The sequence below is a fragment of the Phyllobates terribilis genome, unplaced genomic scaffold (assembly GCF_046119375.1).
Source record: "Phyllobates terribilis strain yellow unplaced genomic scaffold, ASM4611937v1 Scaffold_8__6_contigs__length_399053987, whole genome shotgun sequence".
NCBI lineage: Eukaryota > Metazoa > Chordata > Amphibia > Anura > Dendrobatidae > Phyllobates > Phyllobates terribilis.
Window position 1 is genome coordinate 121,422,811 of NW_027362768.1, and position 72,089 is coordinate 121,494,899.

Below are 72,089 nucleotides of genomic sequence, written 5' to 3' on the forward strand. Positions count from 1 at the left end.
CCAATGTTAGTCTATGGGGCTGTGCACACTGGGTTGGACTGGCCCACCAGAGAACCGGAGAATCCTCCGGTGGGCCCTGGCTTCTCCTTCAGGAGAGTTCATAGTGCAAACCTTGCAGCTGCTATGGGGCTCTTGAGTGGAGGAGAAAGGTGGGCAATAAGAATCAAATCCTCTTGTGGGCCCAATGTTCTTCAGTCTGACACTGCGTGCACATGTCCAATTTTTTTCCATGGACCAAGCCATAGTCGCTGCGCGCCCGAGTTTGATCAAATATTCGGATCACACTCAACCATGCAAGTCAATGAGTCCATGGAAAACATTGGACTGCACTCGAGCGACATCTGAGTGCAGTCCGATTTCCACAGACAGACAGAATGGAGAAGATGGAGACATTTTTTTCCTCCATCTTCTCATCCGAGAGAATCAGATCACACTGTGATCCAATGCCGATTCTCTTGGATGAGAGAATACACAATTATCTGCACCTATCCTTAGGGATACACACGCGACGGCAACCAAAGACATGTGTATGTGATATGCGGATCATGAGATGACTTTAGATAGACCTGCCATTGCAATTTTGCTAAAAAAAAATATAGCCAAATTGTAAACAAGTATATGGCAAGTGAGTAGCGTGTGACTGGTGACCAGTGGCAGAAAAGTAAAACACATTTGGAAAGTTTTGAAATTCTATGTTGCAGGTCTAAATGCAACTCTATAGGAAATGAATATATGTGATGTCGCTCTGCAAGACAGCAATCTCAATGTCACACGACACATATTGCCATCTATCTGCAAGGGTATGACCTCATGTGAATTTAGGGAAGAAATCTGCAATATAGGAGTGGGAAAAAAAGAAATGAGTTTTGGGATTTGTTTCAGATTTTGCTGCGGGTTTGCCTAGGATTTCACCGTAAGGGCTGGAGCAGATGGCCGTATTATCGGTCCGGATGCGATCTATAGGGCCATGTACGTCTGATATTTTTTCTGGGAGAGAGTCTTGTCGGAGGAAAAAATCACTGCATGCCAGAGTTTGATCCAATATTCGCAATGCACTCGGCCATGAAAGTCAATGAGTGCGTGGGAAACATGGGACTGCACTAGGATGACATCTGAGTATGGTCTGATTTCCACGGACTGACACAATGGAGAAGATGGAGAATTTTTTTTCTCCATCTTGTCCTCATCCGAGAGAATCAGATCACACTGTGATCAAAGTGTCATTTGCATAAAGTTCACACTCCCCATCAGCGATGGTGCAAGGGATTAGGCTTCACGTTGAAAGGTACTGACAGAAATCCAAATGGTATAAAAAAATAACTATCCAGCATCACATCCACAGGGATGGTTATATTCCTTTACATCCAGATATAGCAGCGCTAAAATTGTCATTGAAAAACTGAATAAATATACTTCTGAAGATCAAAGGGTCTGTTTACACCACTCAATGCGCAGTGTTACATGCCCGCCAACTGGCAAATATCTTGGCAGACACTGGTCATTTAATAACCTGTTTACATAGGCCAACTGACAGACAGTCGCCCTGCAGTTGGTTGCAGGAGATCTCTTCGTTTGGCATTACAGACACCTTCTTAGCTGTTTCACTCTAGGACCCAGTGGCTACCTCCTTCCTGCTCTAATTGACATACTGGCCTGGGTGTTTAAATGGTTTCACTTTGCAGCAAGAAGGTGCTGGTAATACTCACATGTTTCCTTGTGAATGCTTGCAGCTCTCAGACTGCTATCTTCCTCTGTGGTGCTAGGAGGATGCTTGAAGTTATCTCTCTGAAGTCGGCTAAAGCTAAGTTACTTTCCCCCATGTCTGTCTCCCTTGTTGTCTTTAGTTGTTAGTGGGGATTGACTAGTGCTCATACCCTCTTCCCTATGCAGCGCCAAGCAACAGGGAAATACAGGGTCTAGGTTCCTGTGCGGCGATTGGTGAGGAACCAATATAGGGACTGTCAAGGGAGACAGGGTGATATCAGATCAGCCTAGAAGGTCTCCACTCCCCCTTTTCCCTAGTGTCTGGGCTCCCTTCCCCCATACTTTTGTGTTGCACTTAGTCTTCCCTACACCTTGGGTGACACCAACCTGACTTTAGATGTGCACTGAATGATCTGTAATAGTTTGTATGGGCTTCCATTGTTCTCGGCAGCACAGTGCTGTTTACACATAACAATGCGCTACCGAGAATGATTATTTTCTGTAATTCAAAAGATCATTTCACATGTCAAACAAGAGTTTTGCTCATCCAATGGGTTATAGGTAGTCTGTTTAATGATTTTCAGAATATAAGTGTCCCTAGAAGCCTTTGATCACGATAATCATGTAGTGTAAATAGGACTTAACATGAGATCAAAAGGAAAGCCATAGATAAAAAAATGAAGGACGTATACACAGTGGGGGCATTTACAATGTAGTATGGGCTATATTTCCTAAAATTCGAGATGCATTTACACTGGCCAATTAACATGAACGAGTATTCCCAGGAACACTTGTCTCCCGATAATCAGACAGTGTAAACAGGCTGCCGATCAACCAACAAACAAGCAGAACATTTGTAGGGTGAAATTATTTTTAAGCAGCCATAAAAGATCATGTGCTTCCAAGTACACTGACAGGACATGTGCTTCCGAGTACACTGACAGTCTATGCACACAGAACGCTCTATTATGGTACTGTTTGTTCCGTGTGCGTGAGAAGTGCCATGGGCTTGCCTTACTAGAATATTAAACATCCGTCGATTGGAAAACACGTTGTTGATCAACAATTGAAAATCGGTTGCAAATCATGTGGTGAAACCCCCCCCCCCCTCAAATCACAGCTACTTAACTATGCCAGGCTGTACCTGAAGTGGCACAGTTAAGAAGAGGGTTTTTTTAGCAAAACGTATATTTATCTAAACAAAAAACCTTGAAGTGTCCCTTAAGGAAGTGGGTAGAGAAGATAGAAGCCATAGTTGATAAATCTTCTGGAACTCTGGATCGTAGAAATATAATCTTCAAGACCACAGAGGAAATGTTGAATGTTAGCTGTATAAAAGTGTTAATAAAAGCCCATTATGAACTGATCTATGTGATCTTGGGTTGTTTAAAGCTTCTTTGAGGTTATTAGCCGTTATCACTTTAATTTATTTCATATTCAAACCAATCACAAATGTGCTTCATATGCCTCATGTTGTACTCATCCCTGTTAATCTAATCTGTTATTCTAGCCAAAGGCTCCAAAACAGACTAATTATCGAGTGTTAAGAGTTCATGTTGTGCGGTGACTTCTATAAGCCATTGGTCTGGGTGAGTGTTACATACTGGAGGCAATGGTGCAGCGTAATGGGTTTTGATGGATGGACAAGTGCATCAGCGAGGGCCAGGACATCAGACAAACAAAGCTGGTAGCACATATTATGCAGAGCTGGGTGTGCAGATACTCAAGGGAACAATAATTGTAAGGGATACTGGTAGCTTCCAGCAGAAATACAGATAATACAGTGTAATATCTTCCACCAGGTAAGTGGTTAATAACAGCAATACCAGAGTGGTATAGGCAAACTAGAGACTTGCTTGAAGAGATACATTGCCTTGATTGCAGAAGCAGCACAGAGGACAGTTGCGTGAAATTGGTACCTTGACTGAGCAGCAGTCAGAAGCTGCTTTTAAAGAAGCATGAACTAACCAAGTAAAACAGCACTGCAGCAAGGTGGAATAGAAGGAATTAAAATAAAGTAATGAAGTATATTTCTAGCTTAGAAAAATGTCTTAGAGGAGATTTCATTTATATACACTGTATATAAATACATACAGTGGGAAAAATAAGTATTTGATACACTGCCGATTTTGCAAGTTTTCCCACCTACAAAGCATGGACAGGTCTGTAATTTTTATCACTTCAACTGTGAGAGACAGAATCTAAAAATAAAAACCAGAAAATCACATTGTATGATTTTTAAATAATTAAATTGCATTTTATTGCATTAAATAAGTATTTGACCACCCAGGAACCAGCAAGAATTATGGCTCTCACAGACCTGTTAGTTTTTCTTTAAGAAGCCCTTCTACTCTGCATTCATTAGCTGTATAAATTGCACCTGTTTGAACTTGTTACCTGTATAAAAGACACCGGTCCACACACTCAATCAATCACACTCCAACCTCTCCACCATGGCCAAGACCAAAGAGCTGTGTAAGGACACCAGGGACAAAATTGTAGACCTGCATAAGGCTGGGATTAAACGAGGGGACCTGGTCAATGATGTGAAGAGAGCTGGGACCATAGTCTCAAACATTACCGTTAGTAACACACTACACAGTTATGGATTAAAATGCTGCAGAGCACACAAGGTTCCCCTGCTCACGCCAGCACATGTCCAGGCCTGTTTGAAGTTCGCCAATGACCATCTGGATGATCCAGATGAGACCAAAATAGAACTTTTTGGCATTAACTCCACTCGTCATGATTGGAGGAAGAAGGATGAGTACAACTCCAAGAACACCATCCCAACCGTGAAGCATGGTGGGGGAAACTTCATACTTTGGGGATGCTTTTCTGCAAAGGGGACAGGACGACTGCACTATATTGAAGGGAGGATGGATGGGGTCCTGTATTGAAAGATTTTGGCTAACAACCTCCTTCCCTCAGTAAGAGCATTGAAGATGGGTCATGGCTGGGTCCTCCAGCATGACAATGACCTGAAACACACAGCCAGGGCAATTAAGGAGTGGCTCCGTAAGAAGCATTTCAAGATCCTGGAATGGCCTAACCAGTCTCCAGACCTGAACCCAATAGAAAATCTTTGGAAGGAGCTGAAACTCAAAGTTGCCCAACGACAGCCCCGAAACCTGAAAGATCTGGAGAAGAATATGAAGTCAAAGTTGCACTTGAAACCCAAAAGAATTGAATTTTTTGCAACAGTTGCAACATCAACGCACTTTAACATAGGTGACACTGTGACCTAATTGAAAATCAATGTATCACCATGTTATTCATATCACACAAGACGATGCCGTGTAGCCCTAGCCTAAGGAGTGACACCACACATCAGCAGTACGTGCTTATTCAGGAATGGCACTTCCAAAAAAATGCTTGAGTTGCTCCTGAATCTGTGTAAGGTATGACAATAAATTCAAGTAAGGGCCTCTAAAAAGCTGCAGATTTAACATAAATTTCCTTTTTATAACATACTTCAGATATTGGGTTTTACATATGTTGAAGTTTTCAGAGATTGCTTCGAAATACATAAAGGATATTTTTCACTTGGAAAAAAAAGCATAGTATTAAAATTAACATGGGCTTTATATGATGATATATCAATTTTACAAATGTGAAGGTGTATTAAACCACAAATAAGACTGAAGTATTAATAGAAAATTTCGATCCCTAACTTAATTAAAAGTTGAGTCTCCCTGGGGAACTTTTTAATTTAAGACCATCTTTATAGAAAATATTCAGACATTAATTCACCGTGAAGCCATGTTGATATCCGTCTTAAATCTTTACGAGACGATCTCTGAAGGAAAGACACAAATTGGAAAAAAAAATATGAGAAATTGACAACTAAGACTACTCAATTTTTTTCGTTTTCTCTCCGGGCACGATCTAGCTTACAGTTATATATGCATTTAATTATTTTTTGTAATTCACTAAATATTTAGTTAATGTTATGCGCATCTATACTTATAGTTATGCTTCAACTTGATTCACGATCAAATAAACCAAAGAGTCCTAGCTTATATTTCTGTACCTAAAGTGCTTTCATTGAGTACAAAAAAGCACTTATTTAAATTTCCTTTTCGTGGGCTAGAATTGCTTTAACAGTCTTTAAAGTTTCTCTGTTATGGAAAAGGCTATTACTGATGATGGCTGTACAATTTTTAAAGTGATATTACACCGGAGAGTTTCATGCTATAAACATAATTTAAGTTTGCACAGCTCATTAGAGAAGAAAAACTTTCTGGTTAGAGAATGTCGTATGGCTCTAACTGTGCGTACGTTGGCGCTACACATCTTAGGCTATGTTTCCGTGTTTTATTTATATTTGATGAATTAGCCAAGAAAATCTCCTTGTCTGTGCATTCAATGTAGGCCCCGTTGTTTGCAACTGATTTCCATATTGTTAAATATGTTGCTTTTCGGCTCATGTTAATAAAGTCATTTAGAGCAGTATGTGCTGTTGTAAAGCATAAAAATATATGTATAGCCCCCAAAACACACCAAATGGACATTCTTTTGAGTTACAGACAATGGCTCATTTATGTGGTTTATTTATTTCATAGTCCGGCTCATTTATTTGGTTTTGCAGTAATCTCTTGTACTTTGTATAAACAGGGACGTGGCCCCCCTTTTTGAGCAAAGTATTTCATCCATATAGCTTCCCATGGATGGGTGTCTCAGTCAGGACCCTGTCCTGCTCCGCCCTTATTCACATTGAGGTCGTTTGACACATGGTAAGGTTTTAATACTAGAGACAGGTTAGGACCGGGATGGGTACACCTTGTCGTGGTGAGATGGATTTAATGCATTTTTTATTAAAATAGCTTTACCTAAGTACTTTATGTTATTTACATGTACTATTACTATTTACTTGCCGTAATATATATGCTCATTTTGTTTTTTTTTCTTGGATTTTGTCTGTGAAAAGGTCACAGTGTGAACGTGCTCTTACACTTTGACACATATACCAGCTTATAGTCCAGGTCATTTATTTGGTGTTACATACAATGGACAACTTGGCATTGAAAAAAATATATTTACACATTAGTGGTTACTTTTAAGTAAAGCGCCACTCCAGCGCTTTCTTTTTTTATTTCAGCGCAGGAGTGGTGCTACTAATCTAAGCTCCCTGTCTTACACTCACCAGCTGCCATCTTCAGCTCTTCCTGGCGCCGCTCCTTTCACGTGAAACTGCAACTTCTGAATTACTGAAAGTCAGAAGTAACGGTCGTAAGTTCTCAACGTAAGTCTATGAGAGCCTTGTTCTCGCCTTGATCTGGCCTCTCATAGCCTTACATTGACTTGTGACTTCTGGATCACCCAGCAAACACTGGAGCATTCCGGCAGGTCACAAACTGCAGAAGACCGACCGGAACTGGATGGATAACAGATGAAGATGGAGGATGGTGAATATAATACTAGGGGCAGAAAACTTAAATTAGTAGCACCACTCCAGTGCTGCTATACAAAAAAATGCTGGAGTGGTGCTTTAATATAATTGCATTAAGTTTAAGTCTGTTATCTTCATTAAGGCCATGGCTCCACTATCAGTATTCAGTCAGTATTTTTTCTCAGTAGTGGGAGACAATTCCAGGTGAGGAACAATCAGAGAAAATGTATAATACACAGCTCAAAAAAATAAAGGGAACACTTAAACAACAGAATATAACTCCAAGTAGATCAAACTTCTGTGAAATCAAACTGTCCTCTTAGGAAGCAACACTGATTGACAATCAATTTCACATGCTGTTGTGCAAATGGAATAGACAATAGATGGAAATTATTGGCAATTATCAAGACACCCTGAATAAAGGAGTGGTTCTGCAGGTGGGGACCACAGACCACATCTCAGTACCAATGCTTTCTGGCTGATGTTTTGGTCACTTTTGAATGTTGGTTGTGCTTTCACACTCGTGGTAGAATGAGACAGACTCTACAACCCACAGAAGTTGCTCAGGTAGTGCTGCTCATCCAGGATGGCACATCAATGCGAGCTGTGGCAAGAAGGTTTGCTGTGTCTGTCAGCGTAGTGTCCAGAGGCTGGAGGCGCTACCAGGAGACAGGCCAGTACACCAGGAGACATGGAGGGGGCCGTAGGAGGGCAACAACCCAGCAGCAGGACCGCTACCTCTGCCTTTGTGCAAGGAGGAACAGGAGGAGCACTGCCAGAGCCCTGTAAAATGACCTCCAGCAGGCCACAAATGTGCATGTGTCTGCACAAACGGTTAGAAACCGACTCCATGAGGGTGGTATGAGGGCCCGACGTTCACAGATGGGGGTTGTGCTCACAGCCCAACACCGTGCAGGACGCTTGGCATTTGCCACAGAACACCAGGATTGGCAAAGTCGCCACTGGCGCCCTGTGCTCTTCACAGATGAAAGCAGGTTCACACTGAGCACATGTGACAGACATGACAGTCTGGAGACACCGTGGAGAGCGATCTGCTGCCTGCAACATCCTTCAGCATGACCGGTTTGGCAGTGGGTCAGTAATGGTGTGGGGTGGCATTTCTTTGGAGGGCCGCACAGCCCGCCATGTGCTCGCCAGAGGTAGCCTGACTGCTATTAGGTACCGAGATGAGATCCTCAGACCCCTTGTAAGACCATATGCTGGTGCGGTTGGCCCTGGGTTCCTCCTAATGCAGGACAATACCAGACCTTATGTGGCTGGAGTGTGTCAGCAGTTCCTGCAAGATGAAGGCATTGAAGCTATGGACTGGCCCGCCCGTTCCCCAGACCTGAATTCGATTGAGAACATCTGGGACATCATGTCTCGCTCCATCCACCAACGTCACGTTGCACCACAGGCTGTCCAGGAGTTGGCGGATGCTTTAGTCCAGGTCTGGGAGGAGATCCCACAGGAGACCATCCGCAACCTCATCAGGAGCATGCCCAGGCGTTGTAGGGAGGTCCTACAGGCACGTGGAGGCCACACACAATACTGAGCCTCATTTTGACTTGTTTTAAGGACATTACATCAAAGTTGGATCAGCCTGTAGTGTGTTTTTCCACTTTAATTTTGGAGGTGACTCCAAATCCAGGCCTCCATTGGTTAATAAATTTGATTTCCATTGATGATTTTTGTGTGATTTTGTTGTCAGCACATTCAACTTTGTACAGAACAAAGTATTCAATGAGAATATTTCATTCATTCAGATCTAGGATGTGTTATTTGAGTGTTCCTTTTATTTTTTTGAGCAGTGTAGAAACAAGTCACCAATGCTGCATTTATCACCCACACCTGGTTTTGGCTCCCACTCCTAAGAAAAAATACTGATCGAATACTGACCAAATACTGATAGTGGGGCCGTGGCTTTACTTTCAGACTTCTTGATATGCAGTTTACAGCCTGATCCAAGTTTCAGATTTTTCTTTTGTGGAAATGTCTCTCCCAGTAATATAGGGTGGATGTGAGGTCTGAGTGTAACCAGTGTGCTGCCATCTTCACTTGCTTTCAAGTATCAGCACAGCTTCTATTCTGGACTGATTGCTTCTTCATGTGCTTTTTCCCTGGGCTGTAGCCTGTTTTCTCTGTCCTCTGAGATTTTTTTTCTCTTATCTCCACTGCAGATCTGTGTACAGCACCCTCCTTTCTCCTAAGGACTCATGCAGATGACTGTTTATCTCGGAAGAGTGCTCTTCATGGTTTTGAAGGATAGCACTCATCCATTCTATAGGGCTGTGCACATCCGATTTTTTTCCTCGGACCAAGTGGTCTTAGGGTAAAAATCAGTGACATGTCCAATTTTGATCTGAGAGTCTAATAAAAATTGGCAATGCAAGTCTATGGGTCCGCGGAAAACATTGGGCTGCATCCGATTTTCATGGACTGACAGAATGGAGATGGTGGAGAAACTTTTTATTTTTTTTCTCTCCATCTCCGAGAAAAACTGATGACACTCTGATCATACTCTGATCAAACTCTGATCAGTATATTTGGATCGTTTTTCTTGGATGGAGAGAAAAATAGTCACATACGCCTAAGTGTGCATTCAGACATCCGTGCAAATTGGTCCAAGATAGGACCGCAATGCATGGACTGGCCGCATTTCTGGACACTGGGCATAGGCAGTAACTTCCAAATTACATCCTTGAGCTGAGAAATTGATCTGCACACATCAGTGCCTGAGCAAAAGTTCAGATAGAAGAGATCACTGAAAAAAACAGAAAAAAAATTCTCTAATAAGGTATATTACAAAGTTTGTTATTTTCATATTCTATTGATTTCGGAAAAAAATGTAAATGATTATTATTTTTTAAATATATTGTGCTTCTTAAAGAGACCACAACTACTCGAGATCCCCACATTACAAGCAGGAGATGTTTTTGTAGCGCTCGGCAGTGGCAACCATATTAACAACCATTGAGACCACTCCAATACCTCAAATGGGTGATCACTAGCATTGGAGACTTGTTAACAAGTTAAGAGATTGTTGGCGAGGATTCTCATACTTTGCAGTTTGTAGGCTTTCTTTTGTGTCTTTTAAAACAAAAAATGCTATAACTGCATCGCGTCACAGTTCCTGCCCATGGAAAATGACCCCTCATTTGATCAATAGTTACTGCTACCTCAAGCCTGAGGAGCATTCCCTCATAATCCAGAATAATTTCATTCCTTTGGAATGAATGGCGGACGTTTCAGTTTTTCTTTACTGGATAAGCAGTGGGGCTTCATATTCTAGCCACTAATAGGTACAAATGTGCATAAAAATGAGGTTCTTTGTGCAGAAATATATACATCTATATGTTATACTAACATTGCCAGAAAATTAACGGGAAAGAAAACTTTGCTCACATAAATATCTGCAGAACTTATAGTAATCAATATTACAGCTTTAAAGGGCAATTCCACCTAAGAAAATCATGCATATCACACATCTGAGCCAAAACATTTCTTGTCTTATAGCACAAAAGTCACTCATAATAATTCACTTCAGCAGTCGCACTTGACCCTGGTGGCTTAGGGGCCCAAATGTCACTTTGCCATTTAACGGGCCACTACTATTAAAAACGGTGCATATTTTAAAGCAATTCTCTAAGAACTTTATCATATGTGCAAGCACTGCACAGCAATCTTCTTTTTTCCCCCATTTGTTTAGTAATCTGTCCTTTATAATCATTCCATCATTGTTATAATAGAAATCAGCTCTCCATGCAGCGACTTCCTGGTAAGGCCGTGATATGCAATGACTTCCTGGTAAGGCCGTGATATGCAATGACTTCCTGGTAAGGCCAGGACATGCAGTGATTTAAAGGTAAGGTTGTGACATGCAGTGACTTTCTGGTAAGGCAGTGGCATGCACTGATTTCCCGGTAAGGCAGTGGCATGCACTGATTTCCCGGTAAGGCAGTGGCATGCACTGATTTCCCGGTAAGACAGTGGCATGCAGCGACTTCCTGGTAAGGCCGTGACATGCAATAACTTCCTGATAAGTCAGTGGCATAAAGTGACTTCCCGGTAAAGCCTGGACATGCCATGGCTTCCTGGTAAGCCCAGGACATGCAGTGATTTCCAGGTGAGGTTATGACAGGCAGTGACTTCCTGGTAAGGCAGTGGCATGCACTGATTTCCCGGTAAAGCAGTGACATGCAGTGATTTTCCGGTAAGGCCGTGGCATGCAGCGACTTCCCGGTAAGGCCGTTACATGCAGCGATTTCCCGGTAAGGCCGTGACATGCTGCGATTTCCGGTAAGGCCGTGACATGCAGTGATTTCCTGGTAAGATTGTGACATGCAGTTACTTCCCAGTAAGGCCGTGACATGAAGTGACTTCCCGGTAAGGCCGTAACATGAAGTGACTTCCCGGTAAGGCCGTGACAAGAAGTGATTTCCCAACAAGGCCAACAATGGTGGTGTTGAGACAACAAACATGTCATAGAACCAGTGTCGGACTGGCCCAGAAGAGCACCAGAGGATCCTGCAGAGGGCCTTCTCCCTTGCTTCTGTATGTTTGGAGTAGAGACACTTTGGCTGAAGTCTAGAGCATCATTTAAGGTAGTACTGACATCTACATTGAGTTATGCAGTTCTACCTTAATAAAACTCTCTAAGCCACCTTAACACCTCCTTCCTTCCCCCTAACACACACTTCTGTTTCCCTTGCTATAAAGGCAGATAGTGGGAGGGGGTCTGCAGGCTACAGCAAGTGGAGCCTTTTTTGCAGCACTCAGAAATTCCGCTGTAAAGTAAGTTTTTTTGTGTGTAAAGTGTGCATATTTATTGGGTATAAGTGTTTATTGTGTACATGTGTACAATGTGTGTGAGTACTTATACTCATATTGTGTTAACGGTCAATGTGAGTGAGGGGTGGTATGGGTTATGACTAGGGGCCCTCTTCCCACAACGCCGGTGTCATCCTTTACTGATTAATGGCCAATTATACACACATTATACATGCGTATAAGCATTCATACTCCATATACACGTGTACACACTCCCCCCTCCTGACAGCTGTGTGATTTGAGCTATGGGCCCTCAATCAGTTATGGTACAGGTGAAGAGTTAGAGAAAGTTTTCTTTCTATATTAGCAAACCCATAACTGATTAAGGGCCCGCTGCCACTTCCCAACTCCGTCAATAAGGGCTCTTTCATGTATCAGATTATTTGGTACGTGTGCTATCCATCATTTTGCAGATAGATCATGGACCCATTACAGTGAATATGCTTTTTTTCACTCTTATTTTTTTGGTTGCGGAAAAAAAAACAAAAAAACTGAGCCATATCATACTGTGATCCATGTTGCTGATCAAATTCAGAAGTGCAAGTCAGTGAAAAAAAGCAACAAACAGATAACACAGATGTGCGCTGTCCATATTTTACTGTTTAACATTTTAATGACTTATTACTGACATTTTCATCACGAGTCAATAAGGAATGTAAGGATCCGCTAAGGAGCCGATTCTGCTTCATACCCAGCAGATCCCAGCTGTTACCCTGCTGGCATAAGCCTGTAACTGCGGCAGCAAAATTGAGCTCCCATCGCCCCGCAGTTTAACCACTTAAATGCTGTAGTCAATCTGTGACAGTGATTAAAATGAGAGAGCAGCAGTCATGTATATTTTAAAACAATAAACCACCTAGGCAACCTCTCCTTCCAGCAACCCATAGAATCAGGGCAGGCCGGCTCCGGAAGCAATATCAGCTCAGTTCAGAAGTCAGCAGGACTGATAAAGTCTGTAATTGTCAGACAAAGTCAGGTGACTAGAAGAGCAAGTTATCAAGGAAACATATGATGATGCACTCTTTTAGTCACCTGACCGCTGCAGCCAATCATAGGCTTTAGTATTCCTGTTGGCTTCCAAATGGAGCAGGCAACGCTTCCGGAACTGGGCAGACCGACAGGGCAGTCTGCACTAGAACCAGAGGGGTGCTGGAAGGAGAGTATGTCTCCAATAAGTATTTTTAAAAAATCCATATTAAAAAAAGGTTTAGTGTTTGACAACCCCTTAAATCTCATGAGGAAATGGTGAGCTTTCTCAAAGTAAATGCCAAGGTACCAAAATGTAAGGTAGGTAACGTAGTCAAAACGGCTCAGTGCTGGTGGAATACTTGTAATACGGAAAACAGGCAGAAGGTCACGGTATGTGGCAGATGGAAGATCATATTCAGAAAATGTGCCAGTAAGTGATGGTGGAGGGGGTCCTTTAAGAATGCTGGAATAGCAGGACATTGGTCAGAGAAGAAGAATTTTGGCAATCCATGGAAGTTCGGGTTCTGGTACCAGACCGAACTTTATGTCCAAAGTTCAGCTCGGGTAACAGAACTTTACCCACACTTGAACATGAACCCAAACCTCATTGAAATGTAAAGGGACCAGAACGTCGGAGATTGAAAATTGCCTCTCTGACTCTCTCTCCTTTTCATCCTAAGCCATGTGGCCAGGCTCGTTAAAGGGTCGATTTTGACTTTTAGGATAGCTGAAGCCAATAGGTCACGCTAGAGATCATGTACTCTTCTTCTCTAAAGAGACAATTTCCATATAATATTACAAAAATCTTCACCTTCCCGGTCAAACATGGAGCTGCCAGCAGTCAATGATGGCAGCTCCATGTACAATCAGTACTGACAGTGATAGTCTATGAGGGACTGTTGGAGAAAGCCAGGCACTGTACTCCGCTTTCTCCTGCAGTCCCATTGACAATGAATGGAACACCGCTGTTCTGTTCAAGAGTGGGATGCGGAGCACGGATCTGTCATGCTAGGTATGGGAAGGAACCAGTGTATGACGATGGGAAGGGGGGGGGGGGCACAGCAACTAGGGAACGGGAGAGTGGAGACCCCTAGGTAGATCTTACAACACCCTGGCGTCCCTAAATAGGTTCCTCACATATCGCCAAACAGGATACCTAATCCCTGACTGACCTTAGCGCTAGGCCCTAGGTGGGGAGGGGGAGGGGTGAGCACTAGTTAGCCCCACTGCAACTAGCCGACTGCTAGACCTCCTGGCCTGAACAGATGAATATACTTCTGTCACCAGTGATTCTCTGGAGAGACTGGGTGTTATTTAAAGGTCCAGCAATGGTGTATTAATTGGCAGCAAAAAGTGGAGCTCACCGCTTGGTCCTAGAGAGGGAGGGATAGTGAAAGAATCAAGAAGGTGTCTGCAAGGCCAAGCGCAGTGACCTTCCACAGCCGGATCCAGAATGACTGTCACACCCGACACAACTGTGACAGGATCTCAGGATCACTGGGGTCCCAGCTCTCCGACCACCAGTAATCTGCTAATTATCCACTATCCTATGAATAGGTGATAACTTTTTTTTTCGAGGGGGGAAAGGGATGATCATTGCAGGTTTGTAGTCATATTGCATTTTGATATACATGCAAGAAACATGTACAAACCTAAATGTGTCAGAACACAACAACATATGATGTTATTTTTTTCCCTGCTTTTCTGAGTAGTCCAATGTGCATTTCAATAAAATAATAGGATATTCGTTCTCCACCTTCACACAAGATTGCTTCTTCATTCCCGTCATCCGCAGAAGATTGACTGGAAGGTTAAAACACTATCTTTGATACCATAAAAGAAGGACATTCACTTTTATGTTCTTTTTCAACAGTCGACAAGCTGTACTCACATCACCTGCCAGTATAAGGTTATTAAAGTATGCCAGATTAAGCAGAAAATCTATAGTCAGTCCTGGAGTTGTAGCTGTCACCCGCACAGAACTTTCTCATTTGAGAAAAATTGTAGATATGGCTTTTCTTAAACAAACTGACAGTTATTCAGTTACGAAAACAATGGAGGAGGATACCTGTTAGGAGTATGAAAGATTAAAGCGGGTATTATTTCAGACACTCACAAATTGATTAAAGGCAACTCACTGACCTGTCTGGCTGACAATTTCCTCCGCACACACTCGATAAAACATATCCCCTATAAAGGCAGAATTACATTACAGAAAATTGTTTGAGAGTCTGACAAACAGGATCCACCAATCTGTCATATGAACAGAATCCTACAGAGAGCAGGCTATAAAGCAGCAGGTGTTTCTAAAGTTAAAAAAGTGACCGTCATTTTCATTTTTATTGCATAAGTCAATGGTGCACATGGAAATAAGAAAGTTTGTAATATATCTTATCAGAGAAATCTGCTTCTTTCTCCTCCTGGCTTCACCTCTAACTCTCAATTCATGGGTAAAATCTGTTTTCAGTGAAGACAGATTTTCCCATTACAGAGATAGGAGATGGCAGTTGGTGCTTTTCAAATTCTATAGAGAGAGGAGGAGGAGCTAGAGGCAGACACTGACATTTTGCTACATCAGTAACTGTTCTCCATGGAACTTTATGAGCACCAACTGTCATTATCTCAGTAATGGGAAAATCTTCATTTACTGAAGATTTTACCCATGAATTGAGAATGAACGTTCAATCCAGGACAAGAAAGAAGCAGATTGCCCTAATAAGATATATTACAAAGTTTTTTTTATTTTCACCTGTGCTATTGATTTATGGGAAAAAAATAAAAATAAAATGATGGTTACTTTTTAATAGCCACATTTTTTAATTACAGGCAGGCCAGTCCAAAGCATCAATGCCTTCATCATGCAGGAACTGCTGCCACACTTCAGCCACATGAGGCCTAGCGTTGTCATGCATCAGGAGGAACCCAGGGTTGGTGTCTCAATGGGTCTGAGGATCTCATCCTGGTACCTAAAGGCAGTCAGTGTACCTCTGGCTAGCACATTGAGGGCTGTGCGGCCCTCCAAAGAAATGCTTCCCCACACCATTACTGACCCACTGCCAAAAAGAAGGATGTTGCAGGCAGCAGAATGTACTCCACGGTGTGTCCAGACTCTGTCACGTCTGTCACATGTGCTCAGTGTGAACCTGTTCTCATCCGTGAAGAGCACAGGGTGCCAATGTCGAATCTGCCAATCTTGGTGTTCTCTGGCAAATGCCAATTGCCTGGCACTCTGTTGGGGTGTAAGCACAACACCCACTTTTGGATGTTGGGCCCTCATACCACCCTCATGGAGGCAGTTTCTGACCGTTTGAGCAGACAAATGGATGTTAGTGGCCTGCTGGAGGTCATTTTCAGGGCTCTGGCAGTGCTCCTCCTGTTCCTCCTTGCCCAAAGGAGGAGGTAGGGGTCCTACTGCTGGTGTCACGGGTGTGTCAGAGGTGACAGTCGCCCTGCAGTGGGTTGCAGGAGACCTCCATGTTTGGCATTGCAGACAGCTGCTTAGATAGGAGGCTGTCTTTAGAACCGAGCGACTACCTCTCTCTTGCTAATTTTCTCTGGCCTGGGTGTATGTATACCTGGTGTGTCTGAGAGGGCGTCGCCGGTTATATTCATTTCTACTTGTGAAGCTTAGCAGGAGCAGTACCTTGTCCTCTCTGGAGCTTGAGGCCGTGTGCACATTTGGAGTTCATCTAAATCTAAGCCATTTTCCCGTTTTGTCTTCCCTTGTTGTCTTTAGACTTTTAGTGGAGGTTGACTAGTGCTCATTTCCTTCCATCCCTAGCCGAAGCCTCACGCCAGGGAAAGTATGGTGAGGCACGTGATCGGCGATAGCTGAGGAAGCTATATAGGGACGTTAGTTGAGACAGGGTGATGCTAGACCAGACTAGGAGGTCTCCACTTCCCCCTTTCCCTATGTGTCTGGGCTTTTCCCTTTGTGTTGCACTTACACCTGCTGTGACAGCTGGGTTGTTGCCTCCTCCACGTCTCCTGGTGTACTGGCCTGTCTCCTGGTATGTCCTGGTTCTGGACACTGTGCTGGCAGACACAGCTACACTTCTTGCCACAGCTCACATTGATGTGTCATCCTCGATGAGCTGCACTACCTGTGCAACTTCTGTGGGTTGCACTATAGACACCGCTTCATGCTACTGTACCTCTAGGGGTGAGAGCAATGGCAAAATGCAAAAGTGACCAAAACAACAGCCAAAAAGGATGAGAACAGAGAAATGGTCTGTGGTCACCACCTGCAGAACCACTCCTTTATAGGGGGTGTCTTGCTAATTGCCTATCATTTCTACCGGTTGTCTGTTCCATTTGCACAACAGCAGGAGAAATGGATTCATAACATGTCATAAACCAACCTAAAGTTTGTAAAATAAACAGCCCATTCGGCATAATGGCAAAACAAAAATAGAAAGATGCAGCACAGTCCGTACATCGGCCCGGGTCCAGCCACTCAGGGTTAAATACACATGGTTCAGCTCACCACATGCAAGCTCCTCTCTAGAGCAAGCCTCTCCAGATACTGACCAACACCTGAGTGAAAGGCTGGCTATTTAAAGCCCAGACCACACCCTGGGGTGGAGATATAGTGAATGACCTCCCACACACACTATAGTTATTCACCCATTATAACATGCCCTTTTAAATGGCTGATTAACCCTCTCTGCACCTACTATGCAGAAGAAGACTTCCACGTTTCACATCACTGCAGCTAATAGCCTCAGTGAAACATATCTCCCCTCCAGAATTCTGCCAGCGACTTTGTCACAATATATACACACACACATAAATACGTATATACTAGCTATTGAACCCATTCTACGCTTGGGTGGCGAGCATTTTTATTGGTACATTTTTAATTGTACACCATTTTTTTGAAGACACTTTGTCTGCGAATTTGCATATACAGTGTCTTCAATAAAATGGCGCCGGAGATCACGGTATGCGCACATGCTGACTCCGGAGCCATTTTATTGAGGTAATGTACTATACAACAGTGATGGCGAACCTTTTATAGACCAAGTGGCCAAACTGCAGCCCAAAACCCACTTATTTATCGCAAAGTGTCAGCACGGCAATTTAACCTGAATACTGAGCTTCAGAAAAAACAACTCATACAGAGAGCAGGCGGGGGGCAGCAGAGAGCAGGCGGGGCACAGCAGAGAGCAAGTGGGGGCAGCAGAGAGCAAGTGGGGGCAGCAGAGAGCAGAACGGTGGCAACAGAGAGCAGAACGGGGGCAGCAGAGAGCAGACGGGAGCAGCAAAATTCAGCCACAGACAGGAGCAGGGGTACCAGACTGCAGATGTAAAGGAATATGCTCCCCCATCCTGGTATATAGTCCCCAATCCTGGAATATGTCCCTCATCCTGCCTGCGCTGCTTTTGTTCAATACATAGAAGAAAAAATAATCAACACTCCTACTCACCTTTCCCCTGCTCCCCATGCAGCGCGTCATCGAGTTCTGAAGCCAGCAGCTGGCTTCAGCGTCCAAGTGACGGGGGTACATGACGTCACTGCCATGCACCCAGTCACATGCACACCGACGTCAGCTGCTGGCTTATGATTGGCTGGCGTGTGTATTACGGCGCACAGACCTGGCAAGTTCATGCACTGCAATACACTTCAGCTGGATGTGCATCTGAGGACGCACTCTTCAATAAACAGGCGCCGTAGTGCGGTATGCGCATGCATTGACTCTGGCATCACATTGCACTGACACCGAAGGCTTCGGACAGAAGGACACATCTCCAGTTATATTATAGATTCATTTATTTCTTTTAAATGACCTTCAGTTTGATCTCGAGCCATGGCGACTTGATGGATAAACGCTCTGTAGCAAGATCAATCTTGTTCAAGCCTAGATGGGTCTACCACAGTTTTCTCCACTGTTATTTTGATGGTATCAAGCCATCGGATTGCTGGTCTTCCTCTTCGCCTTGTTCCTTCTATTCTTCTGACCATGATGTCCTTCTCCAGTGATCGTTCCCTTTGAATGATGTTTCCATAGTAGGCCAGTCATAGCTTGGTGATCCTTGCTTCCAGTGACATGTCAGGCTTGATTTATTCCAAATTCGATTTGGTTTGTTCTTCTTGCCATCCATGAGGTTGATAACATCCTTGTCCAGCACCACATTTCGATGGTGTCGACTCTTCTTCTGTCTTGTTTCTTTATCGTCCAGGTTTTCGGTATGTTACCACAGAAAAGACCAGACAATGTACGATCCGTATCTTCGTCACCAGTGAAATGTTCCTCAATTTGAAGAACTTGTCCGGTGACTTTGTTGATTTGCCCATAGCTATTCTCTTCCGGTGTCGTTGCTGCATCTTGAGTCATCATTGATCTGAGTAGGTTGAAGTCCTTTACAACTTCGTTAGTCACCGTCCATCTCAAATGTGTCCCGATCATATTTGGCAGTAGTCAATATTTTTATATTCTGTATAGTAAGTTAATATTTCTTAGCGCTTATGGAACGCTCTCACATTTTTTTGTAGTTGTTTCCATTCGTAGACACCACTGTCTTGACGCACTCAAGCTTGCGAGAAGAAATGGAACAACAGGAGACTCTACGAAGAAATTGAAAATAAGTCCACTAATAAATACAGTCATCTTCAGTAATGTATTAATTCTATACATCAAACTAATCTTTGAAATAAGCAGGGCCGCCGCTACAGATGGTATGTAAATTTCGGAAATAAATCACTTCTCAAAAACTAAATGTAATTTTAATCAAAGATGACACATCTAAGAGTCTATGAGCAGATCTGAGAACATGAATGGAGCAGACAAAGTCTATCCTGTCATGTACACTTAACCTATGATGTGAATTTCTAATGTTAGTGAGCTTTCAAGTCAAAGAAGAACAAAACCAAGAGAAATTTACTTTATGTAAAAAGAGACCAGATATTGCTGTATCTTATTTGCTGTGTGTATTCTGCATCTCCTCTCCTAAATGTAAACTGCGCTCTGCTCAAAGCTCACATATATCCATACAGTTTTCTTCAACCGCTTTAAAGGGAATCGGTAATCATGTTTTTGCCACTAATCTGAGAAAAGCATAATGTAGAGACAGAGACCCTGATTCCAGATGTGTCACATACTGGGCTACTTGCTGCAATTTAGATCATATCAGTTGAGATTATCACTAGAGGACTAGCAAACCTGCTGCCAGGTAGTCCTGAATATTCATGGGCTCTGTATAACCCCGCCCCCGCCATTGATTGGGAGCTTTCTGCCTATGCCCAGTGTACACAGAAAGCTGACAATCAATGGTGTGAGCGGGGTTATATAGGGATCAGCATTCTGAGATCTGCAGCAGATAAAACAGGGATTTTATCAAAACTGCAGCAAGCAGCCCTGTAAGTGAGACTAGACTGCAATCAGGGTATCTTGCCCTAATGGTTGCTGCTCTCAGATAGGTAGCAAGAGCTTGGTGACAGATTCCCTTTAACGGGTTGGCATAGCAGATAAGAAGTGTAACCCCTTCACGACATGTGTACATGTCGTGTCTCTCCCTTTGGCACAGGTTCAAGAGCTGAGCCCGCACCTTTCCGGGGACACGACAGCTGATAATATCAGCTGTCATGTGCCCCTAACAGCTGTGGGTGGAATTGCGATCCACCCGCGGCTGTTAACATGTTAAATGCCGCTGTTAAATCTCTGACAGCAGCATTTAACATGGCAGCGGCAGAAGGACGTCACTAGTCCCGCCTATTGGCACCCGTGTCAAATGACCGTGGGTCACCGATGGATTGGCATGACAACCCAGGGTCTGCAGGAGACCCCTGCGGTTGTCATTGCCCAGATGCTATGAGTGCCGCCCAGTGGTCAGCGCTCCTAGCTAGTGAGCATTTCTGCTACGCACAGGCGATCTGAGGATCGCAGCTTCTAGTTTCCCATAGAGTCTATTGAAGCAGGTAAAAAGTAAAAAAAAAAGTTGTTTTTTTAAAAAAAATCTAAAAAGTTTATATCACCCCTCTTTCGCCCCAAACAATAAAAAAAAAAAAAAATCAAATATACACATATTTGGTATTGTCGCGTTCAGAATCTCCCGATCTACCAATATATAAAAAGAATTAATCCGATCAGTAAACGGCGTAACAAGAAAATAAAAAATCAAAACTCCAGAATTATGTTTTTTTGGTCGCCGCAACATTGCAATAAAATACAATAATGGGTGATCAAAACATCACATCTACTCCATCATATCTACTGCTTAAAATGAATGGGAAATAACTACTTGTTGATGTTCAAGGTCTTCTTCAATCTCCTGAAATAATCTTGTAGAAATCTTGGAGAGAGACAGGTGTTGCTCACATCTTGGTTCCTTCCACAATTGTCTATAGCATTGGATATGTGGCAGATCTTAGCTTTGTATGGTCTACATATGAGGAGGAGAGAATATTTCTGCTATCAGTTGTATTTCACTTGGAAACAGAAGACGATGGTGAAAGAGAAGAATATGTTCATTTGTTTTATTTTATTATTTATTTTTTCTTTAAAAAGCAAATAAAATAAACTTCCCATTGATCAGTCCCTCTTAAACTAAGTTATTTTAGGGGTTTTTTTCCACAGATGTTTTTTCTTGCTTTCTTCTACATTTTTATTCCTTTCTTTAAAATAGACCCATCACAAATTCTGTGAAAATATTGGATAGTCCGGCCATTTCAAACTCTTTCTCTAATTCACTAATTGATGAATACTCCTTTACTTCAAATGCTGGAAACCTGCAACATAATTATAACAAAATTACTTCTTTGAAAGAATATAACATTATAAAATCAATAAATTACATTTCAGGTATATTAACTTTATATGTTATTATCCACATAAAAATGTACATAAACCAGTTTTCATTCGGGTCAGCAGAGGATTCACTATAAGTTGGTACTTTCTAGAGCTCACTTGGCAGCTTTTCTGTATAGATTGGGATAGAATGAGCAGAGTCATCTCATTACAAATAGTGGGTGAGTTATTACTGTTGTTGGAAAGCCAGATATGACAGGAGGGTAAAGGCTCATTTAGATGTGTTGGTCATCGGGAATGAACGTTGAATTTAAAGATAATAAAAGATCCCTTTCAAATTATCACATCAATATATGAATGATTAAGGAACTTTTAATTTGTGTCCCATCAAAGGGAAGCTTTGTTCAGAAAATGATCTATTGTTTAAGCCATTGTTTTGTGTTACATTCATTTTTAAAAAATGTTACCAATTTTTTTCCCTTATCACGGTCTTTATTAAAATACAAAATTAGTAATCTTGCAATTTTCACCGCTGATAACACAGGATCCAGTAATCAAAATAGTTGATGTCACAGCTGACCCTGCTCTCCTCCCTTCACAATAACTTTTGCACACGCTCATTACCTGCTACAATACAAAAGACAGGATCAGAGTCTGATCATTCCTGCTAATGTGCATGTGTTGTTTCCTGAAAGCCACAGGAAGTTAGAGTGTAAAAAAGTCCCGGTCACCGCTGTGAAAATTGCAAGATTTCTATATTTATTTTTAATAAAGATTGTGATATGAAAAAAAAAAAAAAATACAAAAATGTTTAATAAATTAATTTAGCACAAAAAGCTGATCTATACCATAGGTCATTTTCTGTTGATATCTTCGGTTTAAACTAATTTTCCAAATTAATTAAGAAGATGCAGACAGGCAGCCAATCACTAGTTTCAGTGTTACACGTCACAAAACAGGTCATAACAGCGATTGGCTGCAGCAATGACGGAGGGTTTATGGGAACAGTTGCAGCCATGGTAAACAGGAAACAAGGGGGAGGCAGATTGGGAATAAGGCACGAGACTGGCCGATGGTTACTTCGGCATCCCTAATCACCCTATACTGATGTCCTTGGGTGTGTGCATGAGTTTGCTAGAACTGCTGTCACTCTCAGACTGCATGCTGCCGTAACTTGGAGCAAGTTGAGACCCTTTGTTATCATGAAGAACGAGCCACGCGTTAGTAATAAAGTAAATTCTTGTTTACTTGATCTTGGAACTATGTACAACAGGTAGTAGGTAAAATACTAGAATTCTTTATCTGCTTTACATGACAGAGGCACAAACGTCACAGTTGTGGATGGCTGCACATCACTTGTGAGAAACATTACTGAAGAGCAACAGGTAAAGCAGAAGGCCTCCATCTTCCCGGTACAGGGCCACATGGGTCAATGTGTTTCGCTGTGACCACTGCTCTCTACTCTGTGGATTATATAAGGGAGCTCTTCCAGCTGCAATATCTTATGGACATGTCCCAGTCTGGCCTATCCCTATTACTTCATTAAGATTCCCAGGTCTGGCAAACACTAAGACTCGTGCTTAAAGTCTCTTTCACTAGGTGCCCCAACTTGCCTGCTATGAGGAGACCTGCCCTCAGTGCTGCTTGATAGTGAAGGATCGTACTAACTTCTGTGAGTTTTCTCTTCTTTGCACACACCAATACCGCAGACAATGCTGAGAGTAGTCTTCCTTCTCTGTAGCTGAACTGGAACTAAATCCTAGAAACCACTTACTCCTCCCCAAACAATGGGCTGGCCTTACAGTTAACCCTGTACACAGGAAAACTGCAGCCTACATGAGGAATAATCACATCAAACAAACAAGTCACATTAAATACAATGACAGCGATCATCAGAGACGGTGTTCGCCATCTTCTCCACCTTTAAAACAGCAGAGAAAATATAGAGGAGTGTATATTACTCCTTGTTTTACCTGTATTGCTAATTAATTTGGGAAAAGCCATCACAGGTCTAGTATTATTTTACGTACTTTTTATGTTCAGGAGGTAATTTAACTTCACACAAAACACTGATCATTTTTTCTTTACATTTCTTTCCACTTGAATCAACATCAACTTTATAGGTTTTTTGGAGAACCATATATTCCTACAAGAGGAATAAAAAAAAAAAAAGAAAATAATTATGTACATTACACAATGGAGAAAACGGATTCAGGTAATAGCAGGCACGTTGGCTGGTACAAGATACGTTTTGAGGGCATAGTGGTAATTCATAGTGATCCATAGTATATTGGTCATTGTTTTTTTAAACTACAGCAAGCAGCCCAGTAAGTGACACATCACTGGAATCAGGGTCTATGTCTCTATATTATGCTGCTTTGGTAGCAAAAACCTTGGGATATATTCCCTTTAACGTAAGAGCTGATAGACTATCATCGGACATATACATTTTTTTATGTTTAATTCCAAAAATCCCAATAACATGATGCTGGCTGGCACATCAACATGTAGAGGTGAGTGTATGCTGCCGCAGGGAAACCACTCCAACATACATAGAGAATACAAAAATTTACTGGAGTTTTAAAGTTAATAAAATTGTATAACTTTATTTAATGCATTAAAATTCAACAATAGATACAAAATATCAATGACAAACATGTGTAGGAGGGCTAAAATGTGTAGGACAAGCATCGCTTCCCGACGCGCGTTTCGCATGGAGCGTATCCGGCTTTATCAAGGGAAGGTACTAGTATTGTGCTTTGAGGACCTTCATATTATGCTTGTATACCACTTTGCACATGACAAAAAAAGAAGCAAATTTCATCACTCTACTGTATCAGTTTTTTATCCGTTTTGGTCTGTTTTTAACATCAGTGATTTTCTCGAATGACACATTTTCCTGTTCATTGCAATGTTAAAAATGGCGGCACATGGAGTGCACATTGAAGCCATCAGTGCGCTGCCTGTAATCTCCACAGACCAATAAACTTACATGGGTTATTTTGATCTATAATTTGGATCAAAAATGGACATGTCTCTGACTTTTTTTGCACAGAAAAAAAAACACGGACATGTGGACAGCACCATCAACTACAATGGGTATGTGTTCTATATGTAAAAAACACAGACAAAACTTGTACGTGAAAAACAGATGTCTGAATGGGGCCTAAAAGGCATGATCAGTAAGGGTCCCTCTGCCCCATACACATTAGACAAAAGTCGTCAGAACCCTGATTTCAGTGGTATCAGCTGACCACATGATATGTATGGGGACCTCCCGAATCCTCACGATGATGTTGAGAGATGAGAATTGGGCAATTCAGATCCGTGACCCTTTTGTTGTTCTGCGGATATTGGAGTCTTCCAGCGCCTTACTTTGCCCTCCCATTAGAGAACACATGAATGCTCGGCCAAGCCTTGTTAGTTACATTGTGCTTGTCAATCATTGTGATTTTGATAACAATCATACTCATTATTATATGTCTGATTGTAATCAGTGCAGAAATATATGCAATTATCGAGGAATGGATACTGGGGGCACACGTGAATATACACAGTATAAGGGCTCATTCAGACATCATTATTTTTCACGTACGAGAAAAAAGGCTCGGTTATTTTAATCAGACTGATCAGAGTGTCATCAGTTTTTCTCATTTCTCCTTTCTGACAGTCCGTGAAAACCATGATGTCATGATGCGGTCCCAATTTTTCCACGGACCCATTGACTTTCACTGCCGATTTTGTTCCAACTCTGGCCAATGTCCCAACCCCTGATGACACCGCACACGCGGCAAAACATGTTGGGGGGACTTGTGCTATACCGTAAGTACTAATTGTCCAATTCTGCTATACAGATGATGGCACCCGAGCTGTCATCAAATAAATACATACAAGTGTTAATCACTAAAAATTTATTTGAGGCAGATTAGGGAGAAGATTTTATACCATATGCTAATTTTAATATAAATAATAAAAGCTAAGTTTTATGGCTTGATAGAGAGGGATTTCTTTGGGGTCAATATGTTTCGACCCTCGGATCAAAATCGGAGAGGTCTTTGTTCCTTTTAAACGGACCTCCGAGTCCAAAAAAAGAAAATCAGACTTGTGAACAGCCCCACTGACTATTCGTGAAAAACACGGCTAGAACTCGTACGAGAAAGACTGCTAATGAACGAGGCATCAGCCAGTATTAGGAATCCACAAGTAATTCCGTGGGAAAAAAGTTTATGTTGCTATATAACATTGTACAGGTGAAAATAAAAGGCGTTTTTGCTCCTACTCACCCGAATATTACTTCTGTCCCCTTGCAGAAGAATCAGTATTATCTTGCCCGTGAACATTAGTTTCCCAGTCAGTTCTAAATCCGACGTCCATTTTTCTACAGTTTTGACATATTTGTTCTTGGCTCTCATGTGATCTAAATGTAAAAGCGCTGTCCACGTCCCATCGTCAGTCATCGCTGACGGAAGGTGTTCTTCATCTCGGATGGAATTCCCAATTACACTGTTAAAATTCTGCTGCGTCCACAAGACCAAGTCATGTATCATGGGTTGGAAGAGACACTCCCGGGCCCGCTCAAGCAATTTGTCTCTTAGCTCCTTACATTGGGTCCTGGTAAGTTCTTCGCTGCTGACAGAGAGATTGGGCAGGCAGGATGGATATGTAACCGGCAGATCAAAGACAAGACGTAGCCGGAGTTCAGATTCCGCTATCCTCCGCACGTTGGTCTGGATCATTACGGTTATGCCACTCTCTACAAAACACGGACACCCAATCAGCCAGAGTCAGCCATACATCAAAGGAAAATTACATTTTCCAAAAGCTTTATGGGTCATTTATCTTTGGTTAGAGGCGTCCAGACACAAATAATAACGGACAGTTAAGGGTTATATAAAACTTACAAGCTCCATTCTTTGACATTTTAGATAAACATTGTTACATTAAGAAGGCGTGGTAGGGAAAAGGGTTGGAGAGAAAGGCGTAGACTTCTTTATGGTTATTCCTATCTTTATAGATGGATATTATCAGAGCTTTTTAAAACAAGCACTTTTGCAATTTGCTGCTTATTAAAATTTGCAGCCGTTCTTGAGATTAACACTTTTCTTTTGTTTACAGCTTGTTGCCTAGGAGACCGACCACCACTGTAAACAAAAGAAAAAAAAGTGTTAATATCTCAGGATCGACTGAGAATTTTAATAAATAGTAAATTGGAAAATTGTTTGTTTTTACAAGCACTAAACAAATAACATTCATCTATGAAGATGGGAACAGCCCTTTAAGACCTATTAGAAGATGAAGAAGTTATTTTGGCTTATATGTACCATACTTTCCAGTTCAGTCTTTTAGCCAAGGTAGGTGGAGAATTGGGGCTCTTGGAATGACATAAGTTCAGTAGGTAGTGACATCATGGACTACTTATGTTGTTGAGGGGAGTGTGGGTCATTTCTCTGCACACTAGAGAAAATTATGTGGGAGGGACAGAAAGAATGAATATCCAGGCTTAGTTCAACTTTCAGGATTGGTAGTAAAAAATAAGAAGCAATAGCGCAAGGTTTTTGAAATGGGTTAGTAGGTCTTGTAGGATTGTGGCCACCAGACGTTGTTTCATTTAAGGTGGAAAGAGTCATTTATTCAGTGGAAATGTTATTTCTGTTCAAGCATTTTATGATGGGGTTTTTATCATACAATAACTTGATATAATTTAGATATTCTAAGTTCAAAAGAAATGTGCCACGCAGAAGTTCATGTTTGCATCTTTGAATAGCTAAGCCAAACCCTTTCTCTGTAACAGCTAATATAGAGAAGGGGGCTGGCTTTATAGGTTCCAGTCCCCTAAGGAAAAGAAAAAAGAAAATAAAGTAAGAGTAAAAAAAGTTTGAAAAAATATATAAAAGGCTCCTTTCCCTGTACAAAATGATCAAAATATAAAACTATTTAAACTAAGAAGTACCGAATAGAAAAAATATATATCAAAATACATGAAGTGCAGTCTTTTGATCCAAAAAATGCCATAAAAATTGATCAAAATAGCATATCCCAAAAATAGCATTAACAAAAATGTCAGGTCAGCTCTGGCCACAAAATAGAAGGCGTGATAGCGGCGGCTCTGAACAGCGGTGACATCAGTAAGATTAACACTCTCCAGAGGCAGAACGAGGTCCCATAGGCTTTGTACAGAGGATTCTATGGACTTTGCTGGATTCAGTGGACTAAGCCGAACCTGCGAGGGAACTTTTCTTTTTAATAAAGCGGTGAACGAGGGAAAGTGTCTTTGTTTTATTTCTCTGTGGTTTGTGTGTATGTTCTTTTCAGATTTCCATCTGCTGGAATATGTCGGATTCGGTGGACTACGGCGGACCTGTGTGGGATTATTTTTTTTATTCTTTATTTCTTTAACCCCTTTACAGCCCATGACGTACTAATACGCGTCTGTACCCTCGGCTTTAAGAGCCTGACCCATATTAGTACGCCATGGCGGGCGCGATCGCCGCAGGGTGTCAGCTGATTGTCACAGCTGACACCCGGTACTATGTGCAGGGAGCGGTCCAGCACCGCTCCCGGCACATTAACCCTCGCAATGCTGCGATCGAACTCAATCGCAGCATTGCGGTGGCAAGGGGAGGTGATCGCAATACTCACCTCCTCTTCTGGCCTCCAGCGCTGTCTGCCGGGGCTTCCCGGGTGTTGCCATGATGACCCGATGTCGTCATGACAACATCTGGGTCACCAGGCAGCAGGAACATTGTTTGGTCATGCGCAGTGCACGACCAAACAATCTTCTCACTGTGCAGCGCTGACTGCCTGCATGGCACAGGGATGGTGCTCCATCCCTATGCTATGCAGGCGATCAGAATAAAAAAAGTGAAAGTCCCACAGTGTGACATAGTAAAAAAGTGTAAAAACTGTCAGAAAGTGAAAAAATAAAAAATTGTAAAAATATTTTAAAAAAAATAATCCACCAAAAATAAAAATATAATGTACCCATCAATAAATATTATTATGAAAAAAAAGCAAACAAACAATAAAAGTACACATATTTGGTATTGCCGCGTCCGGAACGACCTGACCTATAAAACTGTCCCACTAGTTAACCCCTTCAGTGAACACGGTTAAAAAAAAAAAAAAAAACAGCAAAAAACAATGCTTTATCATCATACTGCCAAACAAAAAATGGAATAACACGCAATCAAAAAGACAAATATAAATAAAAAAATGGTACAGCTGAAAACGTCATCTTGTCCTGCAAAAAAACAAGCCGCCATACAGCTCCATCAGCTGAAAAATAAAAAAAGTTATAGCTCTCAGAATAAAGCGATGCTAAAAAATAATCTTTTCTATAAAATTGCTTTTATTATGTAAAAGTGCAAAACATAGAAAAACTATATAAATGTGGTACCGCTGTAAACGTACTGACCCGAAGAATAAAGCTGCCTTATCAATTTTACCACGCGCGGAACAGAATTAAAAAAAAAAAAAAAAAAAAATCCTGAATTGGTGGTTTTTGTTTATTCTGCCTCCCAAAAATCGGAATAGAAAGCGATCAAAAAATGTCACGTGCCTGAAAATGGTACCAATAAAAACGTCAACTCATCGCGCAAACAACAAGCCATCACATGACTGTCTGCCAAAATATGGAAAAATTCTAGCTCTCAAAATATGGCGATGCAAAAACTAGATTTTACAAAAAATGCGTCTTTTAGTGTGTGACAGCTGTCAATCATAAAAACCCCATATGATTCTGGTATCGCTGTAATCGCACCAACCCGAAGAATAAAGTCGTCTAATCACTTATACCGCACGAGGAACGGCGTAAAAAATAAACTCTCGGGTTAGGGTTGTGCTAGGTTTAGGGTTGGGATTTTTTTCAAAAGTAAGAAAAAAAAATGACGATATGGCGACTAGTGTTGAGCGCAAGTGCTCGCTACTTGAGTTTGCATCGGGTGCTCTGGTATGCATTGAGTATCGTGGGTATTTGAGTGACATGCTCGAGTCTCCGCCCCATATGCTTCGCGGCTAAAAAAACTTTGCGGGGATTGCCTGCCATGCACGAGCGATCCCCACATGTTTTTTTTGGGGTGTCTAATAACCGTGAAACATGTGGGGCAGGGACTCGAACATATCACTCGAGCACACGCAGTACATGGTGCATACCTGAGTACCCTATGCAAACTCAAGTAGCGAGCACTTGCGCTCAAGACTAATGACAACTTATTCAATATGATGACCTAATGTTATCAAATTCTGTGTCGTACCTCTGGGTTCAAAATGTTCACTATACCCCTTGATAAAATCCTTGAGGGGTCTAGTTTCCAAAATGGGGTCACTTGTGGGGGGTTTCCACAGTTTAGGCACACAGGGGCTCTCCAAACATGACATGGTGTCCGCTAACAAATTGAATGGAAAATCGGCTCAAATTGTTAGCGGACACCATGTTGCGTTTGGAGAGCCCCTGTGTGCCTAAACATTGGAGCTCCCCCACAAGTGACCCCATTTTGGAAACTAGACCCCCCAAGGCACCTATCTAGATGCATAGTGAGCACTGGGAACCTCCAGGTGCTTCACAAATTGATTCATAAAAATGAAAAAGTGGGAAAAAAAAAAACTTTCATTTTTACGGATTAATTTGTGAAGCACCTGGGGGTTCGAAATGCTCACCACCCATCTAGATAAGTTCCCAGGGGGGTCTAGTTTCCAAAATGGGGTCACTTGTGGGGGGTTTCCACTGTTTAGGCACATCAGGGGCTCTCCAAACACAACATGGCGTCCGCTAATTATTCAAGCAAATTTTACAATCGAAAATTCAAATGGCGCTCCTTCTCTTCCGAGCCCTGCCGTGCGCCCAAACAGTGGTTTTTCCCCACATATGGGGTATCTGCGTGCCCAGGGGAAATTGCACAACAAATTTTGGGGTCCATTTTTTCCTGTTACCCCTGCGAAGATAAAAAAAATTGGGTCTAAAGTAACATTTTTGTGAAAAAAGTTAAATGTTCATTTTTTTCTTCCACATTTCAAAAATTTCTGTGAAGCACCTGAAGGGTTAATAAAGTTCTTGAATGTGGTTTTGAGCACCTTGAGGGGTGCAGTTTTTAGAATGGTGTCACTTTGGGGTATTTTCTGTCATAAAGACCTCTCAAAGTGACTTCAAATGTGATGTGGTCCCTCGAAAAATGGTTTTGTAAATTTTGTTGGAAAAATGAGAAATCGCTGGTCAACTTTTAACCCTTATAGCTCCATAAAAAAAAATAAAAAAAAATTGGTTCCAAAATTGTGCTGATGTAAAGTAAACATGTGGGAAATGTTATTTATTAACTCTTTTGTGTGACATATCTCTCTGATTTAAGGGCATAAAAATTAAAATTTTAAAAATTCCAAAATTTTCGCCAAATTTCCATTTTTTTCACAAATAAACACAAGTGATATTGAAGAAATTTTACCACAATCATGAAGTACAATATGTCATGAAAAACATTCTCAGAATCAGGGGGATCCGTTGAAGCGTTCCAGAGTAATTACTTCATAAAGTGACAGTGGTCAGAATTGTAAAAATTGGCCTGGTCATTAACGTGCAAACCACCCTGGGTTGTAAAGGGGTTAATAAAGAGGTGAACCAGGGAAAGTTTCAGGGAGTGTTTATTTAAATAAAGTATTTTTGTATGTGTGTGTGCTGATAGACACCTCTGCATTACTAACCCCAGGGCTTGATTTCAGCTGTGTTTTTGGACACTACACAGCTGTCAACCTCAAAACCCATTACTCCGATTGCCAATGCACCAGAGCAATCGGGAAGAGCGAAGGCAAAGCACCAAAATTGGAGCATCTAATGTGATGTGCTACTTTTGGGGCTGCTGAAGGCTAGTATTTTTAGGCTGGGACAGGCCCAATAGCCAGGGACTTTCCCAGCCTGATAATATAAGCCCACAGCTGTCTGCTTTACCTTTGCTGGTTACTAAAAATGGCGGGGACCCCACATCATCTTTTTCATTTATTTGGGTAACACATGTACAGTAAGCTACACACGCAAAGCACCAATTATTTATCCCACAGATATCTATCTATCTGTATCTCACCACATCTTTACCATCTAAAAATCTGTCATTTATATTCTGCATTCTAGTCACACACGAATAGTACACACGCATACATGGACGGTACACACGCACACATGGACGGTACACACGGACAGTACACACGGACAGTACACATGCACACACGAATGGTACACGGACAGTACACATGGACAGTACACACGCACAGTGCACACGCAGATGGTACACACGGACAGTACACACATACACATGGACGGTACACACGGACGGTACACACGCACACATGGACGGTACAAGCACACACGGATGGTACACACAGACGGTAAACACAGACCGTCTCATGCGTACGTTTTTTAAGCAGTGTGAAGGGGGCCTTACTGGGAGTCCCAATGGTCAGACCCCCAACTGTTACCATATTATCCTCTATTCCATGGGTAGGAAGTAACTTTGAATTCTCATATTAACCCTTTATGGCCGATAATACATGTGTGGCGGGCCACCTTATGGGCACATTAGATACTCTTTGGGAAACATGCATATATGGTGTAATATATATATATTATATATACACACACACACACACACACACACACACACACACACAGTACAGACCAAAAGTTTGGACACACCTTCTCATTTAAAGATTTTTCTGTATTTTCATGACTATGAAAATTGTACATTCACACTGAAGGCATCAAAACTATGAATTAACACATGTGGAATTATATACTTAACAAAAAAGTGTGAAACAACTGAAAATATGTCTTATATTCTAGGTTCTTCAAAGTAGCCACCTTTTGCTTTGATGACTGCTTTGCACACTCTTGGCATTCTCTTGATGAGCTTCAAGAGGTAGTCACCGGAAATGGTTTTCACTTCAAAGGTGTGCCCTGTCAGGTTTAATAAGTGGGATTTCTTGCCTTATAAATGGGGTTGGGACCATCAGTTGTGTTGTGCAGAAGTCAGGTGGATACACAGCTGATAGTCCTACTGAATAGACTGTTAGAATTTGTATTATGGCAAGAAAAAAGCAGCCAAGTAAAGAAAAACAAGTGGCCATCATTACTTTAAGAAATGAAGGTCAGTCAGTCCAAAAAATTGGCCAAACTTTGAAAGTGTCCCCAAGTGCAGTTGCAAAAACCATCAAGCGCTACAAAGAAACTGGCTCACATGAGGACCGCCCCAGGAAAGGAAGACCAAGAGTCACCTCTGCTTCTGAGGATAAGTTTGTCTGAGTCACCGGCCTCAGAAATCACAGGTTGACAGCAGCTCAGATTAGAGACCAGGTCAATGCCACACAGAGTTCTAGCAGCAGACACATCTCTACAACAACTGTTAAGACGAGACTTTGTGCAGCAGGCCTTCATGGTAAAATGGCTGCTAGGAAACCACTGCTAAGGACAGGCAACAAGCAGAAGAGACTTGTTTGGGCTAAAGAACACAAGGAATGGACATTAGACCAGTGGAAATCTGTGCTTTGGTCTGATGAGTCCAAATTTGAGATCTTTGGTTCCAACCACCGTGTCTTTGTGCGACGCAGAAAAGGTGAACGGATGGACTCTACATGCCTGGTTCCCACTGTGAAGCATGGAGGAGGAGGTGTGATGGTGCTTTGCTGGTGACACTGTTGGGGATTTATTCAAAATTGAAGGCATACTGAACCAGCATGGCTACCACAGCATCTTGCAGCGGCATGCTATTCCATCCGGTTTGCGTTTAGTTGGACCATCATTTATTTTTCAACAGGACAATGACCCCAAACACACCTCCAGACTGTGTAAGGGCTATATGACCAAGAAGGAGAGTGATGGGGTGCTACGCCAGATGACCTGGCCTCCACAGTCACCAGACCTGAACCCAATCGAGATGGTTTGGGGTGAGCTGGACCGCAGAGTGAAGGCAAAAGGGCCAACAAGTGCTAAGCATCTCTGGGAACTCCTTCAAGATTGTTGGAAGACCATTTCCGGTGACTACCTCTTGAAGCTCATCAAGAGAATGCCAAGAGTGTGCAAAGCAGTCATCAAAGCAAAAGGTGGCTACTTTGAAGAACCTAGAATATAAGATATATTTTCAGTTGTTTCACACTTTTTTGTTAAGTATATAATTCCACATGTGTTAATTCATAGTTTTGATGCCTTCAGTGTGAATGTACAATTTTCAGTCATGCAAATACAGAAAAATCTTTAAATGATAAGGTGTCCAAACTTTTGGTCTGTACTGTAATATATATATATATATACACACACACACACACACACACACACTGTACAATGCCTCAAAAAAGTATTCATACCCCGTGAACTTTTCTACTTTTTTCAATTTACTCCCACAATCTTAAATGTATTATATTGGGATTTCTGTGATACACCCCACACAAAGCAGCAAGTATTTGTATAGTGTAATGGAAACAATACATGCTTTTTAAAATATTGAAAACACTCTAAATCTGTAAATTGTGAGGTGCATTTGTATTCAGCCCCCTGAAGACTGATACCCTTACATACAATCATCTTGTCTGTGAACACCACTTGTATGCCATACACCTGTATGAAGGTACACACAGTCCTGCTGGGACATAAGGTTACAATACACACTATATTATGGATACAATATCACATACTTCTCCCAGCACTTTCTCTCTGGATCACTAAGAGATAAGAGATGTAGTGCAGTCACCTGAACATGAGAGGACTTCACACTCCCCCGGATCACAGTATATGGCTGACAGCACAGAGATCTCCTCCTGCGCTGCCTCTGACATCTCTGCACACTCCTCACCCTACAAGACTTCCCTGACTTCCTTTTCCGCCTTCAGTCTAATCACTGCCGTCAGTTCTGCATTGTCCACTAGAGGGCAGCATTTCCCAAGGATTGGCCATTATTGGACCTCTATAACTAGATGTCAGTGTATAGGAGGCTGTGACTGTAGACCAGAAGCTGCTGGTGGCTGGTGGTCAGGGGATGGTCTGCAGCCAAACCTTCAGGTTCTGTTCACATCTCCACTGCAGCCTCCAACACAGAGTGTCAATTTTCACAGTAAAAAAATAATGTTCCTTACAGCCCGATTCATTATTGCATTTGCATCTTTTTTGTCTAGTTTCTGGTGTTTTTAACAAGTTTATAGTTTGTGCGAAATTTTTATTTTAATTTGTGCCCTTGTTAAAGTCTACTTTATGTGTTTACTTTGTTTTGTTTGTTTTTTTTAACCCCTTCACCACCTTGTGTTTTGGTTTTGTTTTGTTTTTTGCTCCCCTTCTTCCCAGAGCAATCGCTCGTTTACTTGTCTGGCAATATGGCCGTGTGAGGGGGTTTCCTTTTTGCGGGACGAGTTGTACTTTGAATGACACCATTGGTTTTACCATTGATTTTACCATATCAAGCACTGGAAAACAGGAATAAAAATTCCAAGTGTGGTTAAATTGCAAAAAAATGTGCAATTCCACAATTGTTTTTTTGGATTTTTTTATCTATCATGTTCACTATAGTTTAAAACTGACCTGTAAATATGATTCTACAGGCCGTTACGAGTTCACAGATACCAAACGTCCAAAGTTTGTAGCAAAAAAAAAAATAACTTATTTCGCCATTTTCCAACACCCGTCGAGTCTCCATTTTTCAGGATCTGGGGCCGGGTGAGGCTTATTTTTTGTGCGCCGAGCTGATGATTTTATTGATACCATATTGAGGTAGATAAGATGTTTTGATCGCCTGTTATTGCATTTTATTGCAATGTTGTGGCGGCGGCCAAAAAAAAAAATTCTGTTTTTTTATTTTGTTTCTCGTTACACCGTTTGCTGATTAATTTACTTTATAGTTTGATAGATCGGGCGATTCTGAACGTGGTGATACCAAATAGGTGTATTTTTTTATTGTTTTATTTTGAATGGGGCAAAAGGGGGTGATTTGAACTTTTGGGTTTTTTTTTAATACTTTTGAAACTTTTTTTTTTACTTGATTCAATAGTCCATTAGGAGACTTAAAGCTGCAATCATCTGATTGCTTGTGCTACACATAGCAGGGCTTCAGCGCTGCTATGTATAGCAAAAATCACAATGACAAGCACGAGGGTCTTCTACAGACCCCTGGCTGTCATGACAACCCATTGGCGCCCCGCGATCACGTGACATGGGCGCCGAGGGGCGGGACTTGGTACGCGTTTCCAGCCTGCGTGATTGACAGCGGCATTTAACTAGTTAACAGCCAGCCGCAGGTGGCTCTCTGATACGAGACACATGACATCTAACCGGATCAGCTGTCATGTGCAAGGAAAGAGGCGGGCTTAGCGCCAGAGCCCGCATCAAAGGCAGGGACATGACCTTGGGCATACCTATATGTCATGAAGGGGTTAATGTTCGCCAATGTCATTGAGGCTTTTTTTTTTTTAGGCTGTTTTATCAATTAGCAGTTGCAAAATGTTTTGTGCTGAATCTGTCCCCCAGATTGATTTTCTGTACATGTGAATTTTCTGCACCAATTTTGCAACATTTTTAGCGACTTTTTGCTCTAATAAAGCACAAAAAAGGTAATAGATGAAGAGCATTTTTGTATAAAATAAATGAATTACATGCTTAATTTTGAAGAATTTGGCAAATAAAAAAATCAACGAATATCAGAAGACAAAAAAAGAAAATTGACTTAAAAAAATAAATAAAATGCAAGTGATGGATCGGGAACAAAGGGCCGATTCACCAAAGCTTTTACACCAGAATTCAGGTGTAAAAAGCTTTGTAAAGTCTCAAAAGTTTTCCGCAACTCAAGGCTGCGCTGAAATGTTGCGACTTTTACATCTGTCATGCGACTGATGCGTTTTGGACATTAGTTCAGTTTAAATGTTGCTTGTGAACGCAGCCTAAGGGTTTGTTCACACACACTGTTTTTTGCTGTGTTTTTTTTTTCCCTAGGAAAAACACAATTGCCAATAAATCCAATTAAAGAATTGCCGGGTCAATAAACGCAAGAGAAAAAAAAAAGTGTGTGAATAAGATTCTAAGAATATTACTGCTACTTTAAAGAGCTGACATAAAAAAATTGCAGCATAAATGTATGAACAAGCCGTCTGGTCACATTCACACATCCATTACTGTTCTACATCTGTCAAAAACGAAGATTTTTTTTTTCTTCAGTTTGATCCAATTTTAAAAACAGAATCAGGTAGGTTAGACTGAACGGATGAAACCCACCATAAAATGGATATATTCTGATTTTTATCTATTTTTTATGGATCCTCATACATCTGAATGTGGCTGATCCAGAACAGATGAGAACCAGACATGGTCAGAGCTTAAAGGGGTATTTCCATCTCCAAGATCATATCCTAGTATGTACACACGTGGTCAAAATTGTTGGTCCCCCTCGTTTAATGAAAGAAAAACCCACAATGGTCACAGAAATAACTTGAGTCTGACAAAAGTAATAAATTAAAAATCTATGAAAATGAACAAATGAAAGTCAGTCATTGCTTTTCTGCTTACACAGAATTTAAAAAAAGTTAAACTCATGAAATCGGCCTGGATAGAAATGATGGTTCTTCTTAACTTAATATTTTGCTGAACAACCTTTTGAGACAATCACACGATTCCTGTAACTGTCAATGAGACTTCTGCACCTCTCGGCAGGTATTTTGGCCGACTCCTCATGAGCAAACTGCTCCAGTTGTCTCGTGTGTTAAGGTTGCCTTTTCCAGACGGCATGTTTCAGCTCTTTCCAAAGATGCTCAATAGGATTTAGGTCAGGGCTCATAGAAGGCCACTTCAGAATAGTCCAATGTTTTCCTCTTAGCCATTCTTGGGTGTTTTTAGCTGTGTGTTTTGGGTCATTATCCTGTTGCAAGACCCATGACCTGTAACTGAAGCCAAGCTTTCTGACACTGGGCAGCACATTTCTCTCTAGAATCCCTTTATAGTCTTGAGATTTCATTGTACCCTGCACAGATTCAAGACACCCTGTGCCAGATGCAGCAAAGCAGCCTCAGGACATAACAGAGCCTCCTCCATGTTTCACAGTAGGGTCAGTGTTCTTTTCTTGATATGCTTCATTTTTCCATCTGTGAACATATACCTGATGTGCCTTGCCAAAAACTTCCATTTTTGTCATATCTGTCCATAGGACATTCTCCCAGAAGCTTTGTGGCTTGTCAACATGTAGTTTGGCAAATTCCAGTCTGGCTTTTTTATGATTTTTTTTCAACAATGGTGTTCTCCTTGGTCGTCTCCCATGAAGTCCACTTTGGATCAAACAACGACGGATGGTGCGATCTGACACCTTTAATTTCTTTAGAAGTTTTCCTGGGCTCTTTCGTTACCATTCGTATTATCCGTCTCTTTGTTTTGTCATCAATTTTCCTCCTGCTGCCACGTCCAGGCAGGTTCGCTACAGTCCCATGGATCTTACATTTCTGAATAATATGTGCAATTGTAGTCACAGGAACATCAAGCTGCTTGGAGATGGTCTTATAACCTTTACCTTTAACATGCTTGTCTATAATTTTCTTTCTAATCTCCTGAGACAACTCTTTCCTTTGCTTCCTCTGGTCCATGTTGAGTGTGGTACACACCATGTCACCAAACAGCACAGTGAGTTTCTGTAGCCCTATATACAGGCCCACTGACTGATTACAAGATTGTAGACACAACTTGATTTAACATGTCCCTTTTGTCACATTATTTTCAGGGGTACCATCATTTCTGTCCAGGCCTATTTCAGGAGTTTAATTTTTTTTTAAATTCTGTAGAAGCAGGGTTGAAAAGCAATGTCTGACTTTCATTTGTTCATTTTCATAGATTTTTAATTTATTATTTTGTCAGATTCAAGTTATTTCTGTGACCATTGTGGGGGTTTTCTTTCATTAAAGAAGGGGTACCAACAATTTGGACCACGTGTGTAGTAGGTGTAATAATAATAATAATAGCAAATACCTCCAATTAGAAATGTAGTATAGTTTCTGATTTGCTGCTTCTTTCCTCATGTGCAGGACCTTAGGTATCCATGGTTACGACCACTGATATAGTGACAGCTAGTTGCCAGTGGTTGTAACCATGGATACCTAAGGTCCTGCAATGCCTTCACATGAGGAAAGAGACATAGCGAATCAGAAAAACTATACTATATTTTTAGTGGGAGACTCAAGTTATCAAATGCGGTCCAAACTACGGTCAAATCAACAAGTTCTGCCAGTTTTATTTTAAAATATTTGTGAAGTTAAAGGGATATTCCCATCTTCAAGATCCTATGCCAATATGTGGTAGGTATAATAATAATAATAATAATAATAGCAAATACCTCCAATTAGAAATGTAGTATAGTTTTTCAGATTTGCCATGTCTCTTTCCTCATGTGCAGGGATTGCAGGACCTTAGGTATCCATGGTTACGACCACTGATAGTGACAGTTAGCTAGTTGCTAGTAGTCGTAACTGTGGATACCTAACATCCTGCAATATCTGCACATGAGGAAAGAGACATAGCAAATCAGGAAAACTATACTACATCTCTAATTGGAGGAATTTGCTAATATTATTACTACACCTACTACATACTAGGATAGGAGTTTAGATATGGGAATACCCATTTAACCCCTTTCCAACCAGGTCAGTAATAGTACGTAGCTGCACCCTGGGACTTATGGACCAGCTATGTACTATTAAGAGTGCGGCGATCGCAGCATTGTGGGGGCAAGGGGGAGGTGATCGCTATACTCACCTCTCCTGCCGGCGTCCCGCGGTGTCTGCAGTGGCTTCCGGCTGTTGTCATGATGACCCAATGTCGCCATAACAACATCAGGGTCAACAGGAGGCAGGACGTTACTTTGGTCATGTGCAGTGCATGACCAAACTAAGGTCTCTCCTGTGTGCAGCGCTGACAGGCTGCATGGCATAGGGTGCTGCTGCTCTCTATGCCATGCAGCCGATCAGGCTGCAAAAAGTGAAAGTCCCATAGTGGGACGATGTGTTAAAGTAAAAAAATAAAAAAAAAAAGTAGGAAAGTAAAAAAAAAAAAATAATAATCCCCCAAAAATAAAAATACTACTCAAAAAAATAAAGGGAACACTTAAACAACAGAATATAACTCCAAGTAAATCAAACTGTCCACTTAGGAAGCAACACGGATTGACAATCAATTTCACATGCTGTTGTGCAAATGGAATGGACAATATAGATGGAAATTATTGGCAATTATCAAGACACCCTCAATAAAGGAGTGTTTCTGCAGGTGGGAACCACAGACCACATCTCTGTACCAATGCTTTCTAGCTGATGTTTTGGTTACTTTTGAATGTTGGTTGTGCTTTCACACTCGTGGTAGCATGAGACGGACTCTACAACCCACAGAAGTTGCTCAGGTAGTGCAGCTCATCCAGGATGGCACATCAATGCAAGCTGTGGCAAAAAGGTTTGCTGTGTCTATCAGAATAGTGTCCAGAGGCAGGAGACGCTACCAGCAGACAGGCCAGTACACCAGGATACGTGGAGGGGGCCGTAGGAGGCCAACAACCCAGCAGCAGGACCTCTACCTCCACCTTTGTGCAAGGAGGAACAGGAGCACTGCTAGAGCCCTGCAAAATGACCTCCAGCAGGCCACAAATGTGCATGCGTCTGCACAAACGGTTAGAAACCGACTCCATTAAAGGGGTATGAGGGCCCGACGACCACAGATGGGGGTTGTGCTCACAGCCCAACACCGTGCAGGACGCTTGGCATTTGCCACAGACCACCAGGATTGGCAAAGTCGCCACTGGCACCCTGTGCTCTTCACAGATGAAAGCAGGTTCACACTGAGCACATGTGACAGACGTGCTAGTGTCTGGAGACGCTGTGGAGAGCGATCTGCTGCCTGCAACATTCTTCAGCATGACCGGTTTGGCAGTGGGTCAGTAATGGTGTGGGGTGGCATTTCTTTGGAGGGCCGTACAACCCTCCAGAGGTAGCCTGACTGCCATTAGGTACTGAGATGAGATCCTCAGACCCCTTGTGAGACCATACGCTGGTGCGGTTATTACGCTAATTATTCAAGCAAATTTTACATTCAAAAAGTCAAATGGCGCTCCTTCCCTTCAGAACCCTGCCATACGCCCAAGCAGTGGTTTTCCCCCACATATGGGGTATCGGCTTACTCAGGAGAGATTGCCCAACAAGTTGCATGGTGCAATTTTTCCTGTTACTCTTATGAAAATGCAAAACTGGGGGCTGAAAAACATTTTTGTGGGAAAAAATGTGAAAATTTTATTTTTACGGCTCCATGTTATAAACTTCTGTGAAGCACTTCGGGGTTCAAGGTGCTCACCATACATCTAGATAAATTCCCTGAGGGGTCTAGTTTCCAAAATGGTGTCACTTGTGGGAGGTTTCCACTGTTTAGGCACATCAGGGGCTCTCCAAACGCAACATGGTGTCAGCTAACTATTCAAGCAAATTTTACATTCAAAAAGTCTAATGGCGCTCCTTCCCTTCCAAACCCTGCCGTGCACCCAAACAGTGGTTTTTCCAGACATATGGGGTATCTGCACGCCCAGGGGAAATTGCACAAGAAATTTTGGGGTCCATTTTTTCCTGTTACCCCTGCAAAAAATAAAAACATTGGGGTCTAAAGTAACATTTTTGTGAAAAAAGTTAAATGTTCATTTTTTTCTTCCCCATTCCAAAAATTCCTGTGAAGCACATGAAGGGTTAATAAACTTCTTGAATGTGGTTTTGAGCACCTTGAGAGCTGCAGTTTTTAGAATGGTGTCACTTTTGGGTATTTTCTGTCATAAAGGCCCCTCAAAGTGACTTCAAATGTGATGTGGTCCCTAAGAAAATGGTTTCGAAAATTTTGTTGTAAAAATGAGAAATCGCTGGTCAACTTTTAACCCTTATAGCTCCCTAATAAAAAATAAATAAATTTGGTTCCAAAATTGTGCTGATGTAAAGTAGACATGTGGGAAATGTTATTTATTAACTCTTTTGTGTGACGTATCTCTCTGATTTAAGGGCATGAAAATTAAAATTTTGAAAATTGCAAAATTTTCGCCAAATTTCCGGGTTTTTTTTTACAAATAAATGCAAGTGATATCGAAGAAATTTACCACAATCATGAAGTACAATATGTCACGAAAAAACAATCTCAGAATCAGCGGGATCTGTTGAAGCGTTACAGAGTAATTACCTCATAAAGTGACAGTGGTCAGAATTGTAAAAATTGGCCTGGTCATTAACGTGCAAACCACCCTCAGGGGTAAAGGGATTAAGGTAACGGAGACAAAGGTATTTAAAAAAAAAAAATTATGTGTGAACTGCTCTATTAAATTCTATGGGTAAGTGTGCAGGCCGGCGTGTGATTGCAGCCTAAATGGGATGGTCACAAACATTTTTGGGAAGAAGAAAATCATCCACATGTAAACATATCTTTATTTGGTCACGTGGATATCATTTTATGAAATCTTATCTGTACGCCTTGCTAAAAAAAAAAATCCGTAGCACTGCAGACATCCGCAGTACGTCACTTTTAAGCTGCAAAGGGCGACATCTGCAGTTACACCCGCAGTGAAATCTAGACAGTTTAGTGCAAAATGTTCCTCTTACAAGGATCTCTTGTGGCAGCTTGGTAACAAGTTATTATTCCGGTATAGATGTTCTATAGTCTGTCAGGCTGGGCCAAGACAAGGACAAGTGTAGCTCATGCCCCTGATATTGCACTTGTCTGTGGCCCCTTTACCGGGTGCTCTGTTCTGCGTTTATGGCTTTACTGTTGGCACATTACATATATCATATCTAGGCTATAGGCTCCTGCACTTATACTGGAGATTCTAGGGCCAGTGAGGGGCAGCCGCCATGGAGCGGGTGCGCCAAAACCTCGTTATCTAGGGTGCCAACCCCCGCTGCCAGGCAGGGCGAGTAGTTTGTATGTCCTAGGGTTACTTAGGCCCAAGGTGGTGATCCTGGGCAACACATTCACTTTATCATTTATTATGCATGTTGAGCCTTGCTGACTTAGTTTGTATGTATGTGCATGTCTACCTGTGTACGATATACTGACACCTCAGACCATAAGAGTCTACATTAGCCTATGCTATTCAGTGCTTTGAGCATAATCTATATACGTACCTTGCTGATGTGGGTCACCTATTTGTTCATGTCTACCTATGAAAGATATAGTGACATAACAAGGAATAAGGGACAAGATCAGCTTTCGGTCAGTGGACCATTTGATTGGGCCTTTCCAGTTGCCCCTAATATTGTTAACTGGTTCGTTTCTTGGCTATTTGTTCAATTTTGCTGTTTTCACTAGGGATTTATTGGTGTCTTTTTAATACAATATTAATTAATTTTATGTTTTAGGGCTGTATGTACACACTTCTGTATCCCTTACGATTTATATTTTTTCATGCATTAAAGGCGCCCCACAGTGGCCACTGTCAGGATGGATGGAGGTGTTTATTTCTGTTAATGTTGATGATTATGGCTTACAGCCAATGAAAACACAAAAGTCATAGTCATTATCTCAGTAAATTAGAATACTTTATAACAACAGCTTGAAAAATGTTTTTAAAATCTGAAATGTATGTTCAGTAAATGCCCTCAATACTTGGTCGGGGCTCCTTTTGCATCAATTTCTGCATCAATGCGGCGTGGCATGGAGGCGATCAGCCTGTGGCACTGCTGAGGTGTTATAGAAGCCCAGGTTGCTTTGATAGCAGCCTTCAGCTCGTCTGCATTGTCGGGTCTGGGGTCTCTCATCTTCCTCTTGACTATACCCCATAGATTCTCTATAATAGATTCTCTATGGGATTAAGGTCAGGCGAGTTTGCTGGCCAATCAAGCACAGTGATACTGTTGTGTGTAAACCAGGTATTGGTACTTTTGGCAGTGTGGACAGGGGCCAAGTCCTGCTGGTGAATGACATTTCCATCTCCAAAAAGCTTGTCGGCAGAGGGAAGCATGAAGTGCTCTAAAATGTCCTGGTAGACGGCTGCGCTGACTTTGGTCTTGATAAAACACAGTGGACCTACACCAGCAGATGACATGGCTGCCCAAACCATCACGGATTGTGGAAACTTCACACTAGACCTCAAGCAGCTTGGATTGTGGCCTCTCCACTCTTCCTCCAGACTCTGCGACCTTGTGGAGTGTGTCAATGACTGCCTTCTGGACACCTGTCAAGTCAGTAGTGTTCCCCATGATTGTGGAGCCTACTGAAACAGACTAGAGGGACCTTTTTAAACACTTAGGGGGCCTTTCCAGATGTTTTTTGTTAATTAATTTAATTTACTGAGATAATGACCTCTGTGTTTTAATTGGCTGTAATCCATAATCATCAACATTAACAGAAATAAACACTTAAAATAGATCACTCTGTTTGTAATGACTCTATATAATATGTGAGTTTCATTTTTTGTATTGAAAAACTGAAATAAATTAACTTTTTGATGATATTCTAATTTAGTGAGAAGCACTTGTATGTAGATTGCAAGAAAATCCCTTTATCATTTATCCATAGTATAGATAATGATGGTCTAACCTCAGGGGGGCTGGGATCGACACTAATCACTGGAACAGTCGGCACCAGACACATTGCCTGTATGTGAGTTGGATGGTCGCTCTATTCAAACTCCTCTTTAGGCCACGTTCACACCTTCAGTATTTTACATCAGCATTTGTAAGCCAAAACCAGGAGTGGGTGAAAATTGCAGAAGTGGTGATGTGTTTCTATTATACTTTTCCTCTGATTGTTCCACTCCATAATTTGGTCGGTATTTTACATCAGAATTTGTAAGCCCAAACCAGATCGTGGCCTTACAGTCATAGTGTGAGAAGGCAAATTTATAAATATATTTTTGAAAAAAAAAAAAAATGCAGTAAAGGTTTTCAAGTATTTTTATCTATATACATCGTTAAATACTGGACTGCATTTATAATGGAGATGGCAGTCTGGCAATGGATCACTGCAATAAAGGCCAGCAATTACAGTTCTTAGATGTCTGGCAAACAAGTCCTTAAATAGATTAGGATGTCCAGCGCCACCAGGCGACTTTCATTCTGTCCCAGACTGCATTCATGGAGTCAAAAGCCGGGCGGACATCCAAGATTGTGAACTGATAGTTTTTATCTACTTGGCCTCCATCATAATAGTCGATGACGTATCGGACTTCCTCTCCGCAGCGATTTACAACCCAATCGTGACGGTCAAAGGGAAGTTCATATCTGTGGAAAAGAGCGAAAAAGTAAGAAATCAGAATGGCTCCTGGACAGACAGAAAGCAATCGATGGAAGGTGTAAGATACCGTACCCCATCCAGGATCGGATGCGCGCTCTCGGGGAAAACTCTTTTGCTTTTCCACCAAAACGAACAAGACTTGGGCCACAGGGACACTCTCTGAAGAGAAAGAGAAAAGATAGGTGAGAAATACAAAAAAGGGTCATTCTTTTCTTCCATCTTCAGGAGTGCACCGCTCCCCCACCTCCTGACCTTCCATTTGCCAAGGGGGTGGTGCTCTCCTGATGACTGACAGGCTGGAGTAGTGGCATGGCTATGCCGCTGCTCTGAACCGTGCCCTCTCAAAAGCTGCCAGTAGTGGGCAGCTTTGCCTCTGCAGCATGGCACGTGTACAGGGGCTCTGCAGCTGGCCGGATCAGCACCTAAGAAATCGGCCACCTCTGATAGACCGCAGAGGTGGCCGGTAGACAAGGCAACGAGCCGTAAACTAAATTAAAAAATCTTCAAGACGGAGAGGATTTTTAATAAAATGCTTGTGATTACAAGACATTTGCAATTCTACCCGCCTCAGAAGTTATCCTTTTAGGACGCACATGAATACTTATAGCACTAGATTAAAGTGTCAGGTCCAGGCGCGATGGGGACATATTAATCAGAATAATAGTCACGTTTCCTTTTGTTTTAAAAGAGTTTCTGAAGACATTTACTTATGACGTGTAAGTAGCTGTCAATAGGTAACTGTCACCGTACCCCCGCTAGACAGATAGGACTGAGTTAGCATCAATCTATAGTAATACATCGCTGAAGATGTACAAGCAGAAAAAGTGAATGAGAAGCTGTGATACAACAAAATAGAATGGAGATAAGGGAATAAAAATAAATCAAATTAATAGCTGTGTGTAAAAGATCCCAGGATAGACAGGAGTTCCTACTTTGCGTGGAGAGCTTCCCACTTCAGGATCTCGGACCAGGCCTGTTCATTGTTCTTATTGTGAATCCTGATTATATTATTCATATCTTCAGGTTTCAGGTCATCGTCCTTCCATTTCCACCTTAAAAACATAATTAAAGGTTCATTAATCATTTTAATATAATAGATTTGTAGAAGAAATTAAATTGGGGGGCCTCCAAAGACTTTGTTCCAAGTAGATAAAAAATACTTCACGGTAGTGAACGGCATGCTGCTATGTACGTACAATGGCAGGTTGGCATGAAGCTACTTTCCAACCCATAGACAAACACTAAGATATGTATACGAGTTGTGTTACTGCCATGACCAGCAGGAGGCGCTGTGTGCTGTGGAGCTGTAGCCATGAAACATGGATATCCTGCACTACTTACCCCTTCCTGAGCATTGCGTTCCAAAACATTTGCTCTGATGGATACACCCAGTTTTTATCGGTGTTGGAGCGCGGAATAGTAGATTCTTCTCTGTTTAATGAAAGAGGGAAGGGCTGATCTGACGCTGGAGACTGGTTCGGAGGGGGCATCTAAAGAGACAAATAAATGTTTATTAGTGGTCTCTTAATTCTTAATTTAAAGATGTTGTCCTACAGCGGACAATTTAGGAACCTAATTAAAATAATAACCGTGTAACCTCACCGCCTGCAGAGGCGCCGTTCTATCGATGACAACACAGCTGTTTGCGGAGAGCGATGTGACCGTGCAGGCTGCAGGCAATCACCGGCCGCTCGCCTTTACTATTTCATCAGAGGGGATGTCCGCTCTGATAGAATAATGAACTGCAGGAAAAGATCGGCTGCAGCCTGCATGTGCCAAGAAGTCCTACAACTCTCCAGGAGCAGCGTAGTAGACATCGCTAGAACGGCTCCACTGCAGGAGGGGAGGATTTGCTGTTATTAATTTAATTGCAGTCTGGAAGTGGTTAAACTGGGGCTGTCCAGTAATGGGCAAACCCTTTAAGATGAAATCCTCCGTCACATTTCAGGGGCTTCTCTGTAACATGGAAATCAGTTTTAGATATTGTTCGCAAAAACGATGTTACTGAGATGTGATCAAAGAAAAGAGAGTAAAATAAACCCTAGGGAGAAATCTAAACAAGTAAGTGCTCACGTAACATCTACTCTTATCTCGCAACCCCCAGCTATTCTTTGCCAACGTGGAGATGAAAGTGGATCTAAAACCCGCGCTGCCGAGGATCCAATATACAATAGGAGACCAGATACGGTTTTATTTGTCAACGCGTTTCGAGGTGAGCATACCTCCATCAGGATAAATCACAATGTGGTCATCGTTGTGGTTTGTCCTGATGAAGAGGTCTGATCACCTTGAAACGCGTTGACAAATAAAACCGTATCTGGTCTCCTATTGTATATTGGATCCTGGGCAGCGCAGGTTTTAGATCCACTTAAGTTTGCTGACTATCTGTTTGGTGGCTCTGCAGCAGCCATCTTTGCTTAAAAGCTAATTACAGGGTTGTGACTTTCACAACTCCCCCAGGTGAGCAAATCCCGTTTTACTCTTTCCTTTGTAATCCGGATAAGACCCTATTGCGCTTATGGTCATTCCAGTTTTTATCCAAACCAGTGATTCTTTGCCATTTTTTCCAGTGACTTTAATTTTCACCGTCACAAGAAAAAGAGCCTTGACTATTTTACTTAGTAGTTTGAGTTTGTTTTTTTTGCAAGCCAAATTGTATTTTTAATGCCACCTTTTTATTTGCTACATAAATTTTATTGAAATACTTTTTTTTTTTTTTTTCTTTTATGGGAAAGGAAATAATTCTCCAAATTTTAATGATTATTTTTAGTTGTCATTGTTCCAGCATTCACTCCGTGGTAATACTGACATGTTAATTTTACTCAGCAGGTCAGTATGACTTCAGTGATAAGTTTTTATTGTGCTTTGATATTTTACAAAAAAAAGGTTTTGGGGGAAAAAAAAATACATTTTTGTGGGTCACCATTTTTTATGCCGTTTATTGTATGATAAAAATGACTCGTCAACCTGATTCTCAATGTTAGTACAATTATGGCAATAGCAAACTTCTATAAGTTATTATTATTATTATCATTATTATTTAAATGGTGAAAAAATTTGGAAATTTGTTAAAGAAAACAAAAATATGTGGTTTGTGTCACCATTTTCTGACACTCGTAACTTTATATTTCTGTAAACTGAGCTTGTCTGTGTGGAGAGCTGGCGTTTTTATTGAAGCAATTGTGGGAAACATACAATGTTTTGATATTTTTTATATTTGATAGATCAGTCCTATATGGATGCATCAATACCAAACTTGGTGGCTTTTAGTACTTTTTTTTTTTTTTTTTTTTTTTTTAAGAGGGAAAGGAAAATGATCTTATGTTTTTAGACTTTCAAATCAATGTTTTTATTTTTTACAGTCAGTTTTGATCTATTTAAGCATTTAAACCTGCGATTGTTTGATTTCTTGTACTGTATATTGCAATATCATAGGATTGTGGTACCTAGAGAAAATGACGTTCACCTATGACATACAACCACAGCCTGGGCTTCGCAAGAGGACTAATAAGGCAACCATAGGGAGGGGGCTTTCGCAGACCCCCAGTTGCTTTTAGCAACCCATCTGCACAGTGTTCACATTGTGCAGGAGAGGGGGGCAATATCAGACATCCCTGTGGCAATTAGATGGTTAAACAGCAACAAATCGGAGCCAACGCTACAGGCAGATGTCGGCTGTGTAACACGGCTGTGATCTGCCGGGTGTGGTGGGGGCTCAGCTCCTGAGCCTACTACATATGTACAGGCCTGACACAGGACATACAAATAAGTCCTAGGTCAGGAAGGGGTTATAAGCAATGCAGGTAACACCATAGAAATATGTAAAGGGAAATACTAAAGCTGCCAGACCTTTAACATCAGGAATACCTTCCACATAATCTCCTCTTACCATATTGCTGGGGTCAATGTCATCTTTACCGCTCGCTCTCATGGGGCACTGGACATATTCGTAGGCTCTGTCTTGATGACCGGGACCGGAGCAGCTCTCTGCTTTCTGGGAAGCTTCTTTGTGCACTGGACATCCCGTCGCTTTATTGAAATATTCAGAATTATATTACAGTGTATACAGAGCATTGCATTCCTATTCAGTAACTATGACCTGGAAAAGATGGCGGAGTAATACTCAAAAGGACAACTGACCCTGGAGGGTTTTTTTATGGATCATTTAGGTGATATTTAGTAATAGCTCCCCCACAATGCTGCTACAATAATACTCCGAGGATTTTTCATATGCAAACCGGCAGTGTATTCATTAAAAAAATATACTGAAATGCTGCATACTTACAGGGTATACTCACACGGGTCAGCTCCGTGGCAGATTTTTCCCCCCATATTTTGCAAGTAGAATACCCAAAATGTATTACAGTAGCTACAAAGTGGAGGAGTTTTTATCCAAACCGTTACGCAGCCTCGCTCAATTCACTTGTATAGAGCGAGACTGGACAAGTCTAGTCAGAATGTGGCCAGGAGTAGCAAATCGAACACTTGTGGTCACATGACCGCCCGGTCTCCCTGCCGGCACCAGAGAATCCTGCCAGCGTGCAATATGCGAGCTGTAAGGATTCACAGGTCTGCAGAGTGAAGAAAGCAAGGAATAAATAAAAATAAAAAATCATAAATACCTTCCATCTTTTTTTTATGCATCGGACATCCTGCAGGAGGCGACGTGGTCAAGTCTGTATTTTCTGATACAGCAGGTGAAGGGTGCGGAGTAGGTGGGGCTGATGTCGATGTGCCCATTGTACCTGATAAAACATACACACACTAAATATATGTTCCTTGGCCTTGTGCAGTTCAGCAATCTATACATGGACTGGACTATTCTGTATGCATGGACGGCATACGGCGGATTTACAGGGAAACAACAATGCACATCATTGGAGTAGTTCAAAACATTTTAATGATGGTCCACTTCTATAAAAATAAATCGCAGCATGCCCTACGTTACGATTGCCATAAAGACACCAGCCGCATGACGGCAGTTCTTAAATTAATCCATTGAAACTAACAACCCAGAAAACAGTAGATGGCCTTGTACGAATTTAAGTAAAAATTGCATGCCATAAAGATGTCATGTGGATTCTATATTGTACATATAGATGGTGATTTTTCATTATTGTTTCCCCACTTTCTGAAGTCACTAGGCTTTAAAAAAAAAATCCTGAGATGTTAATTTTTTTTTTTTTACTGTCTGCGAAGCCTCATAAAAGGCCATTTTACTAAGAACACTCTCCTCAACAAAGCTGCACCAAGACAGAGTTATGGAAATCACAACCTACAGTACATTATGCCACCCTACAGCATAATTCCGGGAGTTAGACCTGTGTGACGCTCCCTTGTTGAGGCCTCTTCTCCAGACGAATCTCCAGCTAACATCGCATCAAAGACAAAAGCAGGACTCATCGCTGAGGAGGACAGACCTCCACTCCAGCCTCGCTCTGCACCAGGATCACCTTAGAGAGCGATGGCGTGAGGTTAATGGAACATCTAGCTGGAAGTCAGTGGAAAGCCCAATGTCGAGCTAATGGTTTGTGTAGACACTGATTGATGCCTTAGGCTTGGTAATTGACATCTACTTTCACTTGCAGTACAGAATCAATCAATCGTGGAACCACTGGTACGGCCATTTCTTTAAAGTGTCCAAGGAGTCATTTTTAAACACGACAACATCAGGTTATGTGTTGTTCATGCTACTATAAGCTGCATGTGTGGCCTAAATGTACTACCGTGGCCAGCAGCGTCTCCGGACTTGTCTCCCAACGAGCACATCTGAGACGTCATTGGTCGGCAATTGCAGAGGGAGCTGCCAGCAGCAGACCTTGATTATTTGCCCAAGTGCATTCAGGGTGGCAGAACATTCCTCATACAACCATTAATAACCCCAGTGCTAGCAGCTAGGTGCAAACTGTGCCGATTGGACCAATGACGTATTATTAGGTCATATGGCGATCGCGCCCGCACACAAGCGGTGTGGGGCGATCGCCGCCGGGTGTCAGCGAATACTCACACACCCGATGCTACGTGCAGGGAGCGGTCCCGCACCGCTCCCGGCACATTAACCCCCTCAATGCTGCAATCGAAGTCGATCTCAGCATTGGGGGGCCAAGGGGAGTTGATCGCAACACTCACCTCCTCTCCCGGCCTCCAGCACTGTCTGCCGCGGCCTCGCGGATGTCGTCATGACGACCCGATGTCGTCATGACATCAGGGTCACCAGACGGCAGGAAGATATTTTGGTCATGCGCAGTGCATGACCAAAGTATCTTCTGCATCTGCAGCACTGACAGCCTGCATAGCACAGGGATGGTGTGGCATTCCTGTGCTATACAGGCGATCAGAATAAAAAAAGTGAAAGTCCCATAGTGGGACACAGAATAAAAGTCCAAAAAGTGTTAAAAAAAAAAAAAAATGAAAAAAATAAAAATAATAAAAAATTAATCCACCAAAAATAAAAATATAATGTACCCATCAATAAATATTATGAAAAAAAACAAAACAATAAAAGTACACATATTTTGTATCGTCGCGTCTGGAACGACCTGACCTATAAAACTGTCCCATTAGTTAACCCCTTTAGTGAAAATGGTAAAAAATAAAAATAAAAAACGAGGCAAAAAAACAATGCTTTATCATCATACTGCCAAACAAAAAATGGAATAAAACGCAATCAAAAAGACGAATATAAATAAAAATGGTACCGCTGAAAAAGTCATCTTGTCACGCAAAAAACAAGCTGCCATACAGCTCCATCAGCCAAAAAATAAAAAAGTTATAGCTCTCAGAATAAAGCGATTCAAAAAAATATTTTTTTTCTATAAAATAGCTTTTATTGTGTAAAAGCGCCAAAACATAGAAAAACGATATAAATGTGGTACCGCTGTAAAAGTACTGACCCAAAGAATAACGCTACCTAATCAATTTTACCACACGCGGAACAGCATAAAAAAAACAAAAACAATTCTGGAATTACTGTTTTTTGTTTATTCTGCCTCCCAAAAATTGGAATAGAAAGCGATCAAAAATTGTTAAGTGCCTGAAAATGGTACCAATAAAAACGTCAAGTCATCCCGCAAAAAACAAGCCATCATATGACTCTGTCGGCCAAAATATGGAAAAATTATAGCTCTCAAAATATGGCCATGTAAAAACTAGATTTTACAAAAAAAATGCGAGGGGTGCAGTTTTTAGAATGGTGTCACTTTTGGGTATTTTCTGTCATAAAGACCCGTCAAAGTGACTTCAAATGTGATGTGGTCCCTAAAAAATGGTTTTGTAAATTTTGTTGGAAAAATGAGAAATCGCTGGTCATCTTTTAACCCTTATAGCTCCCTAACAAAAAAAAAAAATTTGTTCCAAAATTGTGCTGATGTAAAGTAGACATGTGGGAAATGTTATTTATTAACTATTTTGTGTGACATATCTCTTCTGATTTAAGGACATAAAAATTCAAATTTTGAAAATTCCAAAATTTTAAAAATTTTTGCCAAATTGCAGTTTTTTTTCACAAATAAACGCAAGTGATATCGAAGATATTTTACCACAATCATGAAGTACAATATGTCATGAAAAACATTCTCAGAATCAGGGGGATCCGTTGAAGCGTTCCAGAGTAATTACCTCATAAAGTGACAGTGGTCAGAATTGTAAAAATTGGCCTGGTCATTAACGTGCAAACAACCCTCGGCGGTAAAGGAGTTAACCACAACTCTGCAGACAGGTTCCCATTAAAATGAGCACTGCAAAGCTAAGCCTGGTCTCACTTTACCAATGGTATTTGTACAAGACGTGCATTAACAGTGTTTAACTGGAAACATCTAAGTTTAGTCAATTATTAGATTACAGAAGAGTTGTAACCCGAGGTAGGTAAATGCCCCATTTGCACTGAATGAATATGAAAACCAATAAAAAGACGAGCTGGGAAGATAAATTATTGAAAATTGGATAAATCTTTATTAGTGCAATTTTTACATAAAATAAAAGTGAATAAAAAGGGGGAAGTAAGGTGGGAATAAAATATCCAACATGGAAATGGCAGGTATGCAAATGGTGGGTGAGCAACAAACAAAATGTATAAAATACATATAGGAATATCAAAGCATGGTAAATAGATCGCAAGAGATGTACCCTGGTAAATACTCAGATATAGAGACATGGCAATGATAAATATCAAAAGTAAGGAAGAAGGTGTAAAACAAGGTACAAATCACAAAATAAAAATAAAGTATATATGAGGAGGTGCCAACACTATGCAAAAATCCCTTAAGAATAATAAATATAAAGTGCAAAGATGCAAAAAAAAATTTTGTTGAAAACAAACAGTGAAGCAAATACAGAAATGCTCACACACCCCACCTTACGCAAATTTTACTAATGCTTCATCAGGTGTCAGGGCCCCTGCGCATACATGATCACTATTCCACTCAGCATGCAGAGCAGGGGTCTAGGGACCACTCTTAGTAAGTGAGGGTGATCCATGTATAAGATTTATATAAAACTCTTTAAAGAGTTTGTCCCATGTTCTGTCTTAAGAGGCACACTGCTCCCCTGTCTATCTACTTGTTAGGGGGGAAAGTTTGCTCCTAGTGATTGACAGTTTAGACCAGCGTTGCAGTCCAAAAATGGATGAGCTACAATGCTGTTAGCGGAGGCAGCTTTGCCTCTGAATCATCAGAGGTGCGCTGGGGGGGAGTGAGAGTGAATCTGCGCTCCTTGCCTAGGAGACCGGCTACTGCTGACAGACTACAGAGGTCACCATGGCAACAAGCAGTAAACAATCAAATTAAAAATCCCTCCATTCTTGAGAACAGAGAGGATGTTTAATAAGAAGTTACAGTGGTTAGTTTTTACGAGCCATTTTTCTAATTTTACCCATTTTTGACAGTGAGAATAACCCTCATTTTTGCACAATTGGAAACACTTTTACCAGACTAAAAATCATATAAAACACAATAACCACAGTATAGAACAGTATATAGGGGACAGAAACATGTCTGTATATACGCCTTATATGTTTGGGGCATACGTCTTTCCAGGTATGTGAATGTAATCAGCAGCTTCTCCTGCCTTACACAACTGGTCAGAGAGAAGAGATAGTGATACAATAAGGAAATAATCTTCGATCCCCCCCAATGCTCCATCTGGGGGCTTCAGCTGGGACCGGCAGTGATGACATCCCGCTCATCAGTCACCTGGTCCTGTAACCTGTGGCCCCCGCGATCTGGGGACTGAATGCACTGGATGTCATCATGAAGCAGTGGAGGCTGCAGGGGCATCGCTTATATTATTTCCATACTAATCCCTTATTTCCAAACAGTTTTGAAAAATTAAAAGTATTGGTAAGTGATCCCCTTTAATTAACTTCAGAGGTTAATTATCTGCTAGAATAGATGTGTGCTGACCTGAGAGGTCACCAGGACATGACAGGGGGCAGCACTGTGTCATGTGTCCTGCACCGGTAGAGGTCACGGTCACAGCTCAGTTTTCAGCCTCCATACACTGAGCTGAGGCCTCCCCCTTCTACAACTGGAGGTTTCCGCACTTCCTGTCTCCCCCACTCACGCTCCTCTTACCGGAGACCAGAGAGACGTCCTCTCTGAAGATCCCCCAGCTCTCCTGCACGAGGACCGGTCGCCGGCAAATGACGTCACGGTTTATCGCACATGCGGACTGTCAGGCTGTGGCTGTTGTCTAGGTAACAGGTGTACGAGCGCGTCATGCCAAGCGGAGGCGGTCACGAGCGGCAGGCGGAGTTTGGTTCCAGAATGCCCTGCGGCTGCGGCACGTTGCATTCTGGGAACTGTAGTAGAGGCTGAGCAGCGCGATGCTGCACTGGGCTATTTGTGCTCTGCGGCTGAGGCGGACACTCCGTCACCTCGTCCTCTGCACATAGGCCTGTCCCACCAGTGAGCCGCCAGCAGAGATACTATCACATACATAAGTAGTCGGTAGCATTCACCTTCAGCCGCCCAGACTCGTGTAAAGGGGTTGTCTGGCCTAAAGCAACAAAGTCTGCAGTCACACTATATGCCTGCAGACTTGTGAATCCTCAAGCGCGCTTTGAGGATTCTGCGGTGTTATCGGTGGTCATGTGGCCACAAGTCTGCGATCTGCCACATCCCAACTAGACGTTTCCGGCCTTGTGCAGTACACTTACATTGAGCGAGCACGTGCACGTCTAGTCGAAGTGTGGCCAATGTGCAGATCACAGACTTGTGGTCACATGACCACCGGAGAATCCTAACAATAGACAGTGCGCTGTGAGGATCCACAAGTCTGCAGTCACATAGAGTAACTACACACTTCTCATTTTAGACCGGCAACCCCTTTAAGGGATCTGTGCAGTCCTGGCCAAAAGTTTTGAGAGTTGACATAAATTTGGTCTTTCACACAGTTTACTGCTTCAGTGGTTTTCAATCTTTTAGTCGGATGTTTCTACGATTACTGAAGTACAATTATCAGCAAGTCATGAGTTTTTACATTTTATGAACAAATCAAGTTTATGTAAAGACTCAATAGTTACAGTGTTTAGCTTTTATTATCTAAAACTTCTGCACCTCACACTGGCTGCTGGATATCAGCTCATGGCCAACTCCTGACCGATTGTCGCCCTTTTTTGTCTATGCAGTACTAGTTTATCACAACTTTTGGGTTCTTGTTTGTCCACTCTCTTTTTGAAGATTGACCACAGATTCTCAATGAGGTTGAGAGCTTAGAAGTGTCCTGGCCGCGGACCCAAAATGTCATTGTTTTGTTAACCGAACCACTTTGTTATCATTTTTCCCTTGTGACATGGTTGCCATGCTGGAAAAAGCGTTGTTCACCAATATTGTTGTATCACCAAATTATTATTAATTTTTATAGCAACATTGATTCCATGGGGCTGCACATGAGAAAGGGTTACATACAAAATATAAATTACAATGAACAGACTAACATTGACAGATTGGAACAGAGGGGAGAGGGCCCTTCACCTTTGGACTTACAGCCTACAGTATAATGGGGAATGAGACAGTAGGTCGGGGTTGCTTCAGCTCCTTTGGTGGTGAGGCAGCAGCTCCGGTTGGTGGTGAGGCGGGAGCTCCGGTTGGTGGTGTGCAGCAGCTCCGGTGGTGGTGAGGTGGGAGCTCCGGTTGGTGGTGAGGAGGGAGCTGCGGTTGGTGGTGAGGAGGGAGCTCCAGTTGGTGGTGAGGCGGGAGCCCCGGTTGGTGGCGACGCAGCAGCCCCCGTTGGTGATGAGGCGGCAGCCCGGGTTGGTGGCGAGGCGGCAGCCCCAGTGATGGTGAGGTACAGTTAGGTCCATATATATTTGGACAGAGACAACATTTTTCTTATTTTGGTTCTAGACATTACCACAATGAATTTTAAACAAAACAATTCAGATGCAGTTGAAGTTCAGACTTTCAGATTTCATTTGAGGGTATCCACATTAAAATTGGATGAAGGGTTTAGGAGTTTCAGCTCCTTAACATGTGCCACCCTGTTTTTAAAGGGACCTAAAGTAATTGGACAATTAACTCCAAGGCTATTTCTTGGACAGGTGTGGGCAATCCCTTCGTTATGTCATTCTCATTTAAGCAGATAAAAGGCCTGGAGTTGATTTGAGGTGTGGTGCTTGCATTTGGAAGGTTTTGCTGTGAAGTAAACATGCGGTCACGAGTTCTCCATGCAGGTGAAACAAGCCATCCTTAAGCTGCAAAAACAGAAAAAAAACATCCGAGAAATTGCTACAATATTAGGAGTGTCAAAATCTACAGTTTGGTAAATCCTGAGAAAGAAAGAAAGAAAGCACTGGTGAACTCATCAATGCAAAAAGACCTGGGCACCCACGGAAGACAACAGTGGTGGATGATCGCAGAATAATCTCCATAGTGAAGAGAAACCCCTTCACAACAGCCAACCAAGTGAACAACACTCTTCAGGAGGTAGGCCTATCAATATCCAAATCTACCATAAAGAGAAGACTGCATGCAAGTAAATACAGAGGGTTCACTGCACGGTGCAAGCCACTCATAAGCATCAAGAATAAAAAGGCTAGACTGGACTTTGCTAAAAAACATCTAAAAAAGTCAGCACAGTTCCGGAAGAACATTCTTTGGACAGATGAAACCAAGATCAACCTCTACCAGAATCATGGAAAGAGAAAAGTATGGTGAAGGCGTGGTACAGCTCATGATGCAAAGCATACCACATCATCTGTAAAACACGGCGGAGGCAGTGTGATGGCTTGGGCATGCATGGCTGCCAGTGGCACTGGGTCACTAGTGTTTATTGATGATGTGACACAGGACAGAAGCAGCCAAATGAATTCTGATGTATTCAGAGCCATACTGTGTGCTCAGATCCAGCCAAATGCAGCCAAACTGATTGGTCGTTTCATACTACAGATGGACAATGACACAAAACATAAAGCCAAAGTAACCCAGGAGTTTATTAAGGCAAAGAAGTGGAGTATTCTTGAATGGCCAAGTCAGTCACATGATCTCAACCCAATTGAGCAGCATTTCACTTGTTAAAGACTAAACTTCACACAGAAAGGCCCACAAACAAACAGTAAATGAAAACCACTGCAGTGAAGGCCTGGCAGAGCATCAAAATGGAGGAAACACAGCGTCTGGTGATGTCCATGAGTTCAGGACTTCAGGCAGTCATTGCCAACAAAGGGTTTTCAACCAAGTACTAGAAATGAACATTTTATTTACAATTATTTAATCTGTCCAATTACTTTTGGTCCCTTTAAAAACAGGGTGGCACATGTTAAGGAGCTGAAACTCCTAAACCCTTCATCCAATTTTAATGTGGATACCCTCAAATGAAAGCTGAAAGTCTGAACTTCAACTGCATCTGAATTGTTTGGTTTAAAATTCATTGTGGTAATGTCTAGAACCAAAATTAGAAAAATGTTGTCTCTGTCCAAATATATATGGACCTAACTGTAGCAGCAGGGTCATGGCAGGCTGTAGCTTTCTTGAAGAGATGGGTTTTCAGGTTCCATCTGAAAGTTCTGAATGTTGTGGATAATCGGATGTCTTGGAGCACAGAATTCCGGAGGATGGGGAATACTCAGGAGAAGTCTTGGAGGTGATTAGGTGAGAAACATACAAGTGTAGAGGAGATCTTTGGAGGAGCGAAGATTTTGTGTGGGAAGATACTGGAGATTAGTTCGGAGATATATGGTGGAGACAGATTATGGATGACTTTGTAGGTCAATCTTAGAAGCCAAATAACTGGAACACACCTTTAAAATTAAATAAATGATAAAGGCATCCAAGCCATGTGAGAATAAAGAAGCAAATCTTCAGCTCTTCTACAGAACCATTTTGAAGCTGTACAATGGCTCGTGGCTGGCCGCCTTGTGTTCTGGTTGTGTGGATTTATTTTATGTATAATTTTCCTGCCGTTTGTATCTCTATTTGACATAAAAATATTATCTTTATTAGATTTTATTTCTTTGTCATCATCATGCTTTGATAATAGGCGTTTGATGTTTTATCTGCATGTGATCATTCAATATTTGGACATAAGTGTAGTGTGCGCAATGAAGAAGTATTGCAGTCTAAAAATAAATAATTGCAGGGACAAAAAAAAACACAGAAAATGCCATTTTCCCACTTAAAAATGTTTTATGTTCAATAATAAATAAAAGAAAAAAATGCTAATAATTGTTCACATCATTGGTAGCAATGCATCTATAATGTTCTCTATATGAACGTATTCTGTTGTTGAACCTATACAGCAGAAAAAATAAAAAGAAAATATCTATTGAGTGTATTACTATTTTTTTGGTCATCTCGAATTCCAAACACAGTCTTAAAAAGTGATCAAAAAGTCAATGGTACAAATGAAAGTGAATTCATCCCACAAAAAAAAAACAAAAAAAAACGAAAAAAAATGGCTCATGAAAAGAAACAATGAAAAAATAAAAACATAAAAGTGCTTAGTCTTCAGACAGGTTTCCGGTTATAATCTATTTTGACCCATTGGCATGTCCATGCTAATATAAAATCAGCTATTACTTATCCTCCCCAGGTCCAGAGCTAAGTTTCTACTGCTGCTTCTGTGATTATTTACAGGCTGTAGCCAATCACTGGGCTCAGCGGCTCATGCTGTCTGCACCCCCTATTTTCTGTCTACCATGGCAATTATACAGTAACTAATAAAGTTTCAATTAAAAATTCTATTTTTATGTGCAAATAATCCATATTTCACCTGATTAGCAGATATAATTTCTACTACTACACATAGGAAAAAATGAGAACTACTGTACTCATCATCCTCCTCCATCACCTATGCTGGTGATTTCCAAAAATTTTGGAATATTAATTTATTAAAGCGTTCAGGGTAAGGTTATTGCTCGTGTTTTACCTGTATCTTGTCACCAGGTGGCGCTACATCTCCATGTTAACCCTATGAAAGCCCTAGTAGCATTGCATATTGTGTCTCTAACCTTACAAGATAGGTGATGGCAGCGTCACGATGGTACATATAGTATTGAGCAAATCTACTGAACTTCAAATTTGGCCAGGAAATTGCTTTGATGCGATTCTACTGTGTTTCATTATGCTCTGGAGTCCGTCTTGAGCGCAGCACATAATAAACGTAGAGATCTGAAATAAGAAAATGTATACTCAACTCATCACTCAGTGGTGGCGCCGCAGCTCCCCATCCGGTCATCCAAACTTTAATCACCCCAGTTTCTTCTTTTGTTCAGATGTGGTGACAGACCTTTGCTGAATAATCCTGGGGCTACGCACATAGTGACATTACTTGAGGCCTAGTCAGCGCCGGGGGCACTGGTGAAGACTGAGGATTCAGAAGAGGACATCAGTCACCACACCGGAAAAAAAAAACCTGCTTTTGATGCGGGCTCCGGCGCTGAGCCCGCATCTTTTCCTGCACAAGACAGCTGTCATGTGTCTAACTGCTGCGAGTGGATCCGTGATCCAACCACGGCTGGTAACAAGATAAATTCCGCTGTAAATTTCTGACAGCGGAATTTATCACGTGCTGGCTTGATGCACGTCACAAGACACGCCCATCTGCACCACTGTGACGTGATCACAGAGCGTCGATGGGTTGGCATGACAGCCGGGGTTCTGCTTGTCACTGCAGATCTGCTATGAGTGCCGCATAGTGTCCGGCTCTCATAGCTAAAGTCCTGCTATGTGTAGCACAAGCGATCGGATGATCGCAGCTTCAAGTCTCCTAAGGGGACTATTGAAGCAAATAAAATATATACAGTATATATAAAAAAAAAATAAAAAAACCCACAAAAGTTCAATATCACCCCCCCTTTTGCCCCATTCAAAATAATAATAAAAAAAATACACATATTTGGTATTGCTGCATCCAGAAATGTCCGATGTATCAAAATATAAAAGTAAATCAGATCGGTAAACAGCGAGAGAATAAAAATGAAACACCAGAATTAAGTTTTTTGGGCAGCCGCAACATTGCAATAAAATGCAATAAAAGTGCAATCACAATGTAGTGCCGGCGTTCCTGCCCTCTGCTAGGCAGGGACGCTGCTCCCCTCACCGCTCTGCTCCGTGCCCGGCATCCTCCCCCCGCTCTGCTGTCAGCGCGCGCTCCGTCCCGGCGTCCTCCTCCTGCTCTGCTCTCAGCGCGCGCTCCTTCCCGGCCCCTGTGCTTAGGGCGCGCGCGCGCGCGCTCCCCTCCTCTTAAAGGGGCCGCGCGCGCCGCCCTAAAGAGTCCTCGGCCAATGGCCGGAGGACTTCATCATATATAAGGCACCTCCTCCAAAATGGAGGTGCCCGAGCAATGTTGTTTGCACCTGTGTCTCACCTGTGCTTCAGCCCTCAGGTCCCGTTGCCAGTTGCCTGCCAGTTTCCTGCCAGTTACCTGCCTGTTACCTGCCTGATTCCTGCCTGAATACTTGTTACCTGTCTGCCAGTCTGAGGTCCGACGGTCTGCCTTACTACTCCTGTCAGTCTGTCTAAAGGACCAGCCTGCCCGCTCACCTGGGAGCGCATATCAGCTACCTGCCTGCTTGCCTGAGGTCCGACGGTCTGCCTTACTACTCCGGTCAGTCTGTCTATGGACCAGCTTGCCCGCTCACCTGGGAGCGCTTCTCCGTTATCTGCCTGCTTGCCAGCCCGGAGGCTCCGTTGTCACGTGCTGTGACCACCAGCTATCTCAGAGACTCTTGCCCGCTCACCTGGGAGCGCATCTCCGTTACCTGCCTGCTTACCAGCCCGGAGGTCCCGTTGTCACGTGCGGTGACCACCAGCTATTCCAGAGACTCTTGCCCGCTCACCTGGGAGCGCTTCTCCGTTACCTACCTGCCTGCCAGCCCGGAGGCTCCGCCGTCACGTGCCGTGACCACCTGCTATTCCAGAGACTCTCGCTTGCTCACCTGGGAGCACACATCTACCATCTGCCTGCTAGCCTACCCGGAGGCTCTGCCATCACAGGTCGTACCTACCCCTTACCCAGAGACTGCCCTGATCACTTGCCGTAACTCCCTGTCCGTTCACCCAGAGACTGCCACCCGCTCCCTTACAAGGGCCGCCCCCTTGTATAGTAGCTCAGAGGTTCCGCCTCCCGGACCCGTTACAGTTTGCTCGGGCCATGGAACCCGGTGGCACCCAAGCTCCCTCGCTCTCGGACCTCTGTCTTGAACTGTCCCGTCAGAGGTCCCAACAGGAGGCCATCCTGGGTCACCTGCGGAATGTTAATACTCGCCTGAACACTCTGTCTGATCCACCAACAACCTCCGCCAGTGCCATATCTTGCAATCCGGCAGCTCCGCTGCCCACTAATACCATGGTATCCTACCCCGGACCCCGGATTTCTGCACCTCCTCGCTTCGGAGGCGACTCCGTCCAGGCTCGGGGCTTCTTAAATCAGTGCACCCTGCATTTTGAACTTTTGTCCTACCAGTTTAACTCCGACCGGGCCAAAATTGCCTTCATCATGTCCCATCTCACCGGGGAGGCCCTGGCCTGGCTGAATCCTCTATGGGAGAGAGGAGACCCCCTGGTGTCCAACTTGCCTGCTTTTCTCACGGCTTTCCGGAAAGTCTTCGACGAACCCGGACGGAAGACCTCATCTGCATCATCGTTGCTACGCCTCCGTCAGGGGAGTCTCACCGTGGGCCAATATGCCATACGGTTCCGTACCCTTGCCTCGGAGCTGGCCTGGGATAACGACGCTCTGGTTTCCGTCTTCTGGGAGGGTCTGTCCGGCCGTATTAAAGATGAACTTGCCGGTCGGGACATTCCTACCACTCTCGATGACCTAATAACTCTTGCCACCCGGATTGACCTACGGTTCCAGGAGCGTGCCAAAGAGGTCACCCGTGAGAGAAGGATTCCACGTTTAGCTCCTACTTTCCAGAAACCCGTCATTCCCTCCATCTCTCCCCAGGTACACTCTCCTGAGCCTATGCAGGTCGACCAGACCAAGATGGTCAAAACCCGTCAGAACTCACGCCGTGCCGAGGGGAGCTGCTTCTACTGTGGCAGTAAGGAGCACCGGATCCGTGCCTGCCCGGAGAGGTCGGGAAACGCCTGTGTCTAGGTTCGCTCAGAGAGGTCCACCTAGACAAGAATAAATCCTCTCCATCCCTGCTGTTGTCAGTTTCGATCATCTACGGGGAGAACCGTTATTTCGAACTAGCCCAACTTGACTCTGGAGCAGCCGGGAACCTTATTTCACAGTCCCTGGTTGAGAAATACCGCATCCCCACCAAACCTCTGGCTGTACCCTTGTCTGTCGCTGCCGTGGATGGGGGCCTCTTACCTCGCCCCATTCAACTCATCACCGAATCCATTACCCTGCAGGTGGGAATGCTGCATTCTGAAAGTATCTCCTTTCATGTTCTGCCTGGACTCTCTCACGCCCTCTTGCTAGGTCTGCCCTGGCTCCAGAGACATGCACCCGTGTTAGACTGGCAAACCGGAGAGGTCCTTCGCTGGGGACAAGACTGTCATAAAACCTGCCTGGTTCCCGTCCATCCCGTCCGTCCCTCTCCTACCCCAGCTAATCTACCTGGACTTCCGATTCCTTATTGGTCTTATGCAGATGTCTTTAATAAAAAGGAGGCAGAGACATTACCACCACATAGACCATACGACTGTCCCATCGATCTGCTACCCGGTACTACTCCTCCCCGTGGACGTATCTATCCTTTATCCGCTGCTGAGACCCGGTCAATGTCCGAATATATTGAGGAGAATCTGGCCAGAGGATTCATCCGGAAATCTACCTCTCCGGCGGGAGCAGGCTTCTTTTTCGTCAAAAAGAAGGACGGCTCTCTCCGTCCCTGTATACACTATAGAGGCCTAAACCTGATCACGGTGAAGAATAAGTACCCCCTTCCGCTCATTCCAGAATTATTTGATCGTCTGAGGGGGGCTAGGATCTTCACCAAACTGGACCTTCGTGGGGCGTACAACCTGGTTCGTATTCGTCAGGGGGATGAATGGAAGACGGCATTCAACACCCGGGACGGCCACTATGAATACCTGGTAATGCCCTTTGGTCTCTGTAACGCTCCTGCCGTCTTTCAAGAGTTGGTCAATGACATCTTCCGGGACCTTCTCTACTCCTGCGTAGTGGTGTACCTGGACGACATCTTGGTCTTCTCTCCGGATCTCCAGACTCACCGGAGGGACGTTCGTCAGGTCCTGCTCAGGCTAAGGCAGAACCATCTCTACGCTAAATTTGAGAAGTGCCTCTTTGAGCAGACCTCGCTTCCGTTTCTGGGCTACATTATCTCTCAGACCGGCCTACAAATGGATCCTGAGAAACTGTCTGCCATCGAGAAATGGCCCCGACCGGAGGGGTTGAAGGCCATTCAGCGATTCCTGGGCTTCGCCAACTATTACCGCCTCTTCGTACCACACTTCTCTTCCCGGACGGCCCCAATTTCTGCGCTCACCCGTAAAGGTACTAATCCCAAAGAGTGGCCACCCGAAGCAGAGGAGGCCTTTCTTTCCCTTAAACAGGCCTTCTCTTCCGCCCCGGTGCTGCATCGCCCAGATGGCAACAAGCAGTTCTTCCTGGAAGTTGACGCCTCCTCCTCTGGAGCCGGAGCGGTACTTACTCAAAAATCATCTTCCGGGAGGATGGTAACTTGTGGCTTCTTCTCTAAACTCTTCTCCTCCTCTGAGCGCAACTATTCCATAGGAGACCGAGAGTTATTGGCCATCAAACTGGCATTGGAGGAGTGGCGTTACCTGCTCGAGGGGGCTCTTCACCCGGTAATAATTTACACTGACCACAAGAACTTGGCTTACCTCCAGCATGCCCAGAGACTTAACCCGCGCCAAGCCCGGTGGTCCTTGTTTTTTGCTCGTTTTCATTTTGTCCTTCATTTTCGCCCGGCTGACAAAAACGTCAAGGCGGACGCCTTGTCTCGATCCTTTCTGGTGTCTGATCTCGAGGAGGATCCGAAACATATCATCGATCCCGCCAGAGTAATGCAGGTGGCTCCCGTGAGTCTAAATCGTCTTCCTCCTGGTAAGACGTTCGTACCAGTACCTGATCGGGAGAAGATCCTACACTGGGGTCATTCGTCTAAACTAGCTGGCCACGCCGGTCAGAAAAAGACCCTCCAGCTTATTACCCGGCACTACTGGTGGCCTAACCTGCACAAGGATGTAATAGACTTTGTTTCTGCCTGTGTGTCCTGCGCCCGCAACAAAGTTCCGAGACACCTGCCTGCCGGCCGCCTCCTACCTCTGCCAGTACCTGCTGCCCCCTGGCAGCATATAGCGATGGACTTCATTACTGATCTGCCTGTCTCTGCCGGTTGTACGGTCATTTGGGTGGTCGCTGACCGCTTCTCCAAGATGGCTCACTTCATTCCACTGCCAGGTCTTCCGTCTGCACCCGAGCTGGCTAAAGACTTTATCCGCCACATCTTCCGTCTTCATGGCCTGCCCCGTCACATCGTGTCGGATCGTGGGGTACAGTTCACTTCCCGTTTCTGGAGAGCCACTTGTAAATTGCTGGACGTCACCCTGGACTTCTCCTCCGCTTACCACCCACAGTCTAATGGTCAAGTGGAGCGGATCAATCAGAACCTGACCAGTTACCTTCGGCACTTCGTTAATGCCCACCATTCTGACTGGGTGGATCTCCTGCCATGGGCCGAATTCTCGTACAACAATCACGAGAGCGAGTCTTCCTCCAAATCCCCGTTTTTTGTAGTCTACGGTCAGCATCCTCGGATCCCGTTTCCCGTCTCCACCTCGGCGGACAATCCGGCTGCGGAATCTCTTGTTAACAAATTTTCCTCCATATGGGAGAGTACCCGGTCCGCACTCCTTCTGTCATCTGAGCGTATGAAAAGACACGCTGACAAAAAACGTCTGGACCCTCCTCAATTCCGCCCTGGGGATAAAGTCTGGCTCTCGTCCAAATATGTCCGGCTCAAGATCCCTTCCTATAAGTTAGGGCCTCGGTTCATCGGCCCACTGGAGGTCATCAGTCAGATCAACCCGGTGGCCTATAAATTGAAACTCCCGGCCAACTTACGGATCCCTAACTCCTTCCATGTATCTCTCCTCAAACCTGTGGTGCTTAACTCTTTTTCCAAGTCTACAGGTACGCCTCCTGCTCCGGTTTCTGCTGAGGACGAGTTTGAGGTAGAGAACATTCTTGCCACCAAAAGGGTAAGAGGAAAGACCTTTTTCCTGGTAGATTGGAAGGGGTTTGGTCCTGAGGAGAGAACGTGGGAGCCCCGGGAGAACATCCATGCCCCTCTCATCCTAGCTAAATTTCTGTCTGGCCTAAAAAAGGGGGGGCCTAAAGGGGGGGGTACTGTAGTGCCGGCGTATCTGCCCTCTGCTAGGCAGGGACGCTGCTCCCCTCACCGCTCTGCTCCGTGCCCGGCATCCTCCCCCCGCTCTGCTGTCAGCGCGCGCTCCGTCCCGGCGTCCTCCTCCTGCTCTGCTCTCAGCGCGCGCTCCTTCCCGGCCCCTGTGCTTAGGGCGCGCGCGCGCGCGCTCCCCTCCTCTTAAAGGGGCCGCGCGCGCCGCCCTAAAGAGTCCCCGGCCAATGGCCAGAGGACTTCATCATATATAAGGCACCTCCTCCAAAATGGAGGTGCCCGAGCAATGTTGTTTGCACCTGTGTCTCACCTGTGCTTCAGCCCTCAGGTCCCGTTGCCAGTTGCCTGCCAGTTTCCTGCCAGTTACCTGCCTGTTACCTGCCTGATTCCTGCCTGAATACTTGTTACCTGTCTGCCAGTCTGAGGTCCGACGGTCTGCCTTACTACTCCTGTCAGTCTGTCTAAAGGACCAGCCTGCCCGCTCACCTGGGAGCGCATATCAGCTACCTGCCTGCTTGCCTGAGGTCCGACGGTCTGCCTTACTACTCCGGTCAGTCTGTCTATGGACCAGCTTGCCCGCTCACCTGGGAGCGCTTCTCCGTTATCTGCCTGCTTGCCAGCCCGGAGGCTCCGTTGTCACGTGCTGTGACCACCAGCTATCTCAGAGACTCTTGCCCGCTCACCTGGGAGCGCATCTCCGTTACCTGCCTGCTTGCCAGCCCGGAGGTCCCGTTGTCACGTGCGGTGACCACCAGCTATTCCAGAGACTCTTGCCCGCTCACCTGGGAGCGCTTCTCCGTTACCTACCTGCCTGCCAGCCCGGAGGCTCCGCCGTCACGTGCCGTGACCACCTGCTATTCCAGAGACTCTCGCTTGCTCACCTGGGAGCACACATCTACCATCTGCCTGCTAGCCTACCCGGAGGCTCTGCCATCACAGGTCGTACCTACCCCTTACCCAGAGACTGCCCTGATCACTTGCCGTAACTCCCTGTCCGTTCACCCAGAGACTGCCACCCGCTCCCTTACAAGGGCCGCCCCCTTGTATAGTAGCTCAGAGGTTCCGCCTCCCGGACCCGTTACACACAACATTGTATCTACCCCAAACTGGTATCATTAAAAAAAATCAGCTCGTGATGCAAAAGATAGGCCTTCATCTAGCCCCAGATCCCGAAAAATGGAGACGTTACGGGTCTCGGAAAATGGCGATACAAAAAAAAAAAATTTTCTTACAAACTTTGGATTTTTTTTACCACTTAAATAAAAAAAGAACCTACACATGTTTGGCATCTACGAACTCGTAATGACCTGGAGAATCATAATGGCAGGTCAGCTTTAGTATTGTGTGAACATGGTAAAAAAAAAAAAAAACAATTGTGGAATTGCACTTCCTTTTTTCAACTTCATCGCACTTGGAATTTTTTTCCCCATTTTCCAGTACACAATATGGTAAAATTAATGGTGTCGTTCAAAAGTACAACTCCTGGTGGTGGTTTCGGTACTACATTATTTGACAGGTCCCCTTTAAAGTGCCAGATCTTGAGACCATGTATTTTGTAAACCCTTAATGCAATATCACGTACATTTATGTGATTGCAGGGGATGATCCCGTGTGGAGAGGGCTGAGGAGCTGAGCTCTCCCCACACACAGCAGTTAATGGCTATATTAAATGGCCGACATCTGTGTCCAACAGCCACGGCCAGAGATGGGCTCCGTCCACAGCTGTTAAACACTGCTTACAATCTCTGATAAGGGCATTTAAATGAAACGCATGCTGCTGCGTCCGCTTATCGGCTCCCATTGCCGTTATCTGACTTGATTGCGAGTCGCCGATGGATTAGTATGGCAGCCGGGGGACTGGTGAAGGCCTCTGTCGTCACCATCTTGGTGCTCCTCTGAAGGTCATCCATATGCTGAGCTTCAAAGGAGACCGAGATGTACACTATATACACTGCAATACTGTGCTAGCTACTGTAAATTGAAGCATAAACGATTAGATGATCGCAGGTTCAAGTCCTGAGGGGACTAAAAAATAGGATTTTTAAAAATCTAAAAAAAAAAAAATAGAAAAAAATCTAAAAGTTCAAATCATTCCCTCCCCCCCCCCCACTGAAAATATAGAAATGTAAAAAATAAATAAACATATTTTGCATCGCCACGTTCATAATAGTCCATCAAAATATAAAATTAATTAACCCGGTCGATAAACACCATAACGGGGAAAAAAAAAATCAAAAAGACAGAAATGGAGTTTTTTTGGTCACTACACCTCCCTAAAAAATTCAATAAAAACAGATCAAAACGTCATATATAGCCAAAAATAGTATTGATAAAACGGTCAGCTCGTCATGCAAAAAACAAGCCCTTGTCAAAAAAGAAACCAACACATTTTACAGGTTTTAGAATATGGCAAGATAAACCAAAATAATACTTTTTTTTTTTTTTTTTTTTTTTTAAATGCAACAATTATTTTTCTCCACTTAAATAAAAAAAAAATCTATACAAGTTTGGTATTGCCATAATTGTACTGACCTGGAGAATCGTAATACAGAGCATGCTTTACCACAGAATCTGCGCAATAAAGAATGAGAATTGCATTTTTTTACAAATGTCACTTGTTTTTTTTTTCCCATTTCTCAATACATTAAATGGTAAAATGAATGGCATAATTCAAAGCTACAATTGGTCCCGAAAAAAAAAAAAAACATCATACAGCTATGTGGACAAAAAAAAAACGATGGGTCTTGGAAAAAGGGTAGGGAAAAAAAATTAAAATTGGATGCTGAGGGAAGTGGTTAAAGAGGTTGTCCGGCCTTCTAATAAAAGTCTTTAGTCACTCTATGCGATTCCAAAATTATAAATACTGACAGCATGCGGTGCGCACGGTCAGGATTCACCAGTATTGACAGTGAGAGTTGGCGGTCATGTGACCACAAGTATATGATTTGCATATACAGGGACATGCCAGCTAGGTGTGCTCAGCCTTTCTAAATTCACTTGTATTGAGAGAAGCCAGGTAAGTCTAGTCAGAATGTGACCGGAAGTATGCAAAGGAATACTTTCGGTCACATGATTTGTGCTGCCCAGACCACAAGCAGCATGAATCAGACAGCTGCAGTGTTTCAAAGGAAAACATAGCTGAACGCATGGTTGAGATTGAGGTTACTAAACCAAAAGGACATTCCTTAGTGGCTTCTCTTAGTCTGCTCAGCTAGACTGACCGGTCTGTCCCGATATGTGTACAGGGAGAGACCTGTCAGTCTGACAGCAGGTAAGGAGAAGCTGACAGGGACTTACCTCTTGGACTAGTCACCTTGGTGGCTCCTGCTTTCTACTATTCCTTCAAATGCTGTTTGTAGTGTAGAGACCGCTCTCTGATTGATGCTACCTGTAGTTCGGGCAGCACAAATCATGTAACAGGCATGGGTGTAACGATCGCGGTCAAAAAATATTATACCAGGAAGATGCCCAGAATGGGGCAAATTAGTACTAAAAGGGGACCAGGATGGGACATTATTACAGGAAGGGGCCAAGATGGGGGACTTTATTACAGGATAGGGACATTATTACAGGAAGGTGCCAGGATGGGGGACATTATTACAGGAAGGGGCCAGGATCAGGGACATTACTACAGGATGGGAAGCAAACACTTTTGTCTTCATATGATCAGGAATGCTCGAAGGTCCCATACATCTGATGAACATACAGGTGGGTTTCCTAGGTCCAAATTTTGCACTAGGGCCCATCAGACTCTAGTTACGCCACTGGACAGGTTCCCTTTAATAAACCCAATCAAATAACCAAATTATTGAAACTTAAAAAGAAAGATAAGTAATGTCTAAATAGACTTAACAAGAGGACAAAGCGAGGACCTTACTAGCGATTTTATGAATATTTAGCATGTGAAGTATATTACTATTTCCCAATATGATGGCGTCTTCAGAAAAATTGCACAATGTACTGTCAGCTTTATTTCAGGTCATTTTTCACATATCCCCATCTTCTACAATACAAACTAAAAGCCACTCGGATTTAAAGAGAAACTTTTATTGCATTCATTATTCAAAATAGCATAATAAATCTGAAAGGGACCCGTACGGCCCAGACGTGGTGCAACAAACTAGACAAAAATAACATTTAACCTTTCAAAATGTCATAATCCATTTCATCCAAGCAACTGAGTGATTGGACGTTAAGAGATTAAGAAAATAAAATCTGTTTATTTATTGCCCTCCTAGAATTAGGAAAAATAAATCAAGAGTATTATTTTGTGTGCAGACACAAAAATATCAAGTTTTGTTTTTTTTTTCTGTTAACCGGTGCAGTTTCTTCTTTTACTGCTTAATGTAATAGGTGGAACGAAAACATATCAAACCATCAAAAAGATGAATCTACATTTTTCAGCAAAAGCACAAATGGATCATAAAATACGATCAATAAAACTGAATCCTCTCGAGCTCGGTCATAACACAACAGAGAAGCTTCAATAGATGTGATGGAAAATGTCCTAATGACCCCCCCGTGTAAATGAAGGTGAACTTCATTAACTATGCAAAGCAATATTAATTATTTAGGATCAGCAGAAAATCGACTATTTAACATGCTAGGATTATTCTCTACTCTACTAAAACCATTTAACTTGTGAAGTGCATAAAAAAAAAACACACTATCAAAAAAACCTGAGTGAATAGTTCAGAATACCTGCTGGAAACGCCAAGGTAAGCAATTTGTTCCTAAGTATCTTTTCAATAGGTTCATACATTATCTGATGCGATACCTGTCTGTGCCACATGAAATATTCACAGCATGAGACAATGCAATTAGTATGCAAGGCACCCGACTGCTTAACACCTCCTATAACAAGTGTAAAATGCACAGTCAAGATGCCCCAGTTCACTTCTTACAACATCTGTCAGTGCCCAATGATCAAGTTTCAGTTTAAAAAATAAATCTATAACTAGTGATGAGCGCGAGTGCTCGTTATTAGAGTTTGCCGAGGGTGCTCGGGTATGTACAGAGTATCGTGGGTGCTCGAGTGTCACGCAAGGTGAGGGAAAGACTAAGTGCAATAAGAAGGGATGAGGGGAAGGGTGCAAGGGGGAGAGGAGAACTCCTAGGCTGATCTGATATCACCCTGTCTCCCCTATCGTCCCTAACCAATTGCCGCACAGGAACCTAAAACCATGTATTTCCCTAGAGCTAGGCCCTGGCTAGGGAAGGGGGGGGGTGAGAACTAGTCAGTACCCACTAACAACTAAACACAACAAGGTAGACAGACACGGGGGAAAGTAACTTAGCTTGAGCCGACTTCAGAGAGATTACACACACATCCTCTTAGCACCAGTGGAAGTAAGGAGACTATACTAGCTCCAAGCTTTCACAAGGAAACAAGTGAATATCACCGGCGCCTCCCTATTGCAAACTGAAAGTATTTAAACACTCAGGCCAGGGTGTTAATCAGCAAGAGGGAAGTAGCCGCTGGGTCCTAGAGTGAGACAGATCTTAGAAGGTGTCTGTAATGGCAAACAAAGACATCTCCTGCAACCAACTCCAGGGCAACTGTCATAACTGACACACCTGTGACATCGAGTGACATGTTTGAGTCACCGCGGTCTCATGTTTTGTGGCTGTTAGACTGCCAAAAAAAAGGGGGGATTCCCCGTGTTTGTTAGGGAGTGCCCTCTTTTTTTGTTGCTGTCTAACAACCACAAAACATGCGGCTGCGGGGACTCGAACATCTCACTCGAGCACCCGCAATACTTGGTGCATACCCGAGCACCCTTGGCAAACTCGAGTAACGAGCACTTGCGCTCATCACTAAATATAACACCAAAAACCCCTGCTTTCGCTGTAAGAATACTGTAATTATGTTAATACCCACGTATACCTCATTTTTGAATTTAATACAAACATGAGGCCCTATTGATCAAGACTAGCGTTCACACCGGTCTTGATGAGTTAGTGGATGCTCCTGATTCATTTAAAAAGTTGCCCACCTCTATATGAATCTGGAGCGTCTTACGATTGGCGTGCACTATACCAGAAATCTTACACCATCTGGCGTAGGCCACAGGTAGTCATGAAGCAGAAGGGCTGTGGGGTCACGGACCCCCACAACAACCCGTCTTGCCCCAACTTCACCCATTTCGGTGAAACTGGTATAAAAATGCCAAAAGTCGCTAAATTTTGCCGCAACTGCAAATTTTCTGACTTTTCAAAGCTTTTACTCAAAAATACTGATGTGAAAGCTTTGATGAATCAGGGTCCTTAGTATGTACTGGAAATTTGACCTCTTGTTGGGATGATTCAGTTTTTAGGCCATGTTCCCACATGAAAAAAACTCTTTTCTACTCTGGTTTGTACTAAAATACACAAATAGCAATTTTTTCTGGGTACTGCATTTTTGCCTTTTTGGAG

At 42.9% G+C, this 72,089-nt stretch overlaps 2 protein-coding genes across 3 annotated transcripts; both read right to left on the minus strand.

Moving 5' to 3' along the window:
• Positions 1-18,693: 18,693 nt before the first annotated feature.
• On the minus strand, positions 18,694-34,520 carry RWDD3 (RWD domain containing 3). Of its 2 annotated transcripts, XM_073643238.1 has the most exons (5): positions 34,365-34,520; positions 25,926-26,395; positions 23,673-23,788; positions 21,137-21,623; positions 18,694-19,463 (listed from the first exon to the last, which is right to left on the minus strand). In XM_073643238.1, exons 1-4 carry the CDS (start codon positions 34,447-34,449, stop codon positions 21,512-21,514), a joined length of 783 nt encoding a protein of 260 aa, XP_073499339.1. In that variant the 5' UTR covers positions 34,450-34,520; the 3' UTR covers positions 18,694-19,463; positions 21,137-21,511. The 2 variants fall into 2 exon arrangements, with proteins under 2 accessions (XP_073499339.1, XP_073499340.1); XM_073643239.1 differs by lacking the exon at positions 23,673-23,788.
• Positions 34,521-44,517: 9,997 nt separating this feature from the next.
• On the minus strand, positions 44,518-54,597 carry HCCS (holocytochrome c synthase). Its single transcript, XM_073643240.1, has 7 exons — positions 54,445-54,597; positions 49,498-49,620; positions 48,765-48,904; positions 46,217-46,365; positions 45,808-45,927; positions 44,948-45,034; positions 44,518-44,862 (listed from the first exon to the last, which is right to left on the minus strand). Exons 2-7 carry the CDS (start codon positions 49,613-49,615, stop codon positions 44,664-44,666), a joined length of 813 nt encoding a protein of 270 aa, XP_073499341.1. The 5' UTR covers positions 49,616-49,620; positions 54,445-54,597; the 3' UTR covers positions 44,518-44,663.
• Positions 54,598-72,089: the final 17,492 nt, after the last annotated feature.

Coding starts and splice junctions, on each gene's coding strand:
- RWDD3 (XM_073643238.1), bottom strand. CDS start 34,449: ATGTCAGAGGCAGCGCAGGAGGAGATCTCTGTGCTGTCAGCCATATAC. Junction 23,789..25,925: donor GGGACAGAAGTAATATTCGG/GTGAGTAGGAGC, acceptor TTCCTCTTGTAG/GAATATATGGTTCTCCAAAA. Junction 21,624..23,672: donor TTACCTCCTGAACATAAAAA/GTACGTAAAATA, acceptor ATTATGTTGCAG/GTTTCCAGCATTTGAAGTAA.
- HCCS (XM_073643240.1), bottom strand. CDS start 49,615: ATGGGCACATCGACATCAGCCCCACCTACTCCGCACCCTTCACCTGCT. Junction 46,366..48,764: donor ACATTGACCCCAGCAATATG/GTAAGAGGAGAT, acceptor TTGTCTCTTTAG/ATGCCCCCTCCGAACCAGTC. Junction 45,928..46,216: donor AACGCAATGCTCAGGAAGGG/GTAAGTAGTGCA, acceptor TATGTTTTTAAG/GTGGAAATGGAAGGACGATG.